Source organism: Glycine soja, chromosome 1, assembly GCF_004193775.1.
Source record: "Glycine soja cultivar W05 chromosome 1, ASM419377v2, whole genome shotgun sequence".
Taxonomy (NCBI): domain Eukaryota; kingdom Viridiplantae; phylum Streptophyta; class Magnoliopsida; order Fabales; family Fabaceae; genus Glycine; species Glycine soja.
This window is the reverse complement of record NC_041002.1, coordinates 46,140,270-46,212,358: the sequence shown is the minus strand read 5'-3', so window position 1 is coordinate 46,212,358 and position 72,089 is coordinate 46,140,270. Positions and strand designations below refer to the sequence as shown.

Here is a 72,089-nt window from a genome sequence, read left to right as displayed (position 1 = left end):
TTTAATCTAATTTAGAAGCCAATATTGACCTATCTCTTTTTTCGTATAAATACCAACAATATTGACCTATCGCTTTAACGTAGTTCACAAAATCAATATAAACATCAAACGACAAACAAAGCGCTGAGAAAAATTAACGGAACGTAAATATTTGTAATATTGAGATAGAAATCGTGCAGTTATAGTGAGGAAATTGTCTGGTGGTAGTAATAGGAAACAAAAACCATAAAATATTAAACTTTAAAAAAAAAAAGATGAATATAAAAGAACTTATTCATCAAAGTCAAGGTCGGTGTTGTTGTTGTTCCATTCGATGGCTTTCCTGATGAGCAGCTCCCATGCATGGTCATGAAAACGGTAGTAAAAGACTACCTCATCTCCGGGTCTTAAATTTTTTTCATGAATTAGGTTGAACCATGGTTGTGTAATGGCTGGGATGTCATGCTGGATGGTGAGTGGCCATTTGGTGGATTTTGAAAGTCTGTGGTGGATGGTAATACTTTTTTTGGAGCCATACACAAATTTGGAAGCCGCTGCAGGAAGTGTCTGTATCATCAAAACAAAGGATGGTTAAACAAATTGATGAGGAAACCACAAAGTATGATAGACTGAAAAAAGTGTAGTATAACGCACCAAAGGCAAGTTTTGCTGTAACATATCATTTGTGAAGATGTATCTCCTTCTATAAATGATGGGCTTTAGGCTAGAGTGGTGGTGTGCAGGTCCGTCAATATGAACGGTGAAAATGGTGTTTTTGTCACCGGCGACCAAACGTAGAATCATGCTTTCGTTGAGGTTGTGTGCCCTTCTAAAATCATTCAAGCCATCAGCAAAAAAACATTTAGTACCGAGTGTTTTTACCCTAATGAAATGTATCTCGCCATCGTAGTGGAATAAAACATATTTGGGGTAGTTGCGCAGCCATTGCCTGTGATAGGAGAAAGGAACTTGGAGAAGGTTCTGCAGGCAAAGAAAGTAAGGCGAGGCAGTTGAAAAAAAATGGAAATGCAGTTAAGTAGAAAATGTTTTTTTATGTGAAATGTTACCTTCTGAACTATGAAAGGTGCGGTGAATCTTATGTTGTCCATTGGATCGCGTGGGAACTATACGAATAATGTGAAAATATTAAGTAACAAAAGGAATAGAGGAAACAAATATAAGAAATATGAAAATGAGAAGAAGAAGAAATAAATTACAATAGTGGAGCGTGATGCGGAAGTGGCCATAAGAATGCAAAGAAGATGAATAGGGAGTCTAGTTTGGTTTGACAGGATGCGAAGAAGATGAATAGAAAGTGCAGTATAGGTATATATATGTGTATAGAAGTGTTGTAAGTGGCGGTGGTGTTATATCGATATAATGACTGATTTAATTAACAAATTAAATGGTGACTCTTGGATGCAAAGAAGATGAATAGGGAGTTTAGTTTGGTTTGGCAGAATGCGAAGAAGATGAATATGAAGTGTAGTATAGGTAGATATATGTGTATAGAAGTGTTGTAAGTGGTGGTGGTGTTATATTGATATAATGATTGATTTAATTAAGAAATTAAATGGTGACTCTTTGTTGTTGAACGATGCAAAAAAGAGTTGTGAAGAGTCACAACCCTATACAGTGCTGACGTCTCTAGATAATGATTACATTTGATGTAGTATAAGGAGATACAACTACAGTAATTGTCTTAGTGCATTTATTACGATAGTGCCTTAGTGGTGTAAGTTTTATGTGGGATGGGAAAGTGTTTTTTTTTTTTTTTGTAAACAAAGTGGAAGTTCAGAAGGCAATCTGATAGCAGAGTAAGTGGGGATATGAAGCGTGTAGGAAGTGTGTACGTATCGGGAAAAGTAAGGGTTGAGCAGCAGTTGTGCAGTGTATTTATTAGGAATACGGATTCGTTGGTGTAATTTTAATTTGGCAGTGAATATAAGTTGAATTTATTTGTAGAGTAAGTGGAAGTTCAAAAGGTTATGGTATAGGACTGAAAGCACGAATACATACTGTGGATGGTTGGTCCAGCACCCCAGGGACTTCAAAAGCATTTTCATTAAATTAAATCATATGATATCATTCATATTCATATTAAATATTAAAGGATTGAAGTTGGATTTATTTGTAGACTAAGTGGAAGTGTAAAAACCAATCGTATAGGAGTGTAAGCACGAATACAAAATGTGCAGGGGTGGTCCAGGTAGTTGGAAAACATTTTCGTTAAATCACATTAAATAAAAAAGGATTTCAATTTAATTAACCATAATATGGATTTGTACGTGATTTTCGTAAATTATTGTATGATTTGTAGTTATATAAATAAATTACCATGAAATAAACAATTTGATATTGACCATGTAATATAAATTTTCAGATAACATTTGCAGCATTAAATAAATTTGTTGAAGTTGGATTGAATTCCTCGAAGTCAGTATAGAAATTTTGGAATGCAACAGCATACATGGTATATGTGTTATATGCCAAACTGAACAAAAGTGAATATGATGTAGAATTAAATAAATTAGTTGAAGTTGCATTGAATTCCCCGAAGTGAGTATAACAATTTTGGAATGCAACAATATACACAGTGCATGTGTTATATGTCAGACTGAATAAAACAAATAAACAGAAAGGTGTAATTAATGCGACAACATAATTGCATTGTATGATGGAAGGATACTTGTTTATAAATTGGCAAAGACTTCGTTGTAAACAACATTAGTGGTAATATTTTTTGGATTACCATCATTGTCATGTATGAGAATATGAAGTCCATCTTTGCTTTTGACCCTTGAGAGTACAACATATAGTTGGCCATGACTAAAAACTGGGTGTGGAAAATACAGTCCTATGTGGTGTAATGATTGTCCCTGAGATTTGTTTATAGTCATAGCATAAGAAACTATGAATGGAAACTGCCTCCTTATAAGTTTGAATGGCCATGGAGATTCAGAAGGAGACATATTTATTCTAGGTATGTATGTCCTATTTCCTGAATTAGGCCCAGTAATTACTTCAGCCTCAATCACATTAGATCCGAGTTTGGTGATAATGAGCCTAGTTCTATTGCACAGGCCATCAGTCTGGTCGAGATTTCGTAATAGCATGATTGGAGTTCCAACCTTAAGTTTTAATTTATGATTAGGTGTACCTGATGTTTGCAATGCATATAGGAATTCAGGTGGCAATAATGCAAAAGCAGGATTGAGCAATTCATCTGATTTATCAATACTATCTGCGCTACAATACTCTTTTTCGTGATTGGGTATAAGTGATAGGACATAATCATTTATTTTGTCAACAATTTCTTTTTTAGAGGCAAGAACAACTCTTTTTTGCAAGTAATCTGTGTCACTGTAGTTATTTATCAAGCTAGGATATGTGGCTTCAACAATAGCATGGATAGGATCATCATAATTTTTTATAAGAAACTCATCTGGAATAGTGATTTCTGAAAATCCGTCATTATATTGTCCAATTTTTCCATCTCCTATGTCAAGTAGTCAATGTGAAAATTGTTTAAGTTCTTCATTGTTGGGCTGTTGGGGAGCATTTGATAGCAATCTCATGTTTTTTTGTAAGTTTAAGAATTTGGCAATGGTCCCAAATGTATGATGCATTTATAGTTGCATGGACGATGTCTGAGCGATTACCTTTTGGAACAATTGGCAAGATTTGTCGGAAATCTCCACCAAAAACCATAATGTTCCCTCCAAAAGGCAGATTCTTTTGCATGATGTCTTTAAGACTTTTATCTAGTGCCTCAAATGCAAATTCGTGACACATTGGAGCTTCATCCCAGACTATTAGTTTTGTAACCTTTAATAATTCAGCTAACTCACTGCCTTGATGAATATTGCATGTTGAATTTTCTGTTGCAGGGACTGGTATAGCAAATTTGGAATGTGCGGTCCGACCACCAGGCAATAGTAATGAAGCAATTCCACTTGAAGCAACTGTACAAACAATTCCACCATTGGAGCGTATACCAGATGATAAGGTTGTCCAAAAAAATGTTTTGCCAGTTCCACCATATCCATAGAGAAAGTAAACTGCAACTGATTGAGTGTTAACCACAGACATAATGGTATCGACAATAGTTTTTTGCTCATGTGTAATTATATATTCACATATTAACAAATAGTAATATATACTATTGTGATTAAGGAGTTGCTATATCAAATGTGTCATAATTTGTGAGTACCTGTGAGCAATTGGTATGTCGTGTTGTATTGTTCTGCTAACATTTCTTTGTCATATGCCATTTCATTATGGATCAGATTATTATGATGTTGGTTTCGTGCATATCCTATTGGGTATGGCATGGATGGAAAATCTCGCAAGCTCCTTCTGTTCGCTTGTAGCATATTCTCAATCTCAGTTAAACATAAATGAATTGTTTCCTTTTCAGTAAGGCGAATACCTGTGATTAGCAAAATAATAAACATAATGATTATGAGTAAACAATATTTATTTAGAATATATAAAATCATCTTGTTTTCTATGATTGAACATGATATCATCTGCCATCCATTGCCATGTCTGTTGCCAAACATATTCTGGTTTGTCCATGGTGTTCATAAATAAAAGCTTGACAAATAATTTTCTTAGGTAATGTGCAGTACCCCAATTATTAGCTTCTTGTAAAGCACTAATAAATTCTTGATCACTACCTAGAAAGCCTTTTGCAAAACATGCTTCCCTAAATGTAGGATATACCAGACCGTTGACTGTTCTAATGTCACTATAAGACTATGCACCTTTGGCAGTGGATAGCATCATTCTAAGGTAAAACAGTTCACCAGCTGAAGGTGGGACCCATATGAGTCTGCCTATTGTATTCCCTTGTTTTCTTGGTTTCCAGCATCTTTTGCGGGCGACATAAACAAATCTTGAGATATATTGATGATATGTAAGATCACGTCCATAAGAATATATTTTGTTAGAATGCATCCAAGCTGTGAACATGGATTCTTTGATTGTGTTTTTTATAGGACTTCACCTATTTGTTGATCATCTGTCCAGTAAACATGTTGTTGATTTTCAAGGTGGAAATATAGTTGCTCCACTGCCGGGGAACGCGCATGCATTGGGAATGCAAAAATTTTCCAGCATGCTTCTGGGGGAGATACATATCTATTGATTCAAGAAGCACACATATATTGTTGAAGATAGAATCATATGTTGGTAAGTTTGAATTAAACATATAACATCAAATAAATTAATTTATGTTAAATGATTTCGTTAATCAAATCAGGTGAGAATAGAAGGATACCTGCAATCAAGATATTGCTTAATTTCATTTTGATTTCCAAGAGAAGCTGTGATACGGTCAGAACCTTTGTTGAGGTATTTGAACAGATATTTAATGGATGTACTTTGATTACACCATTCCATGTTTAAGTGTGTTTTATACTTTAATAAGAGTTGTGGATTGTATGGTACAACAAATCTGTTATCTAGTTCAATTCCATTTTTCATCACTGTACGACCATCATTTCTTCTCCTATAAACTAGGAATCCATCCTGGTCAACAATTGTTGCTCCATGGAATTTTTTTGGAAAACATCTAATGCACTTTCCATTGACCATACATGGTGATTTTTTATTTGCAAACCCACATGGTCCATGCATCATATGGTTGGACACAATTTCAAATAATTGTGTCTGGCTCTGTTTGTCAGGTATTTCTGCTGAAATCATTTGATCAATATCGTGTGGGTTTGGTAACTTGTTTGAAGGGTGCAGAAAAATTAAAATGTGGGCATGTGGCAATCCTCTTTTTTGCCACTCAATTGTATAAATATCTGTAATAAACTTGCATCAGTGATATTATAAACATCAACTTAGAAAGTAGGGAAAAAGTCATAGAATTTTTTATTACTTACATCAAATAATGTTGCCAAAGATATTGCCATGTTTTAAGTCATTCATTAATTGATTGAGTTTTATTTTGAAAACTCGTGTGATAATATCAGGGCAATTATTGGGGGGTCAGATTGGATTGTGTGACCTTGTGTTGTATTTCTGGCCATGTTGGATTACATGTCATTGTTAAGAATAAGTCTGGAAATCCAAGATGTCCACAAATTGCCATACCATCAAAATACAGTTGCTCCATATATCTTTGACCACCAACAAAACTACTTGGCAGTATGATTCTCTTTCCTCTGTCCCTACCAAGTGTTTCAGGATGATCATTAGAGCCAGTTAAATTGATGTATTTGTCAACCCTGAGTTGTTGTTGATGTTGTCTGACATAGTTTAGTTTTTGAGACTCAATCATACAATATTCATCAACAATCCATTGCTGAAATAATCTTCAGGAATGAAGTATAGTCTGTGTTTCATCAGTTCTTGACTGTAGGCAGTAAGAAAAATATTCGCGCTATGTGACTTGTTTCCTCTTTGCAGCATGTATATTGGCATGATCTTTGTGAGGTATATTTAGTCTGTAACCATCTTCTCCTTTTGGGTATAAAAGTGGATATTGCAAAGGCAAATATGCAGGATGAAGTTCATGTATTCTCTTCAGAAGTCCAGATTGTTTTTCTATTATAATATCTCTTTTATCAGCTGAGTGTTCATCACCAACAATCAAGGCAGAAACTTCAGTGGTAGTTGGTAAGTTATACAACCTTCCGTCTGTTTGTCTTTGACTAATGAGTTTTATCTTCAGGTCTGGAACTGTAGCAGAATGCAATTTGTCCCTTGCCATTCGAAACCTTTGAGCATAGTGATTGTGATGATCAAGCATGTCTTTGATTGCAATGATAATCTGTTCATCAAGCATATCATGCATCCTGTAAATAAAAAATTAGCCAGAACAACATACACAGCTATTTGAATATGTAATTTTTTACATGCGTGACATAAGTATGAATACTAACGGGTTTTGCGAAAGTCTGTTGATGATCTCATTGTCTGTATCATAAATATATAGTTGTGCAAACTTAGGTGGGTTATTAGGCATATGGAGGAGGCTTCCAATAAGATGATGTGTTTGTCCATGTATACGGAAAGTTGGAGGTCCTTTTCCAGTGTTATAGGATTTGTCAAATTTGATACCGGGAGATGTAAAGACAAACATTAGATTATATATTCGTATGTACTGCTGGAAATTCTTATCTTTAGGATCCTGGTTATTTAAAAGTAAGTGATTTAATGGATGGAGTGGTTCATGCAACAGAGGTAATTGTATTTTTCCATCAGAACAACATAATGAAAACCTTGGTTTGTTTGTTTGTTTGTCTTTATTTATCCTTTCATCATACCACATCATAGCCTTACAATGTGGGCATTCCTATACAAGATCTCCAATATCAATGTAAGTACCACCTATAAATAAGGTATGAATAATAATTAAATATATCAAACACATTTGAATAAATTTTATAGTTGGAAGATCAAACCTGTATTTTGGTATGCAAATGAGGCAGATGGAAAGGTCTGTTCATCATAATCATCAAGATCATCTATTGTTGGGTCATTTAATGAGTATTCTATGCATATTGATATGGTATAACACACATCAGCCGAAAATATTTGATTTATTTATTTGATCATCAAAGAAACAGAATATAAAAAAATATAAATGATGGATAAATACCTATATCAATGTTTTCCTGTGTCATATTTGCATCATCATCACTGGAATCTGAGCTGTCATAGCCGATAAATTGATCATGCTGTGTAGTGTCAGTTGGTGTCTGATGTTCATCTGGATAATAAACAGCCAATTTGGCATTCTATATATAAGTTGATTGTAGAACAAAATCTGAAAAGAATGTAATAATAAATAAAATGTGTGCATGTAGATATTTGATAATAGCTTAAGAATAAAAATTACCTCTGTGAATGTCTAACTGTGTCATATTGGAATAAGCATTACTGGCTTAGTATGTGGATGTAGAAGCAGTTGTTATATTTTTTTGATTGTCATAAAATGACATCAAATTTCTCTGGATGGAAGAAACATTGACTGCATGTCTTTTTTAGCATCGTTCAGAATCATCTATAGATAAAGTCCCGTACGATGGTGGTGTAGATTGGAAGCTTGTAGCATGGTTATTATTATGGTTAATGGTTGGACTACATTGTGAGATACACTGCAAGTTGTCTATAACAATAGTTTTTGTAAGTATAATATAATATTAATGTGATAATATGAAGAATAATAATAATCTATAAATGAATTGCAAATTACAAATTACAAATCTGTATTAAGTATCACCATTAGTAGTTGAACGTTGTCTTTTTCGTTCTTGCAAAATAGTTTTCCTACGCTTCCTTCGTTCAGCATATATGTCTATGAGTAGTTGATTTCTGCAACAACTGCCTTATAATTGCCAAACATTAGGAAAATCAAATGATGAAACTGAGTTAAATAATTTGCTGTAGTAGGCTGACTTTAAAATGATACCAACATTATAGTTATTTGCATTTGCTTCACCGAGTAAAGGGATATGTATTTGCAATAGAAAAAGCAGAATAGAATAAAACAATAGAAAAATTTGTATTCAAACGCATTAAATTTCATACTCAATGGTTTAGTGTAGCACGAATGATTTGCTGCTCTAAAATGTTAGGTTTGCAAATTCTCTGTCATGTGAATATTTATGATCATCGTTTTTCTTATCGAAGTTGTAAACATGTAATTTTTGATGAGGGAGGAAACAAAATGTTGGAAAATAAATGGGGCATTGCCAGATGAATCGGAAGTAAGAAAAGTTTTTTAACAATTGTTTGCATAGCATTAATATTGATATTGATATTGATATTGATTGATTGACATCAATGGGGAATTGACAAAGGCCGTCGAATGAGGGAAATAAGTTGGTGGAGTTGGTGAATCCAGCTAACCCATGAAGCTTAGTCAGTGTTGCCGGTAAATGTGTATCTATATGTGTTCTATTAAATGCATCGAGGCATTGAGTGTGACATTCCAAAAAATAGCCGCCTATAAAACATAGAACAATGATACCATATATTTTCATAGCTGCACACATTAAATGCATTTGCAGATAATGAGGTCAGTAACAAAATAATAATAATTACAAAGTATTCAAAAAATCAGTGCATTGAATATTGTATATATGAATAATAGTATATAAATAATAATAAATTATGGAAGTCTGGGGGATACGCTAAGCATGGGTTAATTTTTTTTTAAATTATTATTATCATTATTATTATTATTATTATTATTATTATTATTATTATTATTATATAATCAGTATAATTTATTATAATTATTAAAATAGTAATAATAATAATATTAATAGTAATACTAATACTAATTGAATTAAAATTTAAAACCATATATAAATATATAATAATACTGATTCCAGTGTAATATGCCAACATATTTGAAAGCAAAAAACAAACCCTGTCATATACTTGAAAAAGGAACGAAACACTGTTATAAGTGTTATCCCTTGCCTGTTATATATAATTTTATATAAAAACATAAATAAATATGAATATAAGAATAAAAAAATTAAACCATTAAATGACATAAGTTAAATTTTTTTGTTTCATTTTTAAAATCTTAAAATTAATTGATTGATTGTAAGAATTTAAAGTTGATTGCTCCTCATAGATGTTTAAAAACTAATTGATAAAATACAACAGCAATTTATTGCATGAAACCAAGTATTTTGTTCATCATACAATCAAACTTGACTTAGTAATATGCAAATAAAGCAAACCCAATTGATTTATATGCTATGGTATCGCAATTTGAATAGTTAATTGATATAGTTGTATGCTATTCATTTAATTAATAATTGTGAAATTGTCATGGTATTCACGATGGTAAAGAGTATAATATGGATGAATACCAATGAAAAGTTAAAGTTTAATAAAAAATTATCATATATCATATATATTTGATATTTGATTGTTTATACATCATTTGCTATGAAATGATGGTGGACTGCACAAAATATATTGTCATATCTACTCAGTGAGCAGATTCAATATGATCAAATTGGTGTTAAACAAAACATAGAAGCTGAAGCCACAGGATTGTGAAAGTCCCAACTACTCAGCCTTGATATGTTTGTTAGTTGATAACTGATACTGTGCATGCTCATCAAAATCGAAATCAGAACTGGTTTGCTGACAACTAATCCTTTTGGTTGGAGTTAAACAGGTAGAGTTTCCAGGATCGTAATCAGAAGACTGTGACAACGATGACTGTGAACACATTTACCAATATATATATTAAGAACAATATCATAAGTAAATATTTGACATGATGCAATATTGAAACAAAAGACCCACCGTGGGAACAAAAATTGGTGGTGAACTTTCTGGCTCAACAGCTATTCCTTTTCCCTTACTTGATTGTTCCTGCATGAAAAATATTAACACAGGAGAAACACCATTTATTGTTGTTGACCTTATACTGTGATAAACTTATTTAGTTATTACCTTCAACCCAAGGGTGGCTATCAATGATTGAATATGATGGAGTTCTTCACTCACATCCAACACAGATGATTGGCGTAATTGTGAACAACACTTAAATCTGAAAGCCCAAGTTTTCAACAGGATTTCATCAACACACGTTGGAAATACCTTAATATCATCCCCAGCCTAGACAGGTGAAATAAATGGTATCAATGAAAAATCACAGAATCATTATTTAATCTATGGTTCAATTGTGTAGAACATACCACTATCAACTCATCTCGACATTCTCCAGCAGTTTTACCAAACAGCTTGATACATGTTGCATCCCAGAGAAGGAAGTTTCCTTTGTCCCCATTATGCTTCATCCTAACATTTAATTTATACCTTGACATCCATAGAAATTTCAGGGAAATTTGCTAAAACAACAAAGCGTGTAAATAAATAATCAGTACAAAAAATGATCATGGCTAACCGTGGAACTGTATCGACCACACTGGTATGGCAAGAACGGCAAGCTGAGTCACCTTTTGATGGATCAAATGTCGTTTTATAGTTAGGACAACTGTCATAACTCCATGGCGCATCAATAATGATTTCGTCAACTGTTCCAACAGTTAAGCAGTCGCAATCCTATAGCATGGTGAATAATAGATGAGGAAACAAACATGTGGTAGAGGCCATATTAACAAAAGCATTGTTCAACTATTAACCTGTCTGAGATTGTTGATTTAACCTATACTGACCACTTGAGCATTCTGCAGAAATTTTTCCACCACATTACTCTGGCTAGATTGGGACTGAGAACCATCTTTATCATTGATCATCCCACCAGAATAAAATGGCACAGACAAACTGAATGGACAACAATATATAAAGTTAGAGTTCAATCATTAAAGCGTATAAAAAATGCAAAGGAACTAAAAAACATAAACATTGTAGTATACTAATACTGTTAAAATGCAAATTTAATGACAAACCTTTGACGAAATTCGTGTATCTCTATAATATCAGCGTTGACATACAATTTAGAGCCAAATTTGATATTCTGCTCGCCTAGGGGATACTTGTCTGGAATGATATCCATCAATATCATCAACAACATACATATTTATTACCCAGAGTAAATCAATCTATATAATAAAGACTAACCAACACCAGACACACCTGTAGCATCCTTGATTTTACCTAAGGTCAACATAACAACCAATGGTTCCTAAAGCAGAAGGTTTTTGTCAATAGCATCATGTAGCTGAATAGCATAGTCCTCCCAAACAGTTATTAGAATGTCGCAGTTACTATGACCAAACAATCACAATCAGTATGTTAGTTGTTGCTAACCCATTCATCATATCATATATCATCATATAAAATAATAAGGACAAACTGCAATCATCTGATTTGTTTAGTGTCTGAACATATATATATATATATATATATATATATATATATATATATATATATATATATATATATATATATATATATATATATATATGTATGTATGTATGTATGCATGTAAAATTAGCAGATTTGAATACCTGTTATCCCTGAGCCTGACTGCCATCCTGTGAGGGGGATTAACTGTCTTAACATCGATCAGATCAGCAATGACACCAACAATATCTTGTCAAACATGGTCAGGCAAGACAAATGTTAGTCTGACACAAAGATGCATATAAAATTATTGGTTAAACAAAAAACTAAAACAGACCCACTAAAGTATGGCATGGTGCGAGGCCAGAGATTATATCAGTAAAAGAAGTTATGAGATAAAAATTAGAAGGAATTTCTGGACGGTGAATTTCCTTGACAGATGTAGTTTTTAGGAAATAAACCAAATATGGAGCTGGGCTGACTCTGTATTCAGATTAGTTGTCAACAATCCTCAGGTTCTGAATCAAATACGAAGAACCACACTGTAACTTGTCCCGCAATTCAGTGAAGAGTTCTTGCCAGAGAGTAGCTCCAATTTTTGAACCCTGAAACACTTAAATAATAAAATGAAGTGACATGACATACAATACAAATTAGTAATAACAACAATCAGAAAGAACAAAACAATAACCGTTTGGTCCATCAACACCATCTCAATTTTTTGTTTACTATTTTGCTTTCGAGCTTGCCAAAGATCAGTGATACGCACAACTATTTTCCATGTTCCTTTTCTGGTGTGTAACTCAAATATAAGATTTTCTTTGCGAGACATCACTACAACACAGATAATAAAGACCATTGCGAATCATAAAAAGAGAGACTAATACAAAGAAATTAGGAATCACATTCAACAGGAACAAATAGTTGGGACAATACCAACATTAAAAACCTTTTTGTCATTGCAAAAAACCTCGCCAAACAGAAATGCATAACTCAAAACGTGGTAAGAACAAAACAACAGCAGACATTAGCAAACCTTTTTGGTTTTGCAAACAGTGGCAAACAGGAGCAATCCGACAAAAAAAGTTGGACGAAAATAGAAACCTGCATATAGCAGAAGAAAATAGCAACACACGTCAGTAAAGCCCAACAAAAAGGTAAAGGGTAACAGGGAAAAAAATGGACAAAAACAGAGGAAATAAAAAAAAACAAATACAAAAGTAATAAAAGATTTTAACACAATAATGAAAACGGACAGAAACACAATAACCATACACAAACCTGGAAAAAGAAGAATCAAATGACAGCTTCACGACTGGATATAGAAGAAGTCAAACAGTACTAATCAAAATGAGAATGACAATGAGACAAAGGTTACATTTATTTTTAGTCCAAAGCAAAAATCAAAATGAGACAACATTTGTTTTCAGTCCAAAACAATATACAACCAAATACAACGAAACTAAATGACAATAAAAATGAGACAAAGCTCAAGTATATATATTTTTTTCAGTACAAAGCAAATATACACAAAAAAAACCCAACTACAAAGGCAAAGCTTTAAACATGAAGGAAAATGAAGAGTCCAAAACAATACACATAAAAAACAAACACAAAGGTAAATGTTTTTGAACACATGCATGCAAACGAACATAAAGGCCAAAACGAACACATGCATGCAAACCTGTTTAAAAAAAAAAAACAAAATAGAAACAGTTGTAGGCATCAAAACGAACAAAAAGGCATAAACAGTAGCAATGTAAATTAGAATCAGACAAAGCTCACGCATGTTCTCAGCACTTTAGTCCAAAGGAAACTAAAAAAGCCAAACTGACAATGAACACATAACCGAAAAAAAAAAAGCAAATGCAACACAAACCAAAAGTTCATAAAGCAAGCGCAAAGGAGAAAAATAGTGAACAGAGTGAGCACAAAAAATGAGAAAAGAAGAAATGGGAAAAAAAATGGAAAGCAGAAAAGGGAAGAAGCAAAAAGGGACAGGACGGACAAACATAAACAAAAAGGACGAACATAAACAAAGAGACAACACACGTGCACTGAAGTGAGCAATCAACAGGACAGGTGGCAACACATGGGAATGAGGAAAGAAGAAGCATTAAACACGGCAATGAGCAAAAGAAGGCCTACAACTGGACAGGTGTCAACAGGACAGAGAATGGACAGTGGACAGGTGTCAATAGGACAGAGAAAAAGTAGTCAGGGCCTTGTTTGTATAATTATATAGATTTTCAATTCCTAAAAAATTTAAGAATCCTCATTTTAGTTCTTAAATGATACTAAAGATTACCATTTTATTTGAAAAAGATTACTACAACAAATTAAGCATTTATTGTCAATCATAAGCCCATTACATGGAAAAAGTCAATGTTAAACAGCAATTCAACATTGATATATTATATGTTGACATCAACATCAACGCTTAAAGCCTAAAATTAAGCAAACTTTTGTCTTGACTAAGTTTAGGTCAACATTAAGCGGTAGTTAATGTCATTCATATAATGACCGAAACTAAACCTAGCATTGGCCAACCCAAGATTGCTTACGGTTATTCCAAATGAGACAAAGCATCAAAGTTAACTTTGAAAACACAATAGTCTTGGGTAACAAAAAACTTTATATGATATTATAGTATTTCAAATAAAGTTACTATGTTTGTATGGGTGGTTTAGTTTGTTATATTTCTTGCATATCGATTTGTGGTATAGGCATAATCTTTTATGGTTGTCTTTGTTGGGTCAAATTTTGAGGCCCTTTTAAATTAATAAACCTTTCATTTTTCATTCCTAAAAACCATAAAGTCAGTATGTTATATACAAGAATGAAAAAATCTACCAACTTCGATTTCCTAATAACACTAAATAACCAAAACAACATTGATAATTGATAATAGGACACAAAATTTTAAAATAATTAAATGGACAGTTAATGCATCCAATGATGGTAACACTAAGTTGCTTTCATTATCACAAACAAATACAAGTATTTTAAACATGTTTTGTTTTCTCTTACACACTTTCCCTACAAAAGTTCTGATGTAGTGGCTTATATCCAAAATATCTACAAATTAATCACACTTAACTATAGAGTATTTAATTGATAAATGTAACACTCGTAGGTTTTATGATAACATCATAACAAGCATATATGTAAAGTTTGAAAACAATGCATGCATATAATCTTTTAACTGGCAGTAATTGCAATAATTTTCCTAGCAAAAATACCAATGCTAAAATAAAAGCTGTAAAAAATAATTATTGACACATGTGGTCTTGACAACTATTTTAACCACAAGAAAAGTAATTTGTGGTCGTTTATAATGGCCAGAAACAATATTTTTAATTGCCACAAAATACAATTTTTGTGATAGTAGTTATTAAATGAAACCTTAAAAAAGTGTTCGAGGAATCTAATTAAATTTTTTATAAATTCAGAACCTAATTACAAACTTTTAGCATTTAAAAACTTATTTAAAAATCCTAACTAGTTAGGAACCTATTGATTAATTTAACTATAATTTTACACACAACAATTTATGTTTAGATTATATATATATATCGTCAACACTATATAATATATCTTCTTATATTCACTTATTCATATTTTGTTTATTCTTTTTTTAAAAGAAAAAGAACCTAAGCCCCCAAAGTAAGAATTTATAGTAAAAGTAACTCTAAAAGAGTCAACCAACAAAAGGAATAATTTTTTTTTGGCCAAAATTAAAAAATCTTAGCATAAAAAACTAATTGATGCATAAAAATACTACTTAAGAGCAAGTAAATCCTAGATAGTAATAACAGTGAACACAAACACTTACTATTAGAAAATACACTTTCAACATCGGTTATTTAGAACATTCTACATCGGTTCTAAAACCGATGTTGAAAGTGCCGATGTTGAATGTATCAATGTTAACATCGGTTTTGTAGAACCGATGTTAACATATATATGACAACATCAGTTTTCTAAATACCCGATGTTAAACACAATGAACAACAACAAAAATAGTGTACGCATGATGAACGTTGACATCAGTTTTGCAGTAAAACCGATGTTAATATGTTATATTAACATCAGTTTCCTACGATAAACGATGTTAATATATTCCATTAACATCGGTTTTTCTAGAAAACCGATGTCAACGTTGATGATGCATACACTTATTTGGTGTAGTTCTTTGTGTATAACATCGGTTATGAGTAGATAACCGATGTTAATATTCAAATGTTCACATCAGTTATTTATAACTAACCGATATTAATGTACAAGAGTTGACATCGGTTATCTACAGATGACCGATGTTAAAATACAAACGCTGACATCGGTTATACACAAATAACCGATGTTAATTTACAAACGTTAACATCGGTTTTCTATTACAACCGATGTTAAGGTTCATGTCGACATCGGTTTTTGTAAATAACCGATGTTATTTATGATATTAACATCGGTTTTTGTTAATAACCGATGTTATTTTCAAGTATTTTTTTATATATATACTTTCTGTTTTTACAGTAAACCCAAAATTGTACCTGTCAAATGCAATTTCAAGCCCAATTCACAGCAAATAAACATTTTATTCTGCTTTCAAGCAGTTTTAATGATAATAAACATCAAATAATTGATTTATCATAAAGAACAATCATCAAATGAATTCAATGTTCATATTACATAGAAAATGTCAAAAATGTTAAACCAAAGTAAACTAAGGAAAAAACCACTGTGGAGCATCAAATAATTGATATATATAAGTGGAAGTTTTATGTAAATGACGTACCTTGACGACAATCCACCTAGCAGAAGCCTTTGATTTAGGCTGTGGAGCATCATCAAGACCTTTTAAAGCACTATTCCAGATGAGTAACAATTAAAAGCTGGTGTTGTACGTTGAGGTATTACAATGCAAATGTATTGAAAAGAACACTAGGTGTCTGGTCTGTTATGCAATGAGCAAAACCAGACAACTAGGTGTTCCTTCGGCAGGATGACCACCATCTGCCAGTGTCCGCTGTAGTGGAACCTAAAATGGGTTAGTACATTAGTAAACATTAATTAAATTTAGTTATTTTGTGACTTACCCATTTAGGTAGGCTCCAAGATAGACATCGCGTTGTGAACTTTGCATCCAACTCTTTATGTAACTTTCAGACTCAAACTGCGATTGCCCAGACCTCTGAATGGACTGTGGCTCAAGGAATCCATAGATATCAGAATTCCCCACTCGCATACATGTTTAAGTGAGATGCCTGTTTATGTTAAGTCAAAGTTAAATATTTATGAATTGAAAGCAATAACTTAGGTAATTAAAAGTAATATAAAATGACTTACAGAATCCACAACTGTAACACTGATATGCTGAGACATTGACCACCGTGTGCGATTTCGGAGAGGTCTTCGTGCTTTATGTAGAGGGGGAAATCTGGATTAAAGACCCCAAACACGGTGGCATCCCATCTAACCTGATAAGGCCTTAAGAAAAGCTCTGGGATGGTCAATGTCATTAGATAAAGCGGATCATCGACCTCCGGATCAGGCTTCGGAGGTGGTTTTGCCGGAGACACGGCTACCTGTTCATGAAACAAAGTTAAATAGCCTAATTGGAGGCACGTTTAATGAATTAATTTAAAAAGAAGAAACATATAGTAAGGACAATAAGTACTTGTTGTGATAAAGACTTGACCAGATGTGTCGGCTAAGCAAGGAAGGTGTGAAGTGCCTGCCCCACTAAGGAAACCTCATCAGTGGGTACAGGAACTGGAGCATCTGCATCTGTAACCTCCTCCACACTCACTTTTACTTGGCCAAGCAACAAAGGAGTGTTATGAACAACAATGGATCCCTCATAAACTCTCCCCATGGCAACCAGGCGGGCAGGATCTGCTTCTATGTACAAGCCGCACCTGTCAGAGTCACCGGTCTCAGGATCGTTTCCTGAGGGATCAACACAACTCCCTTTTGTGCTCACTCGAGGACCGGAGGGACCAACCAGAGGCTCAGGAGGCACTGCAAGTCCCTGAGATTGCATCTGCGACTGAAGCTGGGACTTCATGTGGCTGAAGGATGCCATGACCTGCCTCATCACTTTCTCTGTGATGGACTCCTCTAGCTGGTCCCTGATTTGATGGGTCAACTGCTGCAATTCGTCAGGAGGTAGGGAGGAAGCATTGCGGGACGTCCGTGGAGCCGATCCAAAGTATTGCTTGATGGTGACACCGGCTCTAGCAGCACGGACACGTCCAGGGTGCTCTGGACGTCCAATAGCAACGGCGAGAACATCTTGACGTCCATGGGGGACGAAGGATCCCTGTGTGGCCTGCTCCTCAAAGGAATCCTGCACAGAAAACACATAATGGTACATGGCATTCACAAAATATTGAAATATAATTCTAATGGTTAGTTGAAAATGACTTACAATCTTCTTAGCGATTTCCTTTGCAGCCTCAGTCGTCATCTCCCCTGTTTTTTTCGTGCGGGCCATCTTCCACTTCACGTGGTGTCTGACCGGAGATGGAGGGTCGATGACACCATCAACACTTCCTGACTGTGCAGCTTCCTCCAGCTTCTTCGTCTTCTCAGCCAGGAGCTTCTGCTCCAAATAATCATAACCCCCACGAGACAAAACGTGGGGGGCAGTATTCTGCTTTTGGATGACCTGTGCCTTCTTGCGCACATCCTGAAAAAATTAAACAATAATGTTTGAAATTGGTAGAATGAAGTATAAAAACATCATGTTTTTTTGAAAAACAACTTAAATGGCAAGGAACATACCTCCCAAGAAGGGTCTCTGCGAGTCTGGCAAAACTGGGCCCACTTTTCCTTGCTGATGCCGTATTTCTCACAGACAGTGTCCTCGACACCGTCCTGATTGGCTGCAAGGGCTCATTTCCTTGTGAGGTCTAATTTAAACTGCCTCCATCTCTCCCCCACGATCTGCAGTAACTTCCTTTTCATCCTACTGTCAGAAGCCTCTGAGATATCAAATTCCGCTTGACAACATCAAATAAATTTTATTTGTTACAATAATGTATTTTTTGGCTATTAATTAAACAAAATCAAATAAGAAAAGAAAAATACATGAATATCCTCCCAAATCAGGTCCTTCTGAGTAGTAGGGACCTCCTTCCAGTTCTCGTAGGTGACGTCCACCTTATCACGCGCCACAATCCCCAAATATGTTCTTAATTTCTTCTTGTGGGGACCGTCGGCCTTCCCGATAGCAGGATCAACATGCACCACTGGTCTCTCAGCACCAGGTGGTCTAGTGGACAACGATCGTAGACGTGAGGCTTTGCATGTCCACTTCATGGCAGACGGCGAAGCCGATGCATCCGAAGAAGGAGGAGGAGGAGGAGGCAGGTGGAGAACCCATGATCTTTTATACAATAACATACAACAACATACAAAATAGGATTAATCAAAAGAGGATCAGTCATAAGTTTTTTTTGGAAGGCAAAAGTATAATATTATTAATAAAACATAACTGGACCAGAGGTACTTAGGAGATCAGATACAAGACACCCAAGGTGCCACCTTCCAAAAACATAAAACCCAACAAAACCCACCACAGAAGGAGACAAGACAAATTAACCAAAGGACTCTGAAAGATTGGTAGTTGTGCTTTTTAATTGTGATTTGGGGCAACCATGTTATAAAAAGTCTATTACATGTAATCAACAGTCAATGTATGCTTGATGGAATATAAATACTATATCTTCATAAATACACATGTACATGGCATCCTTAGGACTTCATCCAGCTGATGTTTGTCGCCAGTTTCATCATCCACCACCCTTTTCTTCTCTGCCTTCTCACGTTTGTTGTTGTTAAACCCATATTTATGCCTTCTTCCCTTCATGTCTTGTTTTATCACAACTTTAGCCGAATTTCCTATCTTCAACACAGTTGAATCTCCTGTCTTATTCTCCAATGACACACTTTGATGGCCTGTATCTCTTTTCTTCGTATGTTCTAGTGGTTCAGCTTCATAATGCATAGAGCAATCTGAATTTTCCAGTGATCACCAAAGGCTTATGCATCAGCATTGACACTCTCTACCCTCTTTGGTTTATGCTTCTGTGTTGCATTCCGTGCTTCCTCCTTATAACTCTCAGATTTATTGGAGGTCTCACTAGAAGAATCAGCACCAATTCGTGCCTGTTCCTCCTCTACCAGCTCAATATCTTTCGTTTCACCTTTGCTTTTGTAAACTACACTGTAATTTACAAAACAAAAGTTGAAAGGAAAGATATTGAGCTGGTAGACGAGGAAGAAACACAGATTGGTGTTGATCGTTCTAGTGCAACATCTAATAAATCTGAGATTTATAAGGAGGAAGCACGGAATGCAGCACAGAAGCATAAACCAAAGAGGGTGGAAAGTGTCAATGATGATGCAGAAGCCTTTGGTGATCACTGGAAAATTCAGATTGCTTTATGCATTCTAAAGTTGAAGCACTAGAACATACGAAGAAAAGAGATACAGGCCATCAAAGTGTGTCATTGGAGAATAAGACAGGACATTCAACTGTGCTGAAGATAGGAGATTCGGCTAAAGTTGTGATAAAACAAGACATGAAGGGAAGAATGCATAAATATGGGTTTAACAACAATAAACGTGAGAAGACAAAGAAGAAAAGGGTGGTGGATGATGAAACTGGCGACAAACATGAGTTGTATGAAGTCCTAAGGATACCATCTAAAAGAAAATACCGATGCCTCTATCAGAGAAAAATGTAGTTGCCACTTACTTGCTTTGGTGACCTCTGTCTCTGTAGAAAATTACATTAGACGATGTTAATCAATTCTCCTTCATCATGATCATTTCGATTAGCATGAACGTCGTCAGCTTCTTCTTCTCCGACAATGTTAGGAGTGATTTGAGCGGTCAAAGGACTAACATAGGTCTCCATGTATGAATCATCATCTTCTACATTAACACCAATTGTTTTGCCCTGCAGAATCACGCACCACCTTTCATCACAAGGGTCTTGCACGTAAAATACTTGTCTAGCTTGTTCTGCCATGATGAAATGGTCATTGTGGTAACCAAGTTTCTTTAGGTCTACCAACGTAAATCCTATATCATCGGTGCGCACACTGGTGTTGCTGTCAACCCATTTACATTTGAAAACACATACCATAAATTTCACATAGTTAAGCTCCCAAATTTCATCAATGAACCCAAAGTAAGGGATGGAAGCTACACAGGGATTGGCGTCATTGACACTTGCAAAGTGTTGAGATTCAGCCCTTAGGGTGACCCCGCTGTTCTGCATTGTACTTTTGTCATCTTGTGCTTTTGTGTAAAATGAATACCTGTTTATGTAACTAATTTCAAATGCTGGGTTTCAAGGGTGCTTATTCTTTATTATTGTAGTTGGGTATATGTGTGTGTGTGTGTGTATCATGAGGGTCTGTGTGTATCATGAGTACCAATGCTGTGTTAGCCATTCTTTGCAGATCAGCCAACAAACTGAAGATATATCTGCAAAGAATGGGAAATTGGGATTGAAATTGATACCAATGTGAAGAGAGAAGAGGTGGAGAAACTGGTCAATGACTTCATGGCGGGAGAGAAAGGAAACAAAATGAGACAAAAGATCATGGAGTTGAAGAAGAAGACAGGGGAAGCCAGTACACCCAGTGGTTGTTCATTCATGAACTTGGACAAATTCATTAAGGAGGTGTTGCTTAATTAGATAAACCGAAAAAGTTTCTTCTAGAAATCAAAATTCTCCTTCCTTGCCTTGAGATAGAAAGCCTCCACAATTATTGGATTTTGCCCTTAACGTCTTAGCATCGGATTCTCGCTCCTCTTCTGTTCCTTTTGTTGTGGTCCTAAAACATCATAATGATCCTCTTCTCATTATTTCAGGAACCAATCAAGGCTGCATAGAAATCTCATGTACCTAGCTGCAATAGCTGATTCTCAACCACAACCATCTCCATTGGCTGGTCAGGTACATCATACTGTTGGGGATATCACTGCAACAGCCTTTCTTAGTGCTTCAACAGTAGCAAGGCATGCACAACCAACTTGGCATGAGCTCCAGTGGAAGTCAAGGCCTCCACATGCTGCAAAGTGAAGCCACTAATGTTGGAGGTAATGCAACCATAGGAACCGGAGGAGGGTTTCCGGACTTTGTACGCATCGGTAGTGGCAAGCAAGATATTGGAATCTCTAGTGAAGGCGGAGGAGGAAACTCTAGTGGCCACTCTGGTGATGGTGGTGAGACGCTTAATTACCTTAAAGTTGCTGGTGATGGAAACTGAACTACCCAGGGAGAATGGTAAAAGTTTCCTTGGCCCTTAGCCGTTTATTGAGTTAATTAGGAGAATTAGGCAGTGGAGATTAAGTAGGGAAGGGAAGGAGGAAAGCGAAAAGTTGCTGCTTAGATATCTTGTCCGTTAATCTTATGCTAAAGGCAAACTACCTTAACGTTTCTGTAGTACTGGTATTTTCTGTCTCTGTGTGTGTGTGTGTGTGTGTGTGTGTGTGTGTGTGTGTGTGTGTGTAGGTGTGTAGGTGTGTGTGTTTCTGTGTGTGTTGAAGAATTGGTTTGGGATGATTTTTGGGGGGAGATGACTTTCTTGGTGACGCTGCGATGCACTGTGTGTTTGCATAAGATACTGTCTTCCATTATTTTCCTTATTCTAATGATTGTGCCGCGAAGCAAAATAGGGAATGAAAATAGAGAATTGTGAAGGGGAAGGTTAAATCGAAATCTTCCAAAAGGTTAAAAAAAGAAGAAAGATAGAAAGAAATATTAAGACATGGTCGGGACTGATGATAGGAATAAAGAGAAAATAACCACTTTTGACATCATGGGGGTATGTGAGAGAAAGAAAAAGAAAAAAGGGAATTATTCAGATGATGTTGATTCCAATAGTGTTGAGAAGGTAGTAGCTATGTGGGAGAGGAGACTTTCGTTGCAACTTCTGCTTGCTGCCTTGAATGGAAAGGATTCTGCAGTAGCTATGTGCAGATTCTGCAGGCTCATGGGTACTACCACTGCTGAGCTGTTGTTGAATCGGTAAAGAAGAACAAGAGTTCAGTTTCTGCTGATAAGTCCCTAACACTGATTTCCATGTTTTATAGGTTTAAGGATACTTGGGTGTGGGGAGCTGCATGTAATGGGATCTTCTCTACCAAAAGTTCAATAAAAAAACATATATATAGATAATACAAGAGAGAGAGAAGGGCAGTGGCAGTCACAACATATATATAGAGAAGGGCAGTAGATAAAATTACAAAAACATTCAACACTAACAATGAACAAGTTCTGAGAGTTAAAATCACAGTAAATACTTCAAAGATATCAGTCCAATGAAAGAAAGGTCATGTAGAGAGGCATGAACATATCAGTCCAATGAAAGAAAGGTCATGTAGACAGGCATAGCATAAGTTACAAATATATCAGTAATGCATACAACAACAATTTCAAATTAGTTTTCGAATCAAAGATATAAATACCTGAGTTCGAGGCTTTAGCACAATTGACTTTCTAGCAATGACCGCAGGACCAGTTTGAATTTTCAAACAGCAATGACCACATGATCAACAATGGCTAAAATCGCTCCTAATGGAATCTGAAAATAGTATGGCAGCAGAATTTAATGTTTAGCAAATTAAATAAAAAAAAGCTAAATGACATTATAAATAATATACTTGATTCTGTCCTGCATCCATTTCCTTCCCTCTATCTAGTTTGGAGTCTTATACTCAAATTACCTGCTGACTTTCTTCTATATTCACTCTTGCATTTGTGGGAGCTTGTGATTATGCTTAGTCATGTTAATTTCTTCTATATTCACTCTTGCTTGTGGCTAATATTTATGCCCCCTGTGATTTAGAAGGTAAAAGACAGCTATGGCAGTCTTTGAGTACAAGGAAGCTTCAATCTCAATTGGGTAGAGGTATTAAGTGGGCCTCTATCAGGAATTTGGTTGGGAAGCATAAGATAGATCTTCTTTGTTTGCAAGAAACAAAGAGGGATTCCATTGACAGGGCACTTTGTCAGGCTCTGTGGGGTCACTCAGACTTTGATTGGGAATCATTTCCTGCGGACAATACAGCTGGGGGGCTTCTCTGTGTCTGGAATAACAATAACTTCCAGGTTGATATTAAAATAGCTTAAAGGGGTTTCATCATGTTGGAGGGGGTATGGCTGGTAGAAAGTCAGAGGGTAGTGGTGGCTAATATCTATGCTTCTTGTGAGCTAGAAAGCAAAAGACAGTTATGGCAGAGGCTATATTTAATGAAGAATCAATCCCAGGTTCAGTGCTGGTGCCTTGTAGGGGACTTCAACTGCATCAGACACCCAGCTAAAAGAGTGGGAAGCACTCTTTGTAATCCAGACACTAATCTTACAGCTGAATTTAACGTGGTCAATGTGGACCTTGTCTGTATCCAAGAAACCAAAAGGGAGAATTTTAATAAGAGCATTTGTCAGGCCATTTGGGGGGACTCGACTGCTCAGTGGGATTGTCTTCCTTCTGTGCAGGCTACTGGTGACTAAAATAATTAGCTTTTTTGCTCCCTGACACATTAGTTATAGTTTTTATGTGTTGTGTAGCACTTAGATTAAAAGAGTGTAAGCAAGAGGCAGAAGAAAGGAAGGGAGAGATATGGAGGAGTTTTTTTTGGCAATGAAACTGGTTTTTTCAGTTGTTGTTGTGGGGATTCTAAGCTGGATTCTTTCTGTGTATGGTAATTTGTGGCATGAGTCTCAAAGGGTGAGGAAGAGGCTACAAATGCAAGGTATAAAAGGGCCTCCACCTTCTTTTCTACATGGGAATCTGCCTGATATGCAAAGAATTCAATCTCAGGCCAAAGCTGCTTCCACTTGCAACTCCGACCATTCTGATAAGTTTCTAGCACATGACTACACTACAACCCTCTTCCCCTATTTTGAACACTGGAGGAAACAATATGGTACCCTTCTCTTACTTTTGATCAATTAATCTTAACCATTTTTTAAAAAATGTATTATGTATGTAAACAAAACTGGTGCTGAGGATGTTGGATAACTACAAACCTGGTTAAAAAATTCTGCATTTTTTTATTATAGATTTAGACCTGTTTGAATAAATTTATTCTTAACAGAAGAAAATAAAGAAATAACTTAAGGACTTATGCTTATATAAGTGTTCTCATCTAATTTCTTTAAAAGTTGAAGTGTATAAGTGTATGCTTGTTTACTCGTCTAAGACATGTGTATCCTATGATTTTTGCGTCAAGAATTTCAAAGGGCAGAGAAGCTAGACTTTTTAGCTTCTCAATCGACGTGGATCTTTTGCCTCAAATTCTGAACCAAACAGGTTATAAGTTTGTTTTTATGAAGCCCATGGAAATTCGAATTCACCACTTTTCATTTCCTTATTCCTTCCCCCTTAAACCCTCATTCTCAACCACTCAAACAGATTATAACGGCTGCGTTTACTGTGTCGTTTCTGAAGCTCCAAACATTAGTTCACACTTTCCAAAGCACATAACCAAAAAAGAACAACACTACTAAAAAAACCATTGATTATGTTCAACAGAATTATAATCCAAATACACCCTCAATTGATTTTAACTTCTTATTTTCTTTTCTTAATAAGAATTTAGGAAGAAATTTATCCTAAAGTATGGAGTAAAAAACTATGGGCGTGTCAAATAGTTTCAAATTTTGGCAATCATGAATTTAAAGATAGGTTATTAACTTTTGCCGAAAGTCTAGCTAGGTGCATTTGTGCCTAAATGAGCAACTCTGTTCGAGCACTAATTTCAACAAGACATGGTGCTATCACGTTTTTTTTTTCCAGTTTTTGCAATGTTTTCTTGGGGACTTCAATAGCATTAGAAGTTCAGAGGAAAGAATCAGCTTATCTCAAAGAAGGGCAGATTCATATGACATTTCAGCTCTAAGTACATGCTTCAAAGAACAGGCTTCAGCTCTAAGTGGATCAAATGGATTGAGGGGTGCCTCAATTCTGCATCCATTTCGGTCTTGGTCAATGGCAGAGAAGTACCCTAGACTTTATTCAGTCTCATTGCAACAACATCAACTCATTAGATCCATGGGAGTGTATCAAGGCATGGGGTGGGAATGGAACTTTCCTTGGAGAAGAGCCTTGTTTGACAATGAGATCACCTCAGCGGCTAACTTTCTCAGAGATATTGCAGAAAATAAAATCCAGCAACAGGGTTTAGATACTTGGGAGTGGTCTGCAGATCCAGAAGGACAATATTCAACTCGCAGTGCCTATGATCTGATAGGAGAAGAAGCAAGAGACAGCAGTCAGGAGGAATGTTTTGAGAAGCTTTGGAGGATAAAGGTTCCAGCTAGGTTTCTGGTGTTTGCGTGGAGATTATTAAGAGATAGGTTGCCGACAAGACAAAACTTGCAGAGAAGACAGATACAGCTCACAGATTCACTTTGTCCTCTCTGTAGAACCCAACAAGAGGATGCATCCCATCTTTTCTTTCACTGCAGCAAAGTTCAACCCATATGGTGGGAAACCATGTCATGGCTGCAAGTTAAGGGTGCTTTTCCATTAAGCCCAAAGTAGCACTTCCTTCATCATTTGGGTGTTCAACCTACTGGTGTAAGAAATAATAGATGGCAATTTTGGTGGCTAGCTTTAACCTGGTCCATTTGGAAACTTAGAAATAGTATAGTCTTCTCTAATGCGAATTTTGATGCTAATAAGCTGTTTGAAGAAGCCATATTCCTTCTATGGTCTTGGCTTAGGAGTTTTGAGAAGGATTTCATAGTGCATTTCAATCACTGGTCAAGCAATTTACCACAAAGTTTTATGTATCAGCAGGGGATTGCATAGTTATGAGATCTATACATGTAAATTCATATGCATTTTGTATCCATAGCTTGGTTCCCCCTTAGAATACCAATGTCTGATTGTGGAACCATTTATATGGATCTATTTTGTATTATAAGTACCTCTGGTACTTCTTTCAATATATATTATTTACCTTTGCCGATAAAAAAAAAATGACATTTCAGCTTTCAATCAGTGGATTTCTGATATGGAGCTTCAGGAAATTAAGTGTGCTGGGAATAGTTTTACTTGGATTAGGCCTAATGGTTATGTGAAAAGCAGGCTTGATAGATTCTTGGTTTCGGAGCATTGGCTATCTCTTTGGCCTGAGAGCTGTCAACTTGTCCTCCAAAGGAATCTTTCTGATCATTGCCCAACCATCTTGCAAAATAGCATGGTGGATTGGGGTCCTAAGCCCTTTAGGGTGTTTGACTGGTGGCTGCAACAAAAAGGGTATCAAAAAATGGTGAGGGAGGCTTGGAATAATGATCAGCAGGGGGGTTCGGGGGGTATTGTCCTTAAAAATAAGCTGAAAAACTTCAAAGCTGCTATAAAGCAGTGGAGCAAGGTAGAGGGGAATATTAATGCCAAGAAGATCCTCAACATTCAACAGAAACTAAATGAGGTGGAGAATCTAGCCTCTCATCGAATTCTGTCTGATCAAGAGCTTAAGGACAGAAACTCTCTTCAGCAGGAGTTATGGAATGCTTCAGATGCTTTTGAATATTTAATGACACAAAAATCTAGGGCCAGATGGTTGAAGGAAGGGGACTACAACACTAGTTACTTCCACAAAATAATAAATTTCAGGAGAGCATACAATGCTATTCCAGGTATTCTTATTGATGGGGAGTGGGTCCAGCAACCTAATACAGTGAAGAATGTAGCTGCTAATTTCTTCCATAACAGATTCACTAAACAGAACCACTCTAGACCTACCTTGAATAGGGTTCAATTCAATTCTATTTCTCGGGGGCAAAAGGAGCAGTTGACTGCCCCTTTCTCTCACCAAGAGGTCAAAGAAGCTGTCTGGAGGGGATAAATGCCCTGGGCCAGATGGCCTTAACTTGAAGCTTCTTAGTTGGAAAGAAAAAGGAACCTATCAATATATTGCAGTATACTGATGATACTGTTTTTGTGGGTGAGGCTACTTGGGAGAATGTCTAAGCTTTAAAGGCTTTACTTAGAGGCTTTGAACTGGCTTTTGGCCTAAAGATTAATTTTGCTAAAAGTCAGTTTGGGATCATAGGTGGTGGAGTTAATTGGGCTTTAGAAGCAGCTCATACCCTGAATTGTAGACAAATGGATTATCCTTTTCATTATCTAGGCATTCCTATTGGTGCTAATCCTTCAAGCCAGCTGGTGTGGGAGCCTCTCATCAATAAATTCAAATCTAAATTATCCAAATGGGACCAGAAAGATATATCCATGGGTGGGAAGATCACCCTTATAAATTCTGTCCTGAATGCTCTTCCAATTTATCTTCTCTCCCTTTTCAACATACCTCAAAGGTTAGTCCAAAGATTGATATCCTTACAAAAGAATTTTCTGTGGGGTGGAGACAATGATCATAAGAAAATTCCTTGGGTGAAATGGGCTGATATTTGCCTGCCCAAGAATGATGGGGGTCTGGGGATAAAGGATATTTCGAAATTCAATGTAGCTTTGATGGGTAGATGGATATGGGCTTTTGCATCTGGTCAGCAGCAGCTTTGGGTAAGAATTTTAAATTCTAAATATGGTGGTTGGTCTGAATTCCAAAATGATACAGACAAGAGGGGATACTCCCATTGGGCAGAATTCTAAAATGATACACACCAATATGAGTAGTTTGACAGGTGGATCCACTACGATTTCTATAACTCTTGTAATTATAGTACCCCTGGTACTGTTATTTTAATATACATATCCTATTTTGCTGATAAAAAAAATGGAGTAGAATTCTCACTTCAAAGTACAAGGGTGGAGAGGATTGGAAGAGGGCCCTCCTAAGCAGACCCATTCCTTTTGGTGGTCTCATTTAAGGTCTATAATTCATCACAGCAGCATGGGTGATGTCTTAAAGCAGTTTCTTTTGGAAATTGGGCAGTGGTGATCAAATACTATTTTGGGAAGATTCTTGGGTGGGTGATGGAATAGCTCTTAGAGATAAATACCCAGAATTGTATCAAATATCCTCTCAAAAATTTCAGACAGTGGAAAGCATGGAGTCCTCCAAAGCCATTATTCAGCTCTATGCAATCTTGGAGGCTGTAGCTGACAGAATTGAAATGCACAACAACGTAGGAGAACAACGTGTGAATTGGAACACACTCCTACTAAACTCCATCAACATGCTAACACTCGCGGCTTCAACCATGGCTGGTGTTGCAGGTAGTTATGATGGTGCACCAGTTTTGGCTCTTAAACTATCATTGGCACTTTTGTTTTCTGCAGCCATGGGGATGCTACTTGCTACCAACTAAATCCAACCCTCACAACTTGCTGAGGAATAAAGAAACGCTGCAATACTGTTTAAGCAGCTTCAGACACAGATCCAAACAGAAATCGCCATTGGAAATCCAAGTGAAGGAGATGTGAGGGATGCAATAGAGAAGGTTTTGGCTCTAGACAAGGCTTATCCACTCCCCTTGTTGGGTGGTGCAATGCTCGAAAAGTTTCCTGCAAAGTTTGAAGCAGCTAGATGGTGGCCAGAAAGTAGATTATCGAGCAACGACAAAGACAAGATAATGGAGATTACGAACAACAATAATAATGGATGGAATGTGGAGTTGGAAGAGGAAATGAGGGAGGTTATTGAAGTGTTGAAGAGAAAAGACATGGAAGACTATGAGAGGTTAGGAAATATTGCACTGAAGATAAACAAGGGTTTTGCTGTTTCAGCACCTTTGCTCACAGGAATTGCTGCACTAGGGTCTGTGTTTTCAGGAGATGGATTAGTTCCTGCCCTTGCTAGGGCGTTGGCCATGGTGGTTAATTCTTTTGAGCATGGAGGGCAAGTTGGCATGGTGTTTGAAATGTACAGAACCTGTGGTGGATTTTTTCAGCTTTTGGAGGAGACAATTGAAGCCGCAATTGAAGAGAAAGACTTGGACAAAAGAGAAAATGGAGAGCTATTTGAAATGAAGTTGGCTTTGCAATTGGGAAGAAGTGTGTCACAGCTGAGAGAACTTGCCACAAAATCTACTTCATGTCGTATTGAAGGGAGGGAGATACATGAATTTGCCAGCAAACTCTTCTAAGATCAATATTTGTTTTTGTTGTTTAATTCCTTACTTACCATTCTTTTAATTTTTACTATATGCTACAAATCTACCAAAACATGCACACAAAATTTCGTTGAAAACAAAAATCCAGGCCTCCAAACAACAAAAACTGGATACAAACTTAAACCAACAAAAATTGGATACAGAAAGAACACTGTACTTACCTAGGATCAGCTCCAGACAAGGATAGATAAACCCACCCAGTTGCCTTCACGAGTTCCACGGTCTTAATCTCCAAAAAATGTTCCCAAAGTCAACACCAAATAATTAAGCATAATCATCCCAATCAAACCCAAACCAATAAAATAAAAATTTACCTTCAAGTTGTGAAAACCATCACCGGCACGGATGGAAACTTTGCTCGGCGTGTAACTCTCGTCAAGCTTGAAAACCACGTAAAGCACAATCAACTACCACAACAAAATAAAACCCCACATTACCATTCTTCTTGATACTTTTATATGGTTAGCCAAGTGGACAAAATGACCCAATAATTTGATAAGAACCTTCGGACAATGCCACCGCACTGATTAAGAACTTACTAAGAAGAGCAACAAACTAAGGTAGAGCTCATACCTTGTTAACTGGCAGCGTAGAAAGCTTTGAGCTTTGAGCACCCACGACTGTTCCAAGAGCAGTGTAGGGTTTTTTCGACCCACACAGTTCCAACAACAGTGTAGGGTTTTCTTCGAATTTTCTTCGATAGGAGGTTCTGTGGGTTCCAGCCAGCGGTTTCCGACAGTATCAAAATGAATGTGGGGCAATGTGGGTGTCAACCGAGCGGTTTCCGACAGATTTCAGGTGGGAGGAGAAAGAGAAGAGAGAGTGCAGCAGGGTTTTCGAGCGCACGAGTTGTGAAATTTCAACACGTTTTAACTTATTAACATAACAACATCAACATCGGTTTTTTAAGGATAACCGATGTTAGGATGAATCTGTTGACATTGGTTTTCTAAAAACCGATGTTAACTTCAACAAGATAACATCGGTTTCTCAAAAAACCGATGTTCAGTTCAACTCCTTAACATCGGTTTTGTCAAAACCGATGTTAACACTATGAAGTTAACATCGATTTTTACAAAACCGATGTTAACATGTTCATCTTAACCTCATGTTAACATCGGTTATTTAAATAACCGATGTTAACATTAAGTAGTTAACATCGGTTTTTATAAAACCGATGTTAAGTAACTCCATTTATTTACAAAAATGTCACCGCACTTTCGTTAACATCAGTTTTTGCAATAACCGATGTTAATTGACCAATGTAGAAAGCCTTTTTTTTTAGTAGTGACTACTACAAAATGTAGATGTAACATCATTAGGTTAACATCGATTTTCAATAAAACTAATGTCAAAAAAATCGCGGTGGCATAATTGTAAATAACGTGAGTTCGTTAATATCGGTTTTTCAAAAATCGATATTAACATGACTACGTTAACATCAATTTTTCAAAAAATCGATGTTAGGAAATTATTGGTTAACATCACTTGGTCAACATCGATTTTTTAGTGGAAATCGATGTTGAACCTACATTTAAAAAAATATGAACCAGAGCCCAATTTTCTCGTGCTCTCGTCTTCTCCGTCTAAGCACCCTATTCGCCTCCACTCTTGGTGTCTTTGTCTTAGATCCCTACTTGTAAAAGCGTTGTGTCTTTGATCTCTAGTCTTCGCACTTTGGTGTCGACGTCTTCCGCCACTGTGACATCTCGCGTCCCCGTCAGGTACCTTCCCTCTATTCCATTCTTTCTCTTTGTATTTGGTTTCTTTGTGGCGTTAGGTACATCTCACGCCTAGTACTTTCCCTGTCGCGTCGGCGTCAGCCTAAGCATTTAATGTTTTGTGTTATGTTTTCTTTATAGGCATAGAAATCCCAAGTCTATTGATATAGTAAAGGTTTTGTACAATAACCTTCACTACTAAAAAAGCTATAATTTACGTCGTTGATTCTAAATCGGTTTTAGAGAACCGTCTTAGAAAGGCTCGCGATGTCATTTTTGTAATAAAGGGAAACATAACAACAACGTTTATGCAGAACCAGCTTTGATGAGGTGTGCGGGATGGCGGAATGGTAATTTTGTAGTTTGGTACAAAGACGGTTTTGTCCGAAAAACTGTCTTTGTTTGGTTAATATCGCGTTCATATATATTCAATCAGTACTCAGTACTATTTCTAACCCAAGAAGCCCTAGCTAGCTATCGCGCGCGCTCCCGTGACATTCATCCTCAGACTCTGCCATGTGCACTTTGAGTGCGATGGAACATCCGCCGTCTCCCAGCATCACTCTCGTGAACCCCAAATTAGGTATCCCTTTGTTTACATGTACTTGTTATTCTCAACTTTGTACCCTTCTCCTTAAATTGGCCCAGAGAACCTGTAGTAAGAAGGAGAAACAATAGACCACCTATTAAGTTCCTCCATCGTTATCCCATGTTCTCCCTCTAAGTATGTGTATACTTTTACTAGGTTCCTCTTCATTTCCTCTAAGTATGTGGTATTTTTTTAGCTCTGTTAGATTGATGTTTTTTTGTTCCCTTAACAATTGTAGAAAAATGAGTAATTATTTCTCTCATTAGCTAGTAATTTCATGTCATCAGAGTATATGGATTACTTTTCTAACTTTTAGCCATACAATTTGGTAACTAATAAGTGGTAATCCAAAACAACTTTTGGAATACATAGTCGGAGCAAGCATGTTGATGATGTGAAATTTTTTTTGGCACAGTTGTTAGTTACAACCTAAATTCCTATTCTCTTTTATTCATGTTTTACTCAAGGTAGTATAGTTGTATGAGGCGAAACAATTTATTAGAGAGATAAAAATTATCCTCAATTTAGCCTAATTTCTCTTTGAATTTAGCCTAATTTATTTTACTAGCTCAGCCACTCAGGATAATTTTTTCTCCTTCAACTTGCAATCCAGGAGATCTTGGCTTGGACTTGCTTGAATTGATTATTATTTGTATTTTGAGTTGAATATTTTTGGTATTCATGCTCTTGCTACTGTGGGCTTAATTGTGTTTTAGTCTTTTTGATTGCAATTCAATAAAATGAGTAGAAAATTGTATATGATCAATTATTCTTATCTTACATTTTAAAAAGGGATATAGATAATTTTTGTTGGGTCAATATTACCTACAGGAATTTTTTTTTCTTTTCTTTTGTGAATTTCATATCTTATCCTCCTTTTTCTTTTTATCACCTTAGTATATAAAATTTGGCTTATTATTGCATTTTAGGCAGCAAATGCTGGTGCCGAAGAAGTGCATTATGTATTTTGCGCTGATTGTGAATGTATTTTTTATGAGACATAAAAAGATATAATGATTAAAACATGGGGGTTTTGAATTCTTCTCATTATGTCTGAAGTTGAAGATGTCATGTCCCTGCTGTTTGCTTTTATATACTAGAACCATGATTATTTTTTTGCTAGATATATTATAATCTTAAATCTTTTTTTTATATAAAAAAATCCTCCTTGATACTTTTAGCAGTATATAGATTTTTCTTTTTTTGTTTTTGTTTTATGATATGTTCACTATGCATTTAAGTTTCTTGATCCGGAGGATATGACCTTGTGCCTGCAGTATTGCTGATGGTGAGGCCAAGCTTGTGGAAGGCGAACTTTCAAAATCATTGCTGGAGAACTACAAATGCTATCTATGGGACTGTAGGGCTGAGGTATTTGTCCGGGTAACACAAGTTGAAGAATGAAAAGCAGAATGTCAAGCAGCTGAGGTAATGCTATTGCAAGTTCCATCATTTCTTCATATGTTGGTTTGAAGTGAAGTCATTAGTGTTACTAATATGTTCAGGAGTTTCTCACAAGTCAAAAAAGGCCGAAATCTACAAGGATTACCAGAATTATTCAAGGTTATGAGACACATTTGTTTATGTCCAACTTTGATTCTTGGCCATCAGGATCTACTACTATTGGTGCTGATTTTATAATTTTTTTAAATTAGTTTCTTGGCTCAAAATTAAGTTATGCCAGCTAACATTAATGTTATTTGGCACTTACAAGTATGGCAAATCAATGGAAGTGCTAAGACTCCATTACCTAAGAAGGATATCGGTAAATTTTATAGTGGAGATTGTTACATAGTACTGTACACTTATCACTCTAGTGAGAGGAAGGAGGACTACTACTTGTTTTAAATTTAATACTCTACCTTGCACTGTCTAAAATTACAACCAAATGATACATCAATGCTTGAATATCGACAGGTGTAGACAACTGCTAGCAAGCAACTTCAATTACATAGAATATTTGAAGTGGTTTATGACCATACTAGATACAATATCCCATGTTTATGTGGTTTAAGGATGATAGTGTTATAAATGCATTGCATTAATAATAGATATGCCTGATATCTAGTTATCTTAAGAATATAAAAAATTCAAATATAATAGTTTGAATTAATAGGTTTTTCATGAGGGAAAAAGAAGAAAATGGCGATACTACTTAATAGTTTGTGTTACACTATTATATCCTCTAGGGTGGATGTCCCTTATTGTTTTTATACAACAATCATTGTCAATCATCCAGAGGAAAATTTTAGTGCTTTTTTTTCTCCCTGTTCTTATAAATTGATGATTGATTAATTTTTTGATTGCAGACCAACGTTTTACCGGATATACAAAAAGAAATGCACAGACGGTTTCCACTCACTGCCATACTTGTTGTCATTAATGAGTTCTATGCTTTGGTTATACTACGCTTTCCTCAAAATTCATGACGGCGTTGTTCCCCTTATTACGATCAACTCGATCGGATGTGTCATAGAGCTCATCTACATTCTCACCAACATTAAATATGCGCACAAGGATGCAAGGGTATGTATATATATACCTTTTTCTATGCATATATAATTAACTTACTACTTGGATCATCATCATTAACTTAACTTTAATTATGCCCTTCTATTTGTCAATTTTCCTCACACTGAATGCCATGATGTGGTTTGTATATGGTTTTTTTATGCAAGACAAATGCATTTATGTAAGTAGCCCATTCAATTCCATTAATTCCATATACTACTAGCTAGCACAACATATAAATTAATTTAAATTTCAGATTCCAAATGTGGGAGGGTTTGCACTGGGGCTAGTTTAGATGGTGCTATATGGCATTTATAAGAAGGGCAGTGAGAGTGAGAAGGAGCAAGGTTTAGGTGAAGGAGCGATAAACATTGTTTGGTTAATATTTACCATCTTGAATTTATATATTGTTATTTTTCATTGCATAAAATTTAATTAATTTCATATTCTCATGTGTTTATTATAGGCATTTGAATAACCTAGCTTTCAATTCAGTAAAAAAAAAGTAGCTCGAACTAAGAAAATAAAAAAGGCATTCTGCATCGATTCTGAGACGACAATGTAGAATGCTAACCATTCTAAGACAGTCATGTGTCAAAGACCGTCTTAGAATGCAATGCATTCTACATCGGTTCTGAGACAACCGATGTAGAATGTTCAACATTCTAAGATGGTCGTTCGCGACCATCGTAGAAAAGGCTTCCCCTTTTTACAACGTTCCCTACGACGACGGTCGTAAACCGATGTAGTATGCTTCAAAACCTTGTTTTTTCATTCTAATTCCGATCAATCTAATACTACACTCTCATTCTGTTCTGTATAATATCTCTTTATATAATGTGCTTTTCTTTCCTCATTTTACATTTTTGTTCATGAAAAAAACTAACTAGCCTAAAATTCTCACACTTCTGCGATTTGCAAGGATTTCCCATTGGCTTTAGGGGCATACTTAAATACAAGCTCAATCAAAGGATTATATTGTCATGTATAGTTATACAAAATGAATTTAATAAAAAGGGAATGTGCAGTAGAGAAGAATAGGACCAATGGGTTTTGTTGGGTTACTAAGCAAATGGGTTTAAGGCTATTGTGGTTAAGAACAAGTCATACTTGTTGATGTTGTGGTTGACTATGAAGGATCGACACCGAATACTGGACACGTGGACACCTGCAATATTGAAAATTACATAAAATTAAATATAAGCGATATGCATAAAAGATCTAAATTGAGAATTAAGATTTATATATTCATCATCATCTCAAAAAAACTTTTCCTATGATAATGAGTCACAAAAAATACTAAGAGACCTCATTATACAATTTGTACACTTTGTTTGTTTACAAAAAAAAAATTATAAAGCAAGATGATGAATTAGCAACTTCAAGTCTTCAAGAATTTCACAAACTAGAAATCATCATTGAAAAAGACACCCTCTAACTCTGGTTCATCTAAAGACAAACTAGCAATTTCAAGAATACCACAATCATCAAGTGACCCAAAATCATCTCCAGCTACATCCCACATTTTAGTTTCCTTTTGATGATATTGTAGAGTATTCCTTGAGAGAAGTCATAGGTTGCTATGAAAAAATACTAAATCTTTAGCTTTATGTGGTGTCATCTTGTTTCTCTTTAAAGAATGGATAAATGAATATGTACACCAATTCCTTTCACAACAAGAAGATGAACAAGGTTGTGCAAGTAGCTTAAGGGCAACCTTTTGAAGTATTGGAGCATTAATGCCATGAACTAGCCACCAAGCTTTTGGATCCATTTGACCTCTATCATTTAAAGAATCAAGATCATCAAAACCTTCTCTTCCATCCGAGAAGTTGGCAAACTCAATATTTACTTTCCTCCTTACATCCACATCAAGAAAGAACCTCTTGAAGCATTTTAATCTTTCACGAGTGAGTTCCAGTCTTGATGTGGAGGAACTCGATTAGAATCTTCACTTAGCCATTCATGACTATAATATCTACAATTAAAAAGAAATATATACATGATTAAAATTTATGTAATTCTAAAAAAAATGTAAGTAAAAAAGTATAGAGTCAATTACCTAGGATTTAAAGAATGAGCTAAACAATGGAGAGGAGTGCTACTCTTAGTCCAACGATCAATTAATATGGAGTGTACTACCTAATAAAAGGTTGATCCTTCACTCTCCTCCTTTGTCTCATATTGATATATGGCATTCTTCACCTTTTTAATCATTCAATCCCACATCTCATATACTAGATGGAGAGATGAAGCTTCTGTATCCGTTCTTCTAAGAACATCATAGATAGGGCTAGTGAAAGAAAGAATATAATCAACCTTATCCCACCATTTATCATCCAACAAAGTATCTTTCACAAATTTAGCCTTTGCAACATCATCTTCCTTATAAGAAGACCATTGGTCACTAATGACCATCTCTTGGAGTCCTTTCTTCAATTGCTTGAATCTCTTGAGCATTACAATAGTGGAGGAAAATCTTGTTGGAGCAATGGATAGGAATTTCAATGAATCGAATGAATTGAAAATTGATAGTCTCATAGAGTGACTTATGACAAAGTTTTTCACAAACATTGCATCATCCGCAATTTGGGTGATCCAAGAACATTCTTCATAAGCAATATTGTTTTTTCTGTATTCTTGGCTGCACATATGTTCTTTAAAGAAAGATTTAATGTATGGACAACACATGGAGTCCAATAGATGGAAGGAAACTCAGCCTCAATTATTAAACCTGCTGCTTTACAAACAGTTGCATTATTCGTCACTATTTGCACAACATTTGAGTGCCCAACCTCCATAATTACCTCCCTCATATGTTTGGCAATGAAATCCTTGTCTTTGATCTCATTTGAACAATCGATGGTCTTTAAAAACATAGGTCCACTCTCTGTGACAGCCATGAAATTAATAAGAGATCTTCTTTGCGGGTCACTCCATCCATCACTAACAATGCTCACACCCTTTTGGCTCCATGCATTTTTAATTGGTTGTAACAAATTCTCCACATGTCTTCTCTCATTTTGAAGTAATGTTGTCCTTAATTTATTATAACCTGGAGGTTGGTAACCACTGATCTGATTATTGGCAGCATAGGCAAATGCCTTCCTATAATGAGGATTTCTTGCTAAATGAAAAGGCAGCCCCGAAGAGTAAAACATCCTAGCAATTTCATGATCAAGTGTCTCTCTATCTTGAAAATTAAAGGCATTTTCTACAGTTGATGTCTTTCTCTTTTTTGGATCAACACCAAGAGTGTTTGTATCCATTTGGTGTTGAGTAGAAACCGGAGGCAATGACACAGATTTTGTTTTTGACCTCTCCACCCTCAATGTAGCCTCATTGTCTATCTTCTTCAAATCTATAAGTTTATCAATTGTTACCTTTTGACAAACTCTAACTCCCTTTCTCATCATCTTCAACAAGTGTGCCCTCACTTTAGTATAAGACCCATTAAAGGTAAAATCACAAATATTGCATTTTATCTCATAATTTCCACCACCACCTACACTTTTTATCTTTGTAACATAGGTCCATAAAGGTTTGGTATCATCATCTTGTTCTTTAGCTTGACTAGGACTAGAAGCACTCATCTCTACAATAATTTAAAAAAATAAAAGTTGAATGTAAACAATTTCTAAGTAAAAAACAAACAACAAAAATCAATTTCTAATCAATGTTGTTCTTGTCTTACTAGCCATGTTGTAGCTTAATTTTATTCAAAACAGGACTATTCAAAATAATTTTAGTTTTTGTAAATTATTTGTTTTATTTTTTATTTTTTAAATAATTTAGATACCTTTTTTAGCAAATAATTTTTTTAAGAATAAATAGGAAAATAAAGAAACATTCAAATTCATAGAGTTACTACATTCAAATTACTTTTTATATTTTTTGAACAGCACAAAGAAAGAGAAAGAGTTAATGCATAAAATAAAGAAGCAGCAGATAACAAAGAAAGAAAGAGAAATTTGCTTTTTACAATAAAATAAAGAAGTAGGGTACATGCAACAACCAGCGGATAACAATTAACAACACAAACAAAGCCAACGGATAACAACACAAATATAGAGAAAGAGAGAGAATGTGTAAAAAGTTTAAAGCCATTTGAACAAAGTGGAACCACACTAAACACGGACAAATCAGAGGTGAGGGACCCAAGGCACATCGTCATCAACCCTTCAAAGGCAGCGAGAAAAACCAGAGGCAGCGAGAAAAACCAGAGAAGAAATAGGGAGCAAGGGCCTACCTACGTGGGGAAGGAAACGGACGCGGCACTGTGCAACAATGGAGGCGCTTGCAGGAACAACAAGGAGAAGACATAGAAAAGCTATTCTTTTGGTAAGCATTTTTAAATAAATAATAAAAATACCTAAGGCTTGTTGGGTCGTGACGCGCGTGTCTACTTGGTGGGCCGTGTCCAACCGCCCGTGTCTTACTGTTCAACCGTGCCCGGTGACGGTGGAGGCAACAGACACCGCGTCGCACCGGAGTCGTACCCGCATGCGTGTCTGGTGCGAGTCCGACGCGGGACACGCCAGTGATGAGCCGCGTTCGTGCTTCTTATCATACGAAGACAAGGCGAGTTGTCGGAGATGGAGAATATGACCAACCTGCCTGAGAAGGAATGGCAGAGATGGAGAACCACTGTCAGAGGTGGAGCAATGTACGTTTAGATTTAGGACTTTAGGGCTCTCTAGCTTTGAGTTTGTTGAATCCTGCAAGGAAAAGCAACAGAAAAAAATACCCAAATGTTAAACAACGTCATTTTGACATTAAAAAATAAAAATTTAATGCTTTTTCTTTGAACTGTGCAAACCATCCAAACTGTTGGTTTTCATGATTCCTGGTTGGTTCATCCAATTTAATACCAGTTCGTTGCTATAGTGGTTTTAGGAGTTGATTCGACTGGTCAGATAACCTGTTCCTGATTTAACTGGTCGGTCCAGTCTGATCTATCAACCATGATTAAAAGTAATTAGACCAAAAGCTATTAAAACTAATCACCAAAATAATGACAAAACTTTCATTAATTCATTTGATTGAACCACAAAAGGAGTCATTACAATGACAACAAAGTTTACCATTTTTTCTTTACAAAACAACTACAACAACACATAAATGGAATACCACTACATTTTCCTCATTACATACATTACAAAACCAACCCACTAAATCATCAATAGAAAATTATTCCTTATTCTCTCCTTCCCAATTTTAATCTTTAGTTTCTCAATTTTTTTCAAATACATGTTCGTCGTCCCTTGAGAACACCCACATCCATCGTTAGCTTCATTACCATAGACAATTGTGTTGTGCAGGTGATCATGGCATAAAAAAATCTTGTAACCTTCTAAAAAATATAAAAATCAGAAGAAATTAGCACACTAAAATCAGAACACCTGTGCATACAACCCCCACAAACCCCCCTTCCCAAAATTGAAAGCAAATAGAGGCACATACAAAGAAAAGAAGCAGCATGAGAAGGTAAAGTAAATCGTGACTCTACAGCCACAAATAGGGATAAAAGGCCTTCAATTTGCTGACATAGAAGCCTCACTTGTTGCCATTGACGAAGCACTCACAATTGCCCTCCAAGTTGTTTCTCTCAACTCTTTCTCTTACGAAAATGAAGACAACCCTAAAACAAAAGAAGAGATGGAAATTCATGCGACCCACTTACCAAGTTGGGTCTTTCTTTTGTTTAAATAATAAAATATTATATTAGCATATATTTTAAAAACAAATAAACAAAGCCACATCAGCTTCATTCAAAGGCCACTGATACAATGCCACATGTGTCCGTTAGCCATGTCATGTATTTTGTAATGGAGATTGACCAGAAGGATTTAAAACAAAAAAAAAATGAAATTGCAGGGACGAAAGTGAAATTCTTTTTTTACAGGAACGAAATGCACAAAAGCGCATAATTATACGAAAAAAATATTTAAACCTTTAACTTATTATCAATTTAAAATCATCATAAAGTGAATTTCATAAGTGCTGCAAAATTTAAAACACTAATGATGTTAATTTCAAGTTAATGAGAAAACCGAAATGATTCAAAGCTAAAAGTTAAAGCACCAAAATAATTTTTTTTAAGGATAAAGGACCAAAACAAATTTTCACAATAAGACAAAGGATCCTTAGTATAATTTTACCTATATATTTCCAAAGTTGTTAGGCCTTAAATGATCTATTATAGACATTTTTACAAAGAATGCCATGCATTATCAATATCTTTTCCTATGTATAAATGACTTTTGACTCTCTTTTTCAAAACAATTTTTTTTTTCAAATTAAGACTTTTTTAAGTTTTCTCTAATAAAATAAATTTTGATAATGACTCCTCTTATTTTAGTTTTCGAATTGATTATGCTTTATTTATTCATCATTTCATCATGACATTGGTTCCAAAAAAATTTAAATAAGAATTTTTTTTTCTTTTTTTTTGTGCATGGTCACTTATACTACATCAAACACTTGGTGCTCTAGGTTCTTGGGCATCAAAAGCTTCACGACACAAAAGGAGAATTTAATAGAATATAATAATGTTCTAGGTTTCCAATAGTCAAGATTGAACCATCATTTCAAATGCTTTGAAGGAGCGTCTACATATCAAGAATGCAATAAAAGAAATGTTCTAAATGCAGCTTGTAAACCATCTTTTGATTCAAAACCACATGCATCTGCTCCCAAAAACATTTTGGACTCTAATAAATTTCTTAGTTTTCCTTTACAAGAGTTTTGTTAATCCTCGAATGTTATTGTTAATATGTCAGAAAGTGAGTTTTGGCTTAACTCAACCCTACAAAATCGGCTTGTAAGATGAGGATTGCTCCACTTATATAGTTTATCTCGACATTATCTTTATTCGATGTGGGACTTCAACATGCCCCATTTTCCTTATGGCTACCCACCATGTGGGACTTTCAACACACCCCTCTATCTAGGCGTGATCACACCTCCCCTCACGCTCGAGGCTACCTACCTAGAGCGTGACAAACATAGGAATCAATTTAGAATAGGCTCTGATACCATGTCAGAAAGTGAGTTTGGGCTTAACTCAACCCTACAAAACCAACTTATAAGGTGAGGATTGCTCCCCACTTATCCTACACCTCTCAAGTCATTTCACAAAGTCGAACTAAAGTCAAGCTCAACAGGGTCTTCTTTCCTCGCTGATTTCGCCAAGTCGGACATGTGTGCAAGTCAACGATCAAGTAAATCTGTAAGGCTCAAGGAAGCTGATTGGTGGGATCCCCCTGTGGGTTGCACCACCGACCGACCCTGATCTTCTGTGAAGGGTTCAAGTGAGAGCATACCTGTCGGGACCCGAAAGATGGTGAACTATGCCTGAGCGGGGCGAAGCCAGAGGAAACTCTGTTGGAGGCCCACAATGATACTAACGTGTAAATCGTTTGTCTGACTTAGGTATAGGGGTGAAAGACTAATCGAACTGTCTAGTAATTGGTTCGCTCCGAAGTTTTCCTCAGGATAGCGGGCGAGTTCTATTGGATAAAGCCAATGATTATAGGCATCAAGGGCGGAACGCCCTCGACCTATTCTCAAACTTTAAATAGGTAGGGTCCAGCGGATGGAAGAGCACCGCACGTCACGTGGTGTTTAGTATGCCTCCGGTGGCCCTTGAAAATCCAGAGGACCAAGTGTCTCCCACGCCCGGTCGTACTCATAACCGCATTAGGTCTCCTAGGTGAACAACCTCTGGTCAATGAAAAAATGTAGGCAAGGGAAGTTCACAAAATGGATCCCTATGTTTGCCACGCTCTAGGCAGGTAGCCTTGAGCGTGAGGGGAGGTGTGGTCACACCTAGATAGAGGAGTGTGTTGAAAGTCCCACATGGCGAGTAGCCATGAGGAAAATGGGACATGTTGAAGTCTCACACCGAATAAAGATAGTGCCGAGATAAATTATATAAGTGGGAAGTAATCCTCACCTTACAAGTCGATTTTGTAGGGTTGAGTTAAACCTAAACTCACTTTCTGACATAATACTTAATATAACTCTTTTTTGGATAATAACAATAACTTTAATGTTTCGGCCATGTCATTTTTGCAATAAAAAATGTCATTTTAATTTGTCCCTGGACAGACATTATGCACAATATCTTCTTCCCTCCTTAAAGTGGAGCAATTATTAGATATATCTATATCATTTTTTTACAGTTGTTGTGCTACAGGTGAGACTCCAAAGTGAGACTCCAAACATGTGTATTTCTTTTCAAATAGCCAATTGTATGCTACCTTTTAAACTTTATAAATATTTTGAGCTTTTAAAATGTTTCAAAGTTGTGATAGTACCTCAATTGTTTATCGCAATTTATGTTAGTGTTATAAATCAATTGTATGACTTTGAAATAGACAAGGTATGAAACTTACAATTAAAAATAAATAATATAGATTAATAATAAATTACTTTTTTGTCTTTTGGTCTTATATATCATTCCATTAAAAAAATATAATAATGACATAATATTTGTCTACTTTATCTAAAGTTGGATGTTCAAAAACATACAAAGACTAAGAATATATAAGAATATCTTTTTTTTTTGTAGACCACATGTATCATCTATCGAAGGTAGTCCTGTTCAAGCTAGATAAAATCATTATATAGGATAAAGCTTCCCATAAGAAGTACTTGTAGGAGAAAAAAATAAAAAAAATGAAATAAACTTTTTCATAAGCTGAAATTATCTTATATATAAATTAATTTCTAGAAACTCTCTCATATCAGGTTTTCCAAAAGTTGATTTATTATTCATCTTGATTATTTATTTCTTATAGTAAGTTTCATACATTGTTTATTTGAATGTCAAACACTTGGTTTATAGTATTAATATAAATTTCGATGAACAACTGAAGCACCACAGCCTAAAACATTTTAAAAACTCAAAATATTAATGAAGTTAAAATGGAAGCTTACAATTGACAAGAGAAATAACATATTTGGAGTCTCACCTCTAACACATACACCGACAAAAAATGTAGATAAATCTGATAGTTTCTCAGAATAAGAGACCAAGAAATTGCACATAATGCCTGCCAAAAACAAATAAAAATGACCTATTTAAGACATTAAAGATATTGCTGGTATCCAAAAAAAAATACGAATAAACTGAATTAAGTATTAACAATAACATTTGAGGATTATTTGAGAGTAACATTAGAAAAGTTTGAACTTACAATGCCGATCATGCATATGGAAAGGTAAACTTGTAGAAAACAAATGGCAAAGTTTTAGAGACTCCAAAATGATTTTAGGATCGAAACCACGAGGCTTTTACAACATATTGTATGTTGCATTCTTGATATGTAGACCCTCCTTCAATGCATTTGTAAGATGGTTCAAACTTGGCTGTTGTACCTTCGTAACTTTATATTTCATTTGAGTTTTTCTTTTGTGTTGTGAAGCTTTTGATGCATTAGAACCTACATCACCAATTATTAGATGCATTAGTGGCCAAGCACGAAAAAAAAAAACGATTCTTGTTTTAAAATTATTGTACTAGGATCACGATGAAATGAAATGATGAATCAAAAGAAAGAATAATCAATTTGAAAACTAAAATAAGAGAAGTCACTACCAAAATGTATTTTATTAGACAAAACATTAAATTTGATTTCTTCCTATTTTTTGTTTACTGTTTTTCTTGGATTTTATAAAACCTTAAGAATTAAAAGAAAAATCATTTTTAAATAAATGGATTTTTTTGAATAATTTATTTTTGACATGACACTCCAATTATTGCTCCCAGTAAGTTCTTAGAAAATCAAAGTCACATAGTTTTGAAAATATTATTTTGTTTTTAAAAAATTCTTTTCTCTGAAAAGGTATTTTGAGATATTCAAGAAGTGAAGTAATGATACTAAAGGTTAATCAAAGGAATAGAGATATATATATTAGTTATACTTGCATAGTAAATATTCACAGGGGAATGTTTACTCCGCCAGAGATTTGTCAAATGGCTCCTCATATTAGTCAGTAAATAATTTTATGATGAAAAATTGACCAACTTGATAAAAAAAATAAAAAAAAAGTTGACGAAAAACACAAAGCTAAAAAAGTTGACCAAAAACCCAAAGCTAAATGATAACAAAGAAGAAAGTAATGAGTGATGTGAGAAAGGACACATAGGTACCAGTTGTGATGACTGAATAAGGTTTAGGAGAAGATATAGCAATCCCCGAATCCATGGAAATTAACTGAACCAAATACTAACTTGCAAATTTATATGTAATTTGATCGATCTACAAATTTATATACTCCATCATAAGTGAGCTGTGGGCATACTCCATCATACGTGGGCTGTGGGCAACCAGAACTTCTTGCTGGTTGTTAAACACAACTGTCAGAAAGACTAATCAACAGAACGTGAAGTTGCCACGAAGAAAAAACCATTAAAATGTGAGCTAGTACGAATTGATTTTTGTATAATACTCGAGTTTAACAGGTATGTAGATATTTTCAGAAAATCTAGAAGTTAAACTCGATTGATATAATTTTAATTAAGATACATTTAGTAATTATCATGTATAATTGGATGATAATATAAAAACTTAATACATATTATATTTTATCTCCTGTCAAAACCTAATTGTAGTAAGGTTTAAATATGAATTTAGGTTCTGTATTATATTTACGACAAATCTCGATGGTTAAGACAATGAGTGAAGGGCCCAGTTAGATGAATGGACCAATCAAATATACGACTCCCAATGTGCTCTTCGTTTTTCTCAATTGGCGCTATGCAATCCATTGGCTGAAAGCAACACATTCAAGTTGCCAAGTTAGACTCGTGCTCTAAGAAAAGTAAAAACAGACCCGATCGATTTAATATAATAATAAAAAATTGGTGAATTAATTTAGTGTCCGAAATAAATCACAGAATCGATTTTAAGAAAATAAAAGCACATGTGTACGTGCCAAGTTATCAGTAGTGGTACTAAAAAGAAAGTTACATTTGTTTTGCTTTATATGAATTGGAAGTAAAACTTCAAATGAGTATTTATTTTACGTTCAATCATCTAAAATAATGTTAAGGATAACCTAATTTTATGTAAATATAAATATGTTTGCTTTCATGTGAAAAGAAAAAAACAAATTGAAACTGATATATGTGATGAGCTCATGTAATACTCAGTGCAGGACCTATCACTATCAATATATTTGTTGAAAGTTGAAACGTCTATGCAACCTTTCCACCATGTGGTGTCATCCATGTGATTTAATTAGCCATATCTAATACTTAAAAATTGTTTTAAAGCTAAACGTTAAAATAAAAGTTCTAAAAAAATTACTTGTTAGATGATTTTAATTTTAAAAATTTTAAAGCTGCTTGCCTCTTTCTAAATTAAAAGTTATTCCGCATTTTTTTAAATTTTTTAAAATTAATTCCCTCATTCAATGATAAAACATATTAATCAATATAAATTTATTTTAATCAAAATAAAAACAGATAAACATTATAAATATATAAATTTAATATGCCACATATTATCCTTATGCAGGTGCTAGCTGCAAGCATATTATTAGTTATATTTATATGGTTTATATTGGCCTTATATTCAACTGTAGTTTATACTTTATTGTTGACCCATCTACGAACACACTCTTAAACATACTTTTTAATTTATTAAAATTTATTAAAAATTATAATATCAGAATAGAGAATCATTAAAAATAATATTGGACTCACAAAATTTTGTTATTTTTAATAAATTTTAATCAATAAAAAAATATATTTAAAAAAAGTGTGTTGGAAAATGTATTGCTAGTATTTTTCTTTTAAAAATTAACTAGTTTTTGGATCCATGCGATGCATAGATACATAAAGTTTAAGTGTCTTTATTTGGATTTTGTTTTTTATTTAATTGTAAAAATGATCATATACATTTGTCAAAAAATATGTTAACTTTTACTTGATTTTTCTTATCTATCTAATTCTACAATTTTATTTTAAATGCATTTAATTTTATTTAATAGAGCTGAAAATTTGAATAATATTTATTAAAAAATATTTGAAATATATAAAACTACAATAAAATTAATATAGCAAGTGTAATATTTAAATTATGATATACATACATAATAAAATTGAACTATTTATTTAACATATGTTATCCATTCAATGTGATTATCAATGTGTGAATGAACAGAAGATTGTGACACAATTTTTGTTTGAATTTTGGTTTTAATCCAATTAATGGCACAAATATATCTTATATGAGATTATCTTTATTTAATGAAAATGGACTATTGGACAATGTTGATAAAGAATACGTTTGAAATATGTAAAATCACGACATGATTAATTAACATATCAAGCGTATTATTTGACCGGTGATATTTCACCAAATGTGATATGTCCAAGTCTGAAAATAAGTATACACAATTTTCAAAGAGTGTGATAAAAAATTTAAAAAAATAATTCTCGAACATAACAACACAAATTAAACAAAGTGTGTGAGTATATTTACTTGATTTTATTTTTTTTGTATTCTATGTGATTTGCCCAATCATAAAACTAGTTATAGACTTCTTGTCAACAATGTGAAAATAATAATAATAATAATAATAATAATAATAATAATAAAATGAATAAATTAAATATTATTTATATTAATAATGAACAATGCTAAGCAGGTTTCATCAAGAATAATAAAAATAGTTAAATTAGTTTCATTTTAAATAATATTGTCATAAATTTAAATTTTATTTTAAAAACATTCATGGAATTATTTAGTTTAAGTAGTGTTTATATATAATGACAAAACTCATGATTCAAGGAATAATTTTTTAATTAATGAATAAGAGATAGTATAAAAAATGAACATAATTCATATAACAGGTGTATATATTAAATTTAAATATAAATATCTAAAAGTCTCTTAACATAAAAAAACACTTATAATTATAAAAATCTATTAACTATCCCAATGAATTTGCATTAGTATGATTACCCATATGACAAATGATTATAAATAAATACAACATAAATAAAATAGAATATACAATATATTAAAAATAATAATTTTAATACTTTCAAAATAAATAAAAATGAAGGATGTTTTGATGTAAAAAGAAATATAAACACCATTCATAAAATGTTGTATACGTTAAATTTAAATATAAATGTCTAAGAGTGTTTTTGGCATAAAAAAAAATCACTCAAATAGATTTGTCTTAGTATGAATACTCATGTGACAAATGGATATAAATATTAATTAACGCAACATAAATAGAATATATAATAATTTAAAAAAATAACATTTTTATATTTTAAATTAAAATAAAATTAAATATCATTAATATAAAAGTTATATACATTTAATTTAAATATAAATATTTAAGATTCTCTTAAGTCTTAACATAAAAAAAACAATAATTATATAAAAAAAATCATCTTAATGAATTTGTCCTAGTATAGTTACATGTCTAATCAATGCATATAAATATAGATTAACACAACATATATAGAAAATATAATACTTTTAAAAAGTATAATTTGCATACTTTCAAATTAAAAAGAAGAAGGATGTTTTGATAAAAAAAAATATAAGCATCACTCAAAAAAGGTGTATACATTAAATTTAAATATAAAGTTCCAAGAGTCTCTTGAAATAAAAAATAATAATATAAAAAAATCACTCAAGTGGATTTGTCCTAGTATGATACATATGCGATGGATGAATGTAAACATGAATTAGCGCAACATAAATATAATATATAATATTTTAAATATAAAAAATTCAAAATTTCAAATTAAAAAAAATAAAGCATATTTTGATACAAAAGAAATTTAAATATTATTTATATAAAAATTGTATGAATTAAATTTAAATATAAATATCTCTAATTCTCTTCACATAAAAAAGAAATAATAATTACAAAAGAAATCATATAAATAGATTTGTTTTGGTATGGTTCCCTGCAACAAATGGATATAAATAAGATTAACACAATATAAATAGAATATATAATTGTTTTAAAAAATAATATAACTTTTCATATTTTCAAATTAAATAAAAATGAAAAATATTTTGATATAAACAGAAATTTAAAATACTTTTCATAAAAAAAACTGATACAGAATAAATTTAAGCATTATTTATAAAAAAATTACATGTTAAATTTAAATATAAATATTTATAAATCTCATGGCAAAAAAAATCTAATGATTATAAAACAAATACCCAAATGGATTAGTGAATTAGTTCAAGTATGATTATCGGTGCGACCAAAGGATATAAAATATAGATCAATGTAACATAAATAGAATATATAATAATTTAAAAATATATTTTTTAATCTTTTAAATTAAAAAATGTTTTTGATATTAAAAATGTAAACATTCTCAAACCTTCCTTACAATTCTTTAAATCCATTTAAGATGTCCTGAAAAAATTAAGATGCATTAAAATGCTCCATTTAAAATAAGAGAATAGTAATAATAAAGTCTAAATGTAAGTGAAGAAATGCATTGAGAAAAAATGTAGGACAAATTTTATTGTGAAAAAAGAAAAAGAAAACCTACTTTTGATAGAGGCCAACTTATTGTCTTCTTGTAAAAGATAAATTATATTATTTAAATATAATATTTTTTTAAATATAAATAATAGTTAGATTTCTCACTTAAATAATTATAATTATAATATAATTTTTTTACAATTACTCTTTTATCCTAAAAAAGAGTCGGAAAGTTAAAATTACTTTTTTAGTCTTAAAATTATGAGCATAGAAAATGAATATATAATTCTTAAAATGAGTGGGGAAGTTAAATTATATATTTATCCTAAATAAATAATTTTATAATATAAAGATACAAATTTGTTAATATTTAACAAAAGACTAATTATATTTAAATTAATTTTTTCCCTTAATTGTCATATTAAAACACTGAGAAACTTATACGTGACTTATCTAATTTATATTTTAAATAAAATCAATTATAACATTATAAAAACATATTAAATTAAATATATTTTTCTCTTTTCGGTTTCTCTATTTTCTTTATCAAACCCGAATTATTCTATTTCTTTTCAAACCTTAAATTCCTTAATTTATATAAGACTAATGCGATGATTAAATTTATTTATTTATTTATTATTATTATTATTATATAAATAATTTTTTAACGTAATAAACATTTTTATATAAAAAAATATATTAGTATGTTGACTTTAGAAAAAAAACTTTAAAAATAAAAAGGAATATTAAAAAGATACATGAACTTCTAAGAAAGATATAATTGTTGAATATAAATAAGATTTAAAAATATCCAATTAAAAAATGTTATTACAAAAATATAAATATCTATAAGTTTATATATTAAATAGAATATTTCTGTAACAAATATAAATATGTAATATTTAAATGTTATTATTTCTATAACCAAAATCCTAAATGAAAAGAGTAATGCGGTGCTTAAATATATTTCTTTATTATTTTCAATAAATTAATTTTTTGTTACATTTTGATAAATAATTACTATTTACATAATAAATATCTCTCATAAAAAATATTATATTATTATTTTTAATTTAGATATAATACTTCAAAATAAACTAGAAAGGAAGATTGAAAAGATACATTAATTTAAAATAAACATATAATTGATTGGATATAACTATGATTTAAATATATATATATATATATATATATATTATAAATTTATCATATGAACATATTTGAAATTTCGGGTTGACAAAAGAAGTTTATTTGAATATTAAACTAAACAAACCAAATAACTTAATCTCGTTCACAATAATGCATTCTTTTGCTGTAGTTTCAAAATAAATCAGAACTAAAGTTTGGTATATTGTGAATATAAAAACTATCTTTTACTAAATTAATAAAGAATAAAAGGAGATAAAGATAGAAGTATCATCTTAGATGATGCAATCTAATACCCAGTACTATAAAGTAGAAATCCCTATCAACATTTGGGATAAACATAGAAGATAAAGATAGAACACCTAACATCTGTAGTGTTTGGAATAGGAAAGAGTAGGCATGGTAATAGGGTGAGGAAGAGTCGGGTTTTGCTTACCCTATCCGTGTCCTTGACTCCTCATTTTTTCTTGCCTTCCAAACCCAACAGTCCTACTCTTGATATGCTTATAAAATTATATAAAAAAATATAATTTTTATAAACTAATTATTAATGGGACGGGTTTAGAAAAATCGATCAACTTGAATTTTTTCTGTCAAAATCGGAATGAATTCAGGGTAGGTCCCATGAATTCAGACTCATTGTCACATTTAGAAAAGAGATAAAATTACTTAAAAGAAGAGACAACCCTAAAAAATTTGTATAAATTCTTTTATACTTATTGTTCATTCCCGTGAATCAAATTAAAATTTTCTACTTGTTTATATTTATATATATATATATATATATATATATATATATATATATATATATATATAAACAAATTCATGTAGATAAACAACTTTCTGGGTTTTTAAAACAAATTTCGTTAAAATAATGTATTAAAAATATCTGAAAATATTATGCTAATTTTAATAAATATTTTACCAACTTTTTAGAAACAATTTGTATGATCAATGTAAAAATAATCGAAATGATATGATCTACTTAAATGTTATCATTAATATTTAATATTAATTTTAATTTAAACCAATTTGTATAAACAATGTAAAAATAATAATTTTAGAATTAAACCAATTTTTTAAATATATGTGAATTGTAGCTTGATTAGTAACTATTTTATATATTTTATTCATATGTAAAAAAATTAATAAATCCATATAAATTAAACTAATAAATAAATTTATTTATTTTTAATTTGAATCAAACCTAAATGTAGATGGGATATCCAATGCAATAAATTTTTACCTGCCTAAATGAAGGACTGATTATTTGGCTTATTTGTATTTTAGTTGCCCTAATTTTTATCTAATCACAAAACAAATAGCATGCTAATAAATATAAAATTATGCATTTTACTACAAATAAATTATAATAAATTTAAAATCATTTAAGTGTGAAATAATCTCAATAACTTTAAAAAAGTTAAATAATTTTTTTAATTTATACTGAAAAGCTATAGTGTAATTAGGAATATATTTAAAATACGCAAATCATAATTATATTACGGTATTATTAAATATATGCTATATTTTAATGTTTCAATTTAAGTTAAATATGAAATAATTTTTTTAATATAAACACTATAATAATTACTAACATCTTTATATTAATTGTAAATTAAAATTGACCTAATCGTGTTATGTCGGAATGCATTAAAAAGTAAAATTTTAAAATAAAATTATTTTTAATATAAAATATTAAATTCAATTCAGAAAACTGTATAATATATATGAACCCAATCGTGTTTAATATGAACAACTATAACTTATTTCCTTTTGTATATGTTTCAAAATAATATTTTTTTAATTTTAATTAATACTAAAATCAAACTGTATATCGTTTAAGAAAATTATTAAAAATTCAGAAAACATAAATTTTTATAATATATATGAGAATTAAAGATTGATTAGTAATTATTTTATATCGTTTAATTTTTATGAATATGTCATGATTTTCTATTTTTTTTATTAATATATCATCAAATTGAACATATGCATAATATGGGATATATTAAAAATTGTAATTTATGTTTTTTTTTTTAAAAAAAAATATTATTAACATCAACATTATTTGTATGCAGTTTTAGTTGACATATTATGAATCATTTTAATTAAGTCCAAGAAATTAGGTTTGATATTTAAATATACTCTAATGCTAATTAAATTATTTTTCATTTCATAAAATAAAAATATTTTTTAATTTTAAATGATTTATCTTAAAAATACAATTGATTATTTAATTAAAAATTCTAATATATATGTTATCCAATCTAAAATATCCATGTTTGCAATATTTGTAAGCATTAATTATGAAATGACTGTTAGTATTCTCTCATGAATTTAAATACTATAATTATTATTTTTTAAATGGTGTGAATATTCATGTGACTATTCATGGCTCACAATAACTATAAGAATAAGAATTCTTTAAAATGTGATTGTTACTATTAAAAAAAGTTGATCGTCCTGTTCTTGAAGGAAAATAGATATTAATATTTTGGATATCTTATTTTAGCTATAATATAATATATTTATTATTAAACTTAGTATTAATATCAGTATTAACGATTGTCGGATTTTGATTGGTTTGTGCATGGGAAATGAACATAAGCGGCTTTGTTATTGTTGATTTTACTAAGAAAATTGTTATGACTCTAAAGCAATACGTATCACACATATAAATGTGCAAAATATCAAGATAAATTTAATAATTATATTCAAAATATTTTTTTGTTATAAAACAATATTCATTATTATTTTCTTGACACAAATTTAGTGCATAAAATTAAACTTTACTAAAGATTTTTGTCCAAGTTTAAATTTCTTTTGAATAATTAATATATATTTAATTACCTAACAAAACTAAATTAAATCAACATAATCATTATTATTATCTTTACACAAAATTAGTTTATAAAATTAATTTTAAAGCAAATAACTCTTTCATTTTTTATTTCTTTTTCTTCTCAATTAAATAAATCGTGTTAATATTTAAATTATTATGGTGAAAATAAATTAATTATTATAATATTTTTAATTTAAATGCATTTTTATGATTGTATTTTTTATATTAAATAATTATTATTTTTTATTTATTATCTTCTGAATTAGATAATGTATGCAAGATTTTCTTTTATTTAGATAAATTTTAATTTTCTTTTATACTTCGATATGTATGCACAAAAATATTAAATAATCAATTGTAATAAATATTGATTAAAAAAATTGAGCAAATGTTTTCGGTTTATATTTAATGTCATGAAATAGAGAAATTCAATTTTTCATTTTTAAAACTGAAATAAGTGAGAAATCGTAAATTACGCTTTCACCTATAAATTATGAGCGGCAAAATGACACAAGCTAAAATATTCGAGAATCTATAAAGGGGATTGACTAAATTCTTTTCCAAATATTTAACAAATTGTTATTTAAATCCAATTAAATCTTATCCCTCATGACAATCAAGGTTTTCTAAAAAACTTGCTATAAACAATTTTCAATCAAAGAAAACAATAAATACACAAATGAATGAAAAACAAAGTTTTATGACTCTTTCTTATCAATTTCATTATCAAGATTAATTAACAAAACAAAGGTTTAGAAAAAAAGAGAATCACACAAAATCTATATTGGTTCAATCATTAAAAAGACCTACATTTGATTGTTCTAAGACCTCTTAGAACGTTCACTGATAGAAAACCAAGTACAAATATTATGCACATGCAATTTCCTAAAATTCTATTGTTCCCTTGAACCCTACAAGAGAAAGATTGAGAGTTGAAACCCTATCAACTTACACTAACCCTTGATAACCCTAATCAAGGTTAGAACCTAGAAAGAATTCAAAATAGGATTGAATACACTTGCACATGCAGATCCCAATATCTTCAAGCTCTTCCTTTCTTTCTCAAACCATGATGAAGAATGAATAAATTTTTATCATCATGAAAATCTTGTTGAAATGCATAGTGGTTCCCTTAGATGACTCTCAAAAAGTGTTATTCAAAAAGATAAGATCCAATCAAAGCCACGAATGAGAAAGAACAAGTTAGGGTAATTATAGTTTTAACAGATAAAACAGATTTAATCGATTAGCAAATGAGATTATCGATTAACTCATTCAAATTTCTCTCTATTCTACATTTCCAACAACAGGGTAATTAATTACAAACTTGGCTAATCAATTATCTCATTTCACAAAGAGCTTCTCAAACTTCTATGGTTTTGGAATAATCAATTATCATTTCATTGCACACAAAGCTCCTAATGTATCCAAACACAATCTAATCAAAATACAAAATGTGGTAATCAATTATCTCAAGCCTCAGAGACTTTTGTCTGTTGAAGCTAGCTTAGGTAATCGATTACAAAACATGATAATAAATTAATTCAAGAAAACTTGTCTATATTTCAAGAGAAGTGAGTTCAGATACTTGTTTTAACACTTTATAATTGAATACTAAATTTGGTAATCGATTAGACAATGTTGAACTCATTACTTCTAAGAAACTTTGATATCAATATATTTATCTTCTTATGTTTGATTACCATTAAGCATGGATAATAAAACTACGTTATAAACACTCAACATGTCTAGTCTAAAAACATACAATGCAAATGTCACATCCACTACTAGAGAAGCGAGATTCTACATCAATTATTTGAAGCATACTACATCGATTTACGAACCTCATCATAGGAAACGTCGTAAAAAGGGAAAGCCTATTCTATGACAGTCACGAACGATCATCTTAGAATGCTAAACATTCTACATCAGTCCTTTAGACATGACCGTTGTAGAATAGTCTTCATTCTAAGATGGTCATGTCTCAACGATCGTCTTAGAATAGTTAGCATTCTACATCGGTCATCTCAGAACCGATGTAGAATGCCTTTTTTATTTTTTTTAGTTCAAGCTACTTTTTTTTATAGAATTGAAAGCTAGGTTCTTCAAATACCTGCAATAAACACGTGAGAATATGAAATTAATTAAATTTTATGCAATGAATTTTAAATTTTCAAATCTTTTGTAGTTTCTAACATAGAAGTTTGTTGATATTACTTATTTAAAGTTCTTTTGAAGTCGAACTGAGCCGATTCCATGCATTCATAGTTAAATCTACTGATATAACACAGTAGAAATCATCTTTGTAACTATTTCATATACTTCTGGCCATTATGAACAAAAAAAGTACAAAAGATGTTTAAAAAGACAAAGTTAATAAAACCTCAGATGATTCTAATAGTTGCTATGACTTTAAGTTTATGGCTAAAGAAAAGAGAATAGGATTTCAATATGGAGTGAAACCTCTGATGATTCTAACCAGGACATCTAAAAGCATGATGTCATTCAAAGAGACAACAAGTTAATCATAATTTTTTAGCTCATTCTCATATTGGATATAAAGATCACAACTAGGGGATATAACAAGACAATGACAATTAAGAAATGCAACATAGAAGCCAACAGACTCAAGTACCATAAAATATGTAGTAGTTCCTCACCTTGTTTGCATCACATATAGAAGTAGGAAAGCTGCAGCAAATAACAAGGAAATCCCACCAACGAGAATATATGCAGCAAACAAAACACAAATAGAAGTCCATGAAAATCAAGATGTTCTCTAGATAGATGTGTACACCTGGTATGCAGAAAGGGACATGGCACAAAACCAGAAGAGTAAATATAGAGTTAATTTTTGAAGTTGAATTAGATTCAGTTGAAATTCAAGAACATGTCGGAAATAAAACACTATTATTGAAGATGAAAAAGTACAAACCTCGAATCTAATGAGGAGGCCTTTCTCCTAAAAGTGAAATGAAATGCCAAATCAAAAGCACTGATGCAAAGGAAAAAGGGAAAAAAGATTTTGCTAGTTAATTGTGCATACCGGCAATGGTTTTGGTAAAAGTTCTTAAGCTGATAATAGACATAAATGGGGGTCTTCAATTTATTCTTAACCTGCAAAATTTGCAGCAAATTATCTTTTATAAAAGTCACAGCCTAAACTATCATATTATAACAAACAAGGAGAAGTAAATTCCCCAAAGCAATGCAGAACTTCATTTTTCAATCATATCAGTGATAAAGCAATAGAATGAATATATATATATATATATATATATATATATATATATATATATATATATATATATATATATATATATATGTTAAAATTGAGGTTTCTCATTAACTTTAAAAGCCTCTGCTTCTCCTCAGTAGACTGTGCTTCATAGCCCTACAACAACATCACAATCACCCAATTCACCTCATAAACTATCATCCCATCACAAAGAAAAACAAACAACATGTAGAAAATTTAACCTACACTACACTCAATGCAAGCTTCTAACCATACCAAATTCATCCCTCAAACTATAGGACAGCTCAAAATTCATAGAGTAATACACCCTATAAGCAAGCGCTACAAAATTTCAAATTACTCAAACTTTATCCAAAATAGGAAAAAACCTCACGACACGCATAGTCAACCAAACTCCTCTTTATCAAGTAAAGACCAAATAAAAAATTCAAAATAATAATAATAATAACAATAACTAATATTAATATCAATTAATAAATAAATACATTACATCAATAAAAGAAAGAAAGAAATCAAGTAGCAATAGCGTGATGAGCTACTTAACACGTTCTGAACTAAAGCAGAAAATAAAAATTATTATTTATACAAAGAATAACCTCAACAAAAGGAAAATTTGAGAAATTGCAAAAACCAAAGAGGAACAACTTGCATCTTGAACCTAAAGTCTCATTCTTTCCTTCATTTCTTCATCTCAAAGCAAGTTCATTAAGTTTAATAAGTAAGGAAAGCTTAAATTCGTGTTTTATGATGTGTTTGATGTTTTAAATGTTGATCTCACTACTACAAAAAATGGCTTCAATGATGCTCCATCAACGATGGTTTTCAGAAAATTGTCCTTAACGAAAATATGGTGGTAATTTTGTAAATAAGTGGATGTAGGCAACGATGGTTCTTTAGAAACCGTCATGGTATATTGAGTTCAACGATGATCATTGTAAAAACCATCATGGTATAGATGCGCTTAAGGACGGTCATTTTAAAATCTGTCATTGATGGGTTTTTCATTCTCACAACTTCTCTTTCTTGAGCCCTAGCCTTTCTCATAATCTTTTTACTCTCATCTTTTTGCGCTCACTCTCATCCAATACTTCTTCAACACATCTTAGCTTGTCTTTGCAAACTCCTTTCCCTCGAATCTCTCTCCCTTTCTTGTGCCCTTTCATTGTCGACATTGTTGCCATTGAGAAAGCTTAGATCTATAACGATGGAACGATGTGGAAAAGCATATCTTGGGCAAAAGGAAGATTTCAAATGAAGAAAAGATCTCTCATGCCACCACCCTTTTGCGGTGGTGCAAGCCATCAAGGAAAACATCAAAAGTGAGATCACCGCCTTAGAGCACCTCGACACCAACAACATTAAGGCCCTCCGCGAATGCCACCTCCACAGCAAATAAAGAAGATAGTAGAGACGTGTTCGCTAGTCTTGACGATGAAGAAGCCTTCATTCCCTTTTTTCTGGTTTGGACTTTGGTGGGTCAATCACAAATTTATACATATTAACCCCTTTTCCATGTTCTGTACGATACCCTTTTGGAACAAAATTTGGACAGTGTCACTCACAAGGTGTATTTTGATATTCAAATCCATGGCAAATTAGCAGGTATGCTTCATTCCTTATAAAGTTCTTTTTTTTTGTTCCATCCCATGAATTTCATATTTCATGTGTGTTAGTTTTTTGCATCTATTGTTGGATTGTGACAATTATTTTTGGACAATGATTTGGAATGTGATAGCAAATTAAGTTAAAGCAGGTATTTTTAGATGCATTGAATCAACACACCATTCACTGGTTTTCTTTAAGAATTATACGTAACACAATATATCTTGCTCAAATCAGTTCGATTGCATGTGAAAAAGCTCTTGGGTTTTCATGTTGCTTGGTGGTGATTTTGTTTATGTACTTTGTCCTGAACAACATTCCAACACTCTTGCTTGGCCACTTGTGTTTGTACAATTATTGTTGTTTTTTTTTCTTTTTTACTCCAATGAAAGGTTATTATTCAATAGGTTGTTGTTGAAGCCCATCTTCCCTTTTACTTAATTGATTCATGGTTTATGACTAAGATTAATTTTCTTGATTTTAGTTATAGATGCACTAAAAATATGTAAATAAGCAAGTGAACATGATTTTCATAACAACAACTACATAAGTTGTAGCTTAAGCATTGCGTTCTTTTGATTTTCTAAGAGGAATAAACTTAGAGCATGGTCATGGCCATGTAGGAAACAGATAAGCATATCATTATATGCAACATTCATTATAAGTAGTCTGAAAATCATGTAACATGCAAGTGGTCAAATAATTCAAATCAATACAACATTAATAAGAACTTGCATGTGAGGAAGTAATTAATGAGAAAGCCATTAATTAGATACAAAAATAAATAATAATACTTTATTATTCTTCCATTGTTCTCATGTCAAAAATAATTTCATCACTTTCATGGATTACATCACCACATCAAATACCAACAAACACCACTATAGTATATTATGTATAAAATATCTCCCGTGATATTTTGTTTTGTCTTTTGCTGTTACGTACCTTGGGCCAATGGAATGAGGCAAACCTAATTAAGAACAAGTTGTAGTTAAGGGAAAATAATCTTTAACTTCTAAGTTTTGTCAAGCCTCATCAAAACAGGAACACTTTGGAGTTTTACCCTCTTCTGGATTAGCATGTGGGTTGAGCCTAGTTGGCTTTTTCATTTGTTTGGTTTTTATACTTGTTATCTCATATATGGTTGATCTTGGGCTAGAGAAAGACAATAAGGTGACATATATCATCATTATCCTAGTTTCTAAAAATGGTTATAAACTTTGCATGCATGTCAACATGACCAATCCATAACCTTGTTCTTGAAAGACTAATTTGCATGCCATGATACAAAGAGATAATCATAAGTCTTTTTGGCCACTTATTTGTTGAGTAAGGTAAAACATAAAAATGTAGCTTTTTGATAATAGAGATTAAAAAAATTATATGATGATGGAGGAGTAAACACTTATTTTAGTACATGATATAATGTATAAGTATCAGTCACTTTAATCCTTAACTTTACAAAATCCCTACTTTACCTCATGACTTTGTAAAATAATTTATTTTTATTTTCTCTAATTTATTTTTAAAAACCTAAAGTGAATGCTATTTTGAAAATTCAAAGAGTAAATTGAAAATTATACAAGGTATGAACTTTAACCATCATTTGTAAGTTTCAAGCTTAAGGACTAGATTGAGTCAAAGCATTATGTTCTGTTAAATTTAATTAATTACAACTAATCCTTCTCCCAAATCTTACAAAGTAATTGTTGCTTTTATTTATTTTTGCAACCAACTTTTACAATTTCTTTTACCACCCTTATGGCATATACTCATCATATTTTTCTTTGTTTCTTGAAAGCAATTACAAGATACCATACCATTATTTTTCTTGTTGTTGTAATTATTGTGGTTTTCAATTTCTTGTATTGGAGTACTCTTTTTTTTATTTTTATAATCATCACTTCCTTTGTTAATTTTCAAGCACAGACTACAGAGACTTGGTGTAGAGAAAATTGAAAAATCACAATCACTCTACACCACAAACTATTCAGTGTGCTACATGGAATGAATGTGATTAGTAACGTTCTACACCACAATCTTGAGGATACTCCATTTAGGTTTATTACTATTTTAATAAATAAATAAAAATGTATATATATGTTGGTTCCAAACAAGAACTAAAATCACTGAATCATAGTGAAAGGTTAAAATGTCAATTTGAATTTTGGAATTTGGAATAACACTTTTTTTTTTGGAGTAAATTTGGAATAACAATAAGAGCATAGAAAAACAACATATATTTAAGGGGACATTGTAACAATGAATTGCTTTATATATACCAGCTATTTGTGGTCATTTTCCCTAATTTCTTGAAATTGTCATCCAAGAAGAATTAGCTCCATAAATAATACTTGAGTATTCTATGTAATGTTGAATGCATGACTTTGATTCCTTAGACTAATAAGATATGATTGTTTTGCTATAGCCTTGGAGAAAATTGCTGGAAATAAGACCTGGAATGAGGTCTATGTCCACTTTGCTTCTATATATGATTGTTGTGCGTGATAATTCCAAATTGTTCGGTTTTCTTCTTTATATTGTGCTGCTACCAAGCCTTATTTTACTTCATCAAATGTTTGCATGTGAGGGATTAACTTTCAAAATTTGTTCAGTTTTTAAAGAATTAATTATGTAAATGGTTTATGTAAAACTTGTAACTGCCTTTTCAATTTGCTTTGTAATCATTTATGCTCTTCAAAATTCAAATTCACAGTCTTCTAATTCTCTAGATAGCTTATTTGATGATATGGATCATCTATTTTTTTCTTTCTCTTGGTTGGGCAATGTGGTTTTTCTTTGATTTGCTAAGACTAAGAGATATTGTCATCACATCCCACATTTTCCAGAAGATATATTTTTATATTTTAGTTGTTTTATTACATGTCATTTTGAATTATTTGTATATATGTACAATCACCATGACACACCTATTTCTAGAAGTGCTCTATTTGCTAATTATTAAGTGTTAACCAATTTTTTAAAAAATTGGATAGTTTCTATTTTAATTGTGAAGGTGGAAAATGGTCCTCTAGTCAATCCTGTCTAGCTTATATAATTGGAAGTCTTAAAGCTTGTTTCAAAACCGTAGAATTGGTGGTGAACTAGTCAAATCATTCAAACTGCTTAGTGCTTACATTTGCACGAGTTCATGTATTTTTTATTTGAAAATGTAAAATGTAATCAAGTCTTGAACTTGGTTTGCAAACATAAAAGTGCACCAGTTCTTTGATGCTGCACTTGAACTTCTTTTAGTGAAGCTGGAACAATACTTTATTTTTCTCTCAATTAAAGATAACATCTCTTTAATAACATTTTGTTATTTGTTTTTTGCATGTGTTGAATATTTGAGTAAATGATAGAAAAATACCTAGGAGATATTGCAACTTGGGGCAAAGTTGAAAGTGCTCTTAAGGAAGCTTTAGATGATTTGGGCAAGCCTTGGCATATAATTAGCAGATAATACAGTTAAATAAAATTTTGATATTTTAACATATTTATAATTGTTATCTTTTAAATTTACTTATTTCTGTGTTTATAATTTTTTATTTGTAGTTAAGTTATGTTTCTGGAGTAATTCGTAGTTATGTTTTTTAATAATTGATTACAACAATATATTTGTCAAATAATTGTTTTATTACTTATCGAATTCTTTATAAAATATATTGACGTTATTGAAGGTTTTTAAACTATTTTTTTAATATTCTCAAAATATCCTTGAACTATAATATAGAAGTATTGAATGTTTTGTATTTAATCAATTCTTAAAATTATTTAGTTCGTATTATGTATAATAAAATGTTTGTACGTCATCTTTGAAATGTTTATACAATTCTAACGTTTATCAATTTCTTGAAAAAATAAATATATGTTTATTAAATTAATTTTAGATAATATTCTTTCTTAATAACATATTTTATAAATGAGTGTGAGAATTAGTTTTAAATAATTTTTAAAAAATACCAAATAACTTTTAATTTAGAAAGAGGAAACAACTACTTTAAAATTAAAAACATCAAACAAATAATTTGTTTTTAGAGCTTTTATTTTAAAACGGTTTTTAAGTTAAATAATAAAAAAAAAAAGAGTAAAAAAAATACTCCAAAGACATTTCAACTTTCAACTTTTGACTACACTCGTGATTTTAAGTCTACATGGATGACACCACATTGGTTCCAAAGACATTTCAAGTTTAATAAGATGACGATGACTAGGTTGCGTATTGGTTCCAAAGATGTTTCTTAATAAGACGTTTCAACTTTTGACTTCGCACGGTGCCCAAGTTTGGATAGTAATGATACACTGAAGGGCTAATCTAATCTGTACCATAGGATGTGTCATTAAGGATAAGATTTTTCGATGGGTACCGATAATTGAGACCCCTAAATGGGTATTTTAACCGTGCTCTTCCGTACTGCTTCCGTAAAGTGTATATTATATAATTAATTATAATTTTAATTATTATAAAAATTTTAAAAAGTTAAAATGTTGGTTAAAGTTATCTTTTATTATATAATTAATTATAATTCCAATTATTATAAAATTAAAAAAATCAAATTTTAGTTAGAGAGTCTTACCTTTTGTTATATAATTAATTATAATTATAATATTATAATTTTTTTTAAAAAAATGGTTTTTAACTGAGCCAAATAATATTGTGTGATTTACATAGATAATTTTATTTAATGGAATAAGATTTTGTTTTTATTTTTATTATTTATTGTATTATAAAATTTAAGAATTGAATTTGATATGAAATTCATAGGTTAAGATATAGTTACATTAATTTTATAATTTTATTTAAATAGATAAATATAATAGATAACTAAACCTATATATTAATATAACTAATTTGTTGTCGCTAATTTAAAAGTTAGCATTACTTTATTTAAAATAATGCTAAAATGATTTTATTTGAATGCATGTCAACTAATAAATTAATATACACTGAAAATGACTATCAATTGAAATTTAGGGTAAGCAATTAAAAACAGTAATTTGGTCAAAATGTTGATATTGTTCAATTATATCATTCCCGGACAATGGTCTAGGGGCGGATTGTTTTTCTTTATTGTTATCGAATGCTTTTGTATTATTTCTCCAAGAATGATCATATGGCGAAGATCGACGACTTCCCATATAAGAAAATTTTCCTCCATTTAGTAACCATGAAGACCATGCATCCATGTTACAACAATGACAACCATATCGTCCTTTAGTGCTCCATCCTGACATGGATTTTTCTTTTCTTTTAAACTGACTAAAAGTCCAATTTTATTTTTTTATTTAATTATCTAAATTTATGATTATTTTTTAACTTAGTGCAGTTTGAGCGTTCAATGTCATTGTGTGTGTGTGTGTGTATATATATATATATATATATATAATCTTATATTTTTTATGCTTGTATAGAATTTAATGCTTTCTTTAATTTTTTATACAATTTTATTAGTCATCTCTTTTATATAATTTAATACAAGTGTGTATTCGCCAGAAAGCTTCTTTACAGGTTAATGGTTGGAGTGAAATTAGTAAGGATGATGTAGATGAAATGTGGCGACATATGAAAGTTAGTATATAATTAGGTCAATTATATTTAATTTATTTATATATTTGAATATTAGTTATATTTTCAAATTGGTTTGATAATGTATCTTGATAGTATTTAATTTTTACTTTTTCTTATGAAAACGTATGATATAAGGATGTTTTTAGTTTATCTGACGAGGTGAAAGAATATGCAATAAAGCAAATTCAATCACAATACAAGAATAAGCTTTATCATTTACATCAAGCTTATCTTAAAGAAAAGGATAAACCAAAATATGTATCTCTAGAAGATTGGATTTGACTAATTAAAAAATAGTGGAGTGGTTCAAAATTTCAGGTAAAGTTATTTTATTATTTTGAACATAATTTTTTAATAGGTTTATACTTATAATATAAAATCATTTATACTTTGATGTAGGAAAGAAGCTTGACAAATAAAGCTAATCGAAGCAATTTGTCCATTTTTTCTAAAGTAATGTCTAGGCCAAAGAGGAGGATTCTTACAAAACATACTCTGACAAATGACTATCATATCTTGGGATGGATAGAAGTGGAAAGAGAAGATAAATAGAGACAAAAAAGAGGATAAAAAACCAATAATAGTCTCTGACAATTTGGAGTATGTATTTTTGCTCACATTTTGTCGATAAATCTTTGCGTGACATTTTTTTTAAGATAGAAATTGTATATTGTAAATATTTATTTGTTATGAATTTATTAAGAATACTAATTATTAATTTTAATGATGACATAATCTAAATATTTAAAATATATATGTATGATGCATTGTAATAATAATTGATCTCGTCAATTGTCGACCAGGAACTATCCCTTGACCAGAGGATTTCTCGTTTTCTCTTACTCCAAGCTTTTCGTCCATATTTCTCAAGTGATGTCTAGGCCAAAGAACAGGATTCTTACAAAACATATTCCGACAAATGGTTATCATATCTTTGGGTGAATTGAAGTAGAAAGAGGATATAAATAGAGACAGTAAAGAGGATAAAAAAGCGATCATAGTCTCTCAAATTTGGAGTATGTATTTTTTACTCATATTTTATCGTTGGATATTCAATATAAATCTCTAAATAATTTACATTCATATAAATATTTATATATAAATAAGACAACTACAAAAGGTAGGAACTATTTGGTTTGAAAGACATGATAAATTTACAAAATCCATTCACACAATTGTTGAATTTTATCAAGTTTTGGTAAACTTGCATGAAACTCGTGTAATTTTTTAAATTTTATTTTTTATGTATATTTTTTAAATATTAGTTATATAAAAAATAATTCATAAAATAATTAATAAATTGAAAATTTGCATTTATTATATACCCATGTCCCTTCCTTGTCACATGCTTGCCTAAAATAAATAAGATAAGTTATAACATTTTCAATGATAATTTTTTTTATTAAAGATTATTCTATAAAGGTATTTGCATTTGATTCAACTTGTTATATATTGGTCAATTCTGAGGCATGAGATGCATTATTAGGTAAAGACTCATTCACTTCTTTATCAAGATAGTTGTCTATGGATGGATCATTATAGACTCTTTTAAAATTCAATATCGATGATTTTTGATAGGAGCAAGAGGGAAAGGGGAAGATGCCTTGGTTCGAGGTCAAGGTCCCTCCTTATCAAAGCTAAACTATTTGCTGGAAAATGATTCTTCTGTGTTTTATTCATGCACGTTCCACGCTTTTATACAATTCCTATTACACTAATGGCGATGCCCATTTACAGTTATGGCTGTTGTAACTAACTAACCACCTGTAACTAACTAGCGAAACTAACGGCCTAGGTGCTACTAATGCCATACATGCGTTTTACACGTAGTTCTCTAAGTATTTGGGGCGCATGCAATTCCTTCGTGGTCTATCTTCGTGTAAAACCACAGGGTCTTCCTCTTTTTGTTGACTGCTGGTGCTATCATTATCCCACCCTGGGAAACTCACCTTGTCCTCAAGGTGATGAGAGGGACAAAGATCATCCCATTTCTCCCATGTGGAACTTTTGACGCGATACCCATCCACTGTACCAAGACGAAACGAGTTGGCGGTGTAGTGGAGGAGTCTAGGCTTGAATCAAGGATCGCTAAAGGCTTCAATATTGGTTGGTTATCAAGGGCATCTGGCGGAAGAGTGAGGTTGGTAACTCGAAGGGGCCATGATGAGGACGCTGCATGGAACAATGGAACACGGGGTGTATTTTAGACCCGTCGGGAAGCTGTAGGCGATATGCAACATTGCCAATGCGTTCTAGAATTTGGAAGGGTCTGAAATAGCGCTTAGTGAGCTTATTTGTGGACTGTGTTCGTACTGAAAGTTGTCAATGAGGTCGCAAGCGAACGTAAACCATCTGACCTACCTCATACTGAATATCGCGTCGTGACTTGTCAGCGAAATGTTTCATGTCCTGCTGGGCTTTAGCAAGTTTTTTTTGAAGTGTGCATGAATCACATCCCTTGTACATAACATTGTGTCAACCGCATCATTACGAGATGAGCCCTTAGTGTAGTCGGGAGCGGATGGCGGAGGCTTACCAAACACAACTTCATAAGGAGTAAGGCTGGTGCCTAAGTGTTGCGAAGTGTTATAAGACCATTCAACCAAGGCTAGGAACTTCTGCCACTCAGTTGGTTGTTGATGAACAAGTGAACGCAAGTACTGCTCAAGAGTGCGGTTCATTACTTCTGTTTGGCCGTTCGTCTGTGGGTGATAAGCCATACTCATGCGCAATGAAGTCCCGCTTAGTTTGAACAGCTCACGCCAGAAAGAGCTGATGAAGATTGGGTCTCTGTCGGAGATAATACTTCTGGGGAAACCGTGCTGTTTGCACATGATTTCGAGGAAAAGGTTGGCGACTTTGAACGCTGTAAATTGGGTAGGTAAGGTGCCAAGATGAACTCCCTTAGAGAACCTATCAACAACAACTAGGACAGTTGTGAACCCGTGGGAGTTAGGAAGATGGGTGACGAAGTCCATGGAAAGGTCTTCCCAAACTCCAGTGGGCATTGGTATAGGTTGGAGTAACCCAGCACTTTTACGCGTAACATGCTTAACTTGTTGACAAGTTGTACAACTGCGAATGAATGACTTGATGTCCTTAAGCATGCTGGTCCATTGGAAATTTGAACGGAGATGATGTAAAGTTTTCTTGACACCGAAGTGGCCACCGAGAGGGGTAGAGTGGTACTCATGTAGAAGCGCCGGGATGAATGGATTTTGGAGGTCAACCCAGATGGTGCCCTTATAAAGAATAAAATCATCAGAGATGGAAAAATCTGGAAAATCATTGGGTCGAGCTTGGATATCATCATGTTGCTTTCGAAACTCCAGGCTAGCTGCAAGAGTTTCCTTCAGCTTAGTCATGAAATCGGGATGAGGCATGGAAAAGAGGAAATAATGTGTTTGAGTTGGAGACTCCATGCGCGAGAGAGAGTCAGCAACGACATTCGAGACTCCTGCTTTGTATTGAATGTCATATCAAATCCAAGTAGGTTGGCCAAATAGAACTGCTATTCTGGAGTCTGGACAATCTGAGACATAAGCTCGTAGAGGCTGCGATGGTCTATGTACACCGTAAACTTGTGACCCAGCAAATACTGTCGCCACTTGCAGACGGTGGCTACGATTGCATGTAGCTCACGGACGTATGCGGATGCATGTTGGAGTCGGGAACAGAAAGGTTTGTTGAAGAATGCTATAGGGTGACCTTGTTGATGAAGGACAACACCCATGGCGTAGCTAGATGCATCTATTTCAACGGCAAAAGGAAGCGCGAAGTTGGGGAGAGCCAATACTGGAGCGGTTGTCACTACACCTTTTAGTCGTTCGAAAGCAGATTGGGACTCAGGAACCCACTTGAAGGCATCCTTGCAGAGTAATTTTGTTAATGGTGCTGCAATGGCAGCATATCCCTTTATAAACTTTCGATAAAAGCCCGTGAGGTCGAGAAAGGCTCACAATTCCCACGAAGATTGAGGTATGGGCCAGCTGATAATGGCCTGAACTTTGGAGGGGTCTGGTTGCACTTCGCTGCCAGAGACTACGTGACCTAAGTAGTCGAGTTGATGCTGCCTGAATATGCATTTGGAACGCTTAAGGTAATACTGAGCTCGAGACAAGGAAGTAAAGACGCACTCCAGGTGTTGTAGATGATTAGTTAGGGTCGCGTTGTAAACGAGTATATCATAAAAAAAACTGCTGCAAACTTCCGCAAGAAGGGACTCAGGACAACGTTCATGGCCACCTGAAACGTTGATGGCGCGTTGCAAAGGCCAAAGGGCATGACTCGGTATTCATAATGCCCATGGTGTGTGCGAAAAGCTGTCTTTGGTATATCTTGGTCCGACATTAGAATTTGATGAAAGCCTTGTCTTAAATCGAGTTTCGAAAACCATGAGGCACTTCCTAACTCGTCGAGGAGTTCTTCAATTGTTGGTAACAAGAAGCGGTCTCGTATCGTAATTGAATTAAGTGCATGATAGTCTATGCACATACGCCACGTTCCGTCTTTCTTCTTTACTAATAGTACTAGAGATGAGAACGGACTTCGACTTGGTTGGATGAGGCCGGAGTCCAGTAGTGTCGTCACTTGTTTCTCGATTTCCGTCTTCTGGAAGTGAGGATATCTGTAGGGACGAACATTTACGGGGTTGGAGAATGGAATGAGGTTAATATAGTGATCGTGCTGGCGGGGAGGTGGTAAGGTTGAAGGTTGCTGGAATAATGATTGATATTTGAGCAGAAGATCATTAATGGCAGGGATGGGGTAAGGCTGACCGAGGACGGGTTTGGGTTTCGTAATGGGTAAGAGGGATAAGTGGAACAGACCTGACGTAGCATTTGTGGTGAGCATGCGTTTGACTTGGTGGGCGGAGGCTAGATTTTCATTGATCTGTACGTCAGCATGGAGGTTGACGGGTTGGCCTGAATGGGTGAATTGCATGGTAAACATGGAATAATCCGTCATGATCGGCCCAAGAGTGCGCAACCATTCTACTCCAAGAACCGCATCAGCTCCAGTTAACGGTAGAACATGCAAGGTCACGACGAAAGTATGGTCTTGAATGAGTATTATGGTGTCAGGGCACAGTTGTCGACAATCCAAAACGGAGTCATTCCCTACCATGACGCGGAGTGGCACCGTATCTTGCATGCAGAGGTTCAGAAACTTTGCAACACGAGGTTGAACAAAGTTATGAGTGCTGCCGTTATCCACTAATATGGTGATATGCGTGTTGTTGATCAGGCCATACAGACGGAAGGTGTTGATGGCGGGTACACCTGCCATAGCATGAAGGCTAATATGGGGTTGTAATGGTGTTGGGTCAAAGGGTGGGTGAGGATTAGCTGAGGTCGTGTTAAGTGTGGGGTCAGGGGAAGATGCAAGCTCAAGCGTGGTTAACTCCGATTATGGAGGGTTATCGGAGTTGGCGATAAAGAATATAACTCTGCCTTTACAATGATGAGAGGGGCTCCATTTTTCCTCACAATTGTAACATATGCCCTTTTCTCGTCTAAGCGCCATATCTTCTTGTGTTCTTTGGACGAATGGTTGTTTGCGACGAGGTGGCTGGCTCGGTGTAGGGTTAGGGATGGTTAAAGGGGATGGCTGGTGAGTCGTGAAAGGTGGTTTAGAGTGTTTGCGGCGATGGTTTAATTTGTCTTCTTGAAGACGGGCAAGGGCTGTGGCTTGGGGTACTGATATCGGCTGGAAAACTTGTACTTTTCGTCGAATTTCCAGATTCAAGCCATAAATAAAGAAACTTAAAAGAATTGGAGGTGATAACCCTACAATACGGTTTGCTAACCTCTCAAACTCTGTAAGGTAGTCAATGAATGTGCCTCGTTGTACCAGCTTGAACAGTGCTCCGCGTGGATCGTCGTAGAATGAAGGTGTGAAGCGGGTTTCAATGGCTTGGAGGAGTGTTGGCCACGACGTGATAAAGTTGTTCCTGTACATCCATTGGAACCAGCTCAGTGTAGGCCCATCGAGATAGAAGGATGCCACTGTGATGCATTCTTCATCTGGTGTTCCTTGGTAATAAAAAAATTGTGAAATTTTGAAGATCCATCCTAATGGATCATGTCTGTCAAAATGAGGCACATCAAGCTTAACCGGTGGTCACTGTGATTGATGAAGAGGAGGAGGGGGAGGCGGCGTGGGGTTCATGCGAGAAATACGATCGCACATGGCTTTGAATTTACTGGCTAGGTCAGAATGCTTCTCAGAGAGGTGGCAATGGCTTCTTCGAGGCAGTCAGTGGTGGTGCGGCGGGTTCCGTGTTCTGCCATGGCAGCAGGTCAGACCAAAATGATAGGAGCGAGAGGGAAAGGGGAAGATGCCTTGGTTCGAGGTCAAGGTCCCTCCTTATCAAAGCTAAACTATTTGCTGGAAAATGATTCTTTTGTGTTTTATTCATGCACGTTCCACGCTTTTATACAATTCCTATTACACTAATGGCGATGCCCATTTATAGTTATGGCTGTTGTAACCAACTAACCACCTATAACTAACTAACGGAACTAACGGCCTAGGTGCTATTGATGCCATACATGCGTTTCACACATAGTTCTCTAAGTATTTGGGGCGCATGCAGTTCCTTCGTGGTCTATCTTTGTGTGAAACCACAGGGTCTTCCTCTTTCTGTTGACTGTTGGTGTTATCAATTTCATTATCTATCAATTACAATGATTAATCATAAAAATAAGAAAAAAAGAACAAGTTAAACTTGCGTATAATATAAACTATAATTGTAATCAATATTCAACAAATTCTGAATATTTAATGGAAAATTATATTTAACAAATTTCAAGAGTTAATTTGAATTGTACATTTAAGATAAAAATGACCGTTCAAAACACTCTTATAGGATAAACTATATAAAGAGGTGACTAATAAAATTGTATATATATATATATACACACACACACACACACACAATGGCATTGAACGCTAAAAGTGTACTAAGTTAAAAAATTATCTAAAAACAATCATAAATTTAGATAATTAAATAAAAAATAAAACTGGACTTTTAGTCATTTTAAAAGAAAAGAAAATTACATATCAAGATGGAGCACTAAAGGGTGATATGGTTGTCCTTGTTGTAACATGGATGCATGGTCTTCATGATTACTAAATGGAAGAAAATTTCCTTATATGGAAAGTCGTCGATCTTCGCCAGATGATCATTCTTGGAGAAATAATGCAAAAACATTCGATGACAATAAAAAAAAAAACAATCCGCCTCTAGACCATTGTTCGGGAATGATATAATTGAACAAATATCAACATTTTGACTAGATTACTATTTTTAACTGCTTACCCTAAATTTCAGTTGATAGTCATTTTCAGTATATATTAATTTATTAGTTGACATGTATTCAAATAAAATCATTTTAGCATTATTTTAAATAAAATAATGCTAACTTTTAAATTAGTGGCAACAAATTAGTTATATTAATGTATAAGTTTAGTTATCTATTATATTTATCTATTTAAATAAAATTATAAAATTAATGTAACTATATTTTAACTTGTGAATTTCATATCAAATTCAATTCTTAAATTTTATAATACAACAAATAATAACAATAAAAACAAAATCTTATTCCATTAAATAAAATTATCTATATAGATCACACAATATTATTTGACTCAGTTGAAAACTATTTTTTTTTAAAAAAATTATAATATTTATAATTATAATTAATTATATAATAAAAGATAAGACTCTTTAACTAAAATTTGATTTTTTTAATTTTATAATAGTTGGAATTATAATTAATTATATGATAAAAGGTTATTCTAACCAAAATTTTAACTTTTCAAGAAATTTTATAATAATTAAAATTATAATTAATTATATAATATACACTTTACCGAAGTAGTACAGTTAAAATACTAATTTAGGGGATCTCCATTATCGGTACTCATCAGAAAATCCTATCCTTTCATTTATTTTAATAGCACATCTTAAGGTACAGGTCAGATTAACCCTACACTGTACCATAGTTATCTTCCGCACTGAGAATATGGCTCACCACATACTTATCAGTTTCGATGATTTCTTTTGCGTAGAACTTTATTAATGTTTTGAGGGTACACGTACACTCCAGTTTGCGTGTCTTTCGCATACTCTTGGATAAATTAAATGCGGAGGTCTTAGTCAAAATTTTCCCCACAACTTGTTTTTATTCTCTTTGTTTGTAATTAGATTTTATTCATAAATTCATTTGCCTTTTTTATAAGATTTTTTTTTAATTTTTGAATGTATTAATTATTTTTTTCGTATATATTTTTATCTAATTATTCTCTCTAAATTAAATGGATAAAAAAGATAGTAAAAAAGTAATTTTAAAATAATAATATAAATAATTAATAAATTTAATGTGATTAACTAAATTAATTATTTTTCTTAAGAAACATAAATTAATCAAAAGGGTCTTATATTTAGGCTATGATTTTTTTACTC

General features: G+C 33.0%; 2 protein-coding genes, 1 long non-coding RNA gene and 2 pseudogenes across 11 annotated transcripts; 3 read left to right on the top strand and 2 right to left on the bottom strand.

The window, feature by feature from the left end:
• Positions 1–10,052: 10,052 nt before the first annotated feature.
• On the bottom strand, positions 10,053–10,511 carry LOC114405312. The gene is made up of 3 exons (XR_003665179.1): positions 10,426–10,511; positions 10,276–10,344; positions 10,053–10,173 (listed from the first exon to the last, which is right to left on the bottom strand). It is a non-coding gene; the product is annotated as an uncharacterized LOC114405312 (long non-coding RNA).
• A 16,315-nt stretch (positions 10,512–26,826) lies between these two features.
• LOC114385181 lies at positions 26,827–27,660 on the top strand. Its single transcript, XM_028345225.1, has one exon. The coding sequence runs from the start codon at positions 26,827–26,829 to the stop codon at positions 27,658–27,660; it is 834 nt and encodes a 277-aa protein (XP_028201026.1).
• A 260-nt stretch (positions 27,661–27,920) lies between these two features.
• LOC114385099 lies at positions 27,921–31,755 on the top strand (annotated as a pseudogene).
• Positions 31,756–31,947: 192 nt separating this feature from the next.
• On the top strand, positions 31,948–35,186 carry LOC114385029 (annotated as a pseudogene).
• Positions 35,187–35,521: 335 nt separating this feature from the next.
• On the bottom strand, positions 35,522–45,068 carry LOC114417026. Of its 9 annotated transcripts, none has more exons than XM_028382123.1 (7): positions 44,868–45,068; positions 43,912–44,157; positions 42,539–43,767; positions 38,958–41,673; positions 36,771–38,303; positions 36,426–36,686; positions 35,522–35,876 (listed from the first exon to the last, which is right to left on the bottom strand). In XM_028382123.1, the coding sequence occupies exons 4-5, from the start codon at positions 39,055–39,057 to the stop codon at positions 37,273–37,275; spliced, it is 1,131 nt and encodes a 376-aa protein (XP_028237924.1). In that variant the 5' UTR covers positions 39,058–41,673; positions 42,539–43,767; positions 43,912–44,157; positions 44,868–45,068; the 3' UTR covers positions 35,522–35,876; positions 36,426–36,686; positions 36,771–37,272. The 9 variants fall into 9 exon arrangements, with proteins under 9 accessions (XP_028237924.1, XP_028237915.1, XP_028237930.1 ...); XM_028382114.1 differs by lacking the exon at positions 35,522–35,876 and having other exon boundaries at positions 35,918–36,686; positions 38,958–39,426; positions 39,528–41,673; XM_028382129.1 differs by lacking the exon at positions 35,522–35,876 and having other exon boundaries at positions 35,918–36,686; positions 38,958–40,061; positions 40,172–41,673.
• Between the last annotated feature and the right edge of the window lie 27,021 nt (positions 45,069–72,089).

What these genes read in the sequence shown, in the direction of transcription:
- LOC114385181 (XM_028345225.1), top strand. Translation starts at nt 26,827, where the DNA reads ATGGAGCTTCAGGAAATTAAGTGTGCTGGGAATAGTTTTACTTGGATT.
- LOC114417026 (XM_028382123.1), bottom strand. Translation starts at nt 39,057, where the DNA reads ATGCTTACCAAAAGAATAGCTTTTCTATGTCTTCTCCTTGTTGTTCCT. An exon ending in CCGTTTCCTTCCCCACGTAG is followed by an intron (nt 38,304 to 38,957) that starts GTAGGCCCTTGC and finishes AAATTATTGTAG; the next exon opens with AGATGAGTGCTTCTAGTCCT.